Source organism: Artemia sp. Qi Xiang Cuo, chromosome 4 (genome assembly GCF_049724085.1).
Source record: "Artemia sp. Qi Xiang Cuo chromosome 4, ASM4972408v1, whole genome shotgun sequence".
NCBI classification, from domain to species: domain Eukaryota; kingdom Metazoa; phylum Arthropoda; class Branchiopoda; order Anostraca; family Artemiidae; genus Artemia; species Artemia sp. Qi Xiang Cuo.
The window spans coordinates 27114531-27186619 of NC_142797.1; the positions used below are offsets into that span (position 1 = coordinate 27114531).

At 36.6% G+C, this 72089-nt stretch overlaps 2 protein-coding genes across 2 annotated transcripts in view; one reads left to right on the forward strand and one right to left on the reverse strand.

The window, feature by feature from the left end:
- Positions 1-716: 716 nt before the first annotated feature.
- Positions 717-34366, forward strand: LOC148952949 (uncharacterized). Its single transcript, XM_089088203.1, has 4 exons — positions 717-833; positions 16247-16387; positions 22432-22625; positions 33888-34366. The coding sequence occupies exons 1-4, from the start codon at positions 749-751 to the stop codon at positions 34224-34226; spliced, it is 759 nt and encodes a 252-aa protein (XP_088944329.1). The 5' UTR covers positions 717-748; the 3' UTR covers positions 34227-34366.
- Positions 34367-66388: 32022 nt separating this feature from the next.
- Positions 66389-72089, reverse strand: part of LOC148952950 (uncharacterized) — a 25422-nt gene continuing 19721 nt past the window's right edge. The window contains exons 2-3 of the mRNA XM_089087833.1: positions 69482-69579; positions 66389-66464 (exon numbers count right to left, since the gene is read on the reverse strand). Of these exons, the coding sequence (XP_088943959.1) occupies positions 66389-66464; positions 69482-69579 (174 nt within the window). The remainder of the gene's footprint in view (positions 66465-69481; positions 69580-72089) is intronic.

Consider the following 72089-nt stretch of genomic DNA (forward strand, 5'->3'; position numbering starts at 1 on the left):
TTTTGATTGAGATCCAATAGAATGTAACCATATGGTTTATTCGTAGCTTGCTTGTATTCCGAGAATAAACATTTAACAAATACCTCTTTTTTTTATTAAAGTTGCAATAAGACCGATGCTTATTGAAATTTGTGACGGGTGGAACACATTTTTTCCATGAAAATATAAAAACGACATTTTAAAAGTTGTCACTGGTGTCCCAGTAATTATACTAGCTTAATTAGAGTAAAAAAAAATAGCTTATATATTATTTTATGGAAAAATATGGAGTTTTAGAATGACCAAAAAAATTAAAAAGATAAAGCAAATATTTCAATTAGATCACCGATAACCAATTTTCAGTGATCGAAGTATAAGAAAAGGGTACTAATTCAAAAAAATACAGACAGAAAGCAATGATTTTGTTTTATTCTCTGCATAAGGATACAAAGAGGCATTTTTCAAAATTTCAAGAGTAATTTTTGTTTGAAAAAAAAAAAAAACAACATCAATCTAAAGGTATTTTCCCACATCTAGGGGAGTAATCTTATTCCCTTCATGTAGGTGTGCCTGGTAAACAAGCAAGCAATTATTAATTATAATTCTAGTGATTTCTGGTCAATATTCTAGTGATTTATGTTTAGGAAATTTTGTCTAGTGATTTATGTCTAGTGATTATACTTAGGGAATTATTGTAAAAATGTTCGGTTGGCAACCCTGTTTTCAAGATTCTTAACTGCTAGAAGAAGAAATACAAATACAATTCAAAATGGACAGAAAAAAATCAGAAGAAGATAGGCAGCAAACTTTAGACATGATTGAAAAAGACATTTCCACGGCCTTACAGAGTGCAGGTTGGCTTTTTTCTGTTTTACAATAGAAAAGGGACAATAGGCTATGAAGTCCAAGGTAATACACCTCTGCTTTTCTGTGACTTTAGGCTCCTGGGTAGCCTATATTTTAGGCCCTGGATTTATTTCTGAAAGTTTTGTTCACCTAACAACTAATTTCTAAGATGGCAAAAAGCCCATCAATTAGAAGTGTCTCTTGTCTATCCAGATCTGAGAATTCTGGAAATCCTGGGGGTAAATTTTCTTTGGCATTCTGGAAAAGTAGAGATGGGTTTTGTAAATTTCTAGGTGGCCCTATAATTTAGCTGGGATAAAATTAAAACATCATTTAATACCTTTTTGGTAAATTTTTCATTATTCATATTATTGACTTACAAATAAAGTAAACATACCACTCAATGCATTTTTGGTATAAATTTAGAATTGTTCCTCCTGATAAAGAGACATGTTAATAAAACAATTCTTACTTTAAAATATGTATAATGATCCTAATTAACATATTATCCAAGGGAAGAACCTTTATCATCAAGTCCTTCCTTTTTTTCCTTCTTTTTCCAACTTAAAAGAAAAAAATTCAATTTTATCCACCCTAGAAATGTAATGTGTAAATCTTTTGAAATTGCTGCTATAAATTTGTTCTATAATGTGTTTATAGATAGCATTCATCCCAGCCAAGTTCAATGGAAAAGTTCCTGGCCAAGTCTGTTGATTTTGAATTGAAGTTAAGGGCAGGGCACACATAGCTGATTTTGGGAACAGATTTCCAAATCAATACCAATTTTAAAAGAAATCAGCATCAATTTGAGCTTGAAAAAATTTCTAGTTTTCAGCACTGATTTTCATCATGATCATCACCAAAAAATACAGATACAAATAAATGGTCAGCCAGAGGTATTATTATTATTATTATTATTTATTTATAACCCGTCGTTACAAAAACACAAGACAGAGTACAATAAAGATAAAAAAAAGGGACAAATAATACTTCAACGGATACAAACAAGAAAAACACTAAACTGACAAAAAAATACGAAACATTTCTACACTTGACTACTGCTTGAGTAAACTATGCCAGGGGTGGTTACCAATTTTACTGTTAAAACGGGAAATCTGATTTTCAATTATAAGAGTGGGATCTGCCAGTTTATACCTATTAATGAGGTATGTGTTACGTGTCCAGGGGGGGGGGGAGTCTTAAAAGGTACTTAGCATATTTAAAAAATATTGCTTGAAGTTTCTGTTTAGTGGTGCATGGAAATGTTCGCCAAAAAGGGCTCAGGTATAAAAAATGGGGCAATGCTAGTGCAGTATACAGCCGAGCAAGGATAAACCGGTTGAAGCTGAACTTTGTTGCAACCAATCTGCTGTATGCAAAACTGGTACGCTTTTCTAGATGTTGAATTAATAGCTGTTGTGTGTGTCTCAGCGTTTTACCAATCGGTAGTCCAAGATAAATGATGTAATCTGCTGGCTTAATACTTGTCTGTCCAAGGTCTATGGTAGGCGGGACTTGGTTTTTGGGCCAATTAAACAGTAATACCTCTGATTTTGCAGCGTTAAATTCTAGGCCTATTGCAGCATATTGCTTTTGAAAAATAGCAAAATTGCATTCAATGCCACCAATATTCCAGCTCATATTTAAAATATCGTCAGCATAACAAAGAAGAGAAAGGTCAATACCATCCAGAACACACGTTATTTGGTAATTTTCCTGTGCTGGAAGAACACTGTTATTAAAAGCCGGGGCAGAAGTAGGAGCACCTTGCCGGGCGCCTTTTTGTACTGGGACGGTTGGGTAAATTTCACTTATATTCTTCTCGGGCAAAACAACTTTTATTTGTGCCTGGAGGTTTTCATACATGTCCTTTAATGGCATTATGACATCTCGTTGGACGCCTCTCTTTCCCATTTCTAGAATAATTTGGTCGTGGATAAGGGAATCAAATGCACGCTTGACATCATGAATACCAATCACGACTGACTCGCCTGAGCTTTCAGCATCAATAAGGACAGAAGCCACAATGCTTAGCGCATGGCCACAACCAAGACCAGGTTGAAAGCCAAATTGGGAGGGTGGTGCGTAACATTTCTCATTTATTTCTTTAATTATAAGTAGCTCAAAAATTTTGCAAAAAGTTGTTGATATAGTAATGGGTCAAAAAGACGTACATTCTTCCAGGGGTTTCCCCTTTTTTGGCACAGGGGTAAGGGACCCTATGCAAAAATTACTGGGAACCACACCTTGCACAAAAATCATCTGAAAAAGCAGGGCAAGGTGCTGAATGAGCATTGAAGATGGGTTTTTTAAATGAAGAGCAGAAATTCCATCAGCACCACGTGACTTTTTCTTTTTAATGCAACGGAGCACGTTCTGAACCTCGGATACCAACACAGTAATGTCAGAACGGTTGGTGCTTGATAGGAAATTATGCAGCTCTGCCTTGTATTTTGCGCTAAGAGTCGGACAGGGGGATTTAAACTCTTGTTTGTAATAAGTTCTCCAAGATTCAAGGGAAATTGAAGATGCAGCAAAATTCGGCTTTCTTTCAGAAAGAGTCTTCCATATAAGGTCAGGATTTTGTAGAGCATCTTCAGAAGACTTAGCAATTACATTAGACCAGTGGAGAGCCAATTCTTTTCCAAACTTTCTTTTTGTAAGGAGTCTAACGGCATTTACAACCCCAATTCTTGGCCATCCACACTCCTTCCAAACAGAAAGCCAAAATTTTGCCTGGTTGCATGCATTAACTAGGCCAGCATTTTGCAACCAACCTGAAACTTGCGTACCGGTCTTAATTTTCTTTATGGGAACAGCAGCTTCCTCAGCTGAGCAAAGAGCGTGTGTAATTTGGGCGGCATATATATCAAGTTCAAGTCGGGCCTCTTTTGGCTCAATTTGTCGTGACTGGATCAGAAGGTTAAATGGGATTTTAATTTTAGCTAAAATTTCATCCAAAACTTGCGTGTAAACCGACGTATTAACATTATTCCAATCCCGTATTTGTGTCCATTTTTTTGTAGTTTTTGCTGCGTTATTTTGGTGTGGATGCTCAGATTGTGTAGCGGGAGGTGTGATTTGCAGTTCTATTGAAAAATGGTCAGAAGTAAAAGTAGTGCCAGACACCCGTACTGAAGTAGGGAGTAGGTCTTTAGAGCAAATAACATGGTCTAAATTAGAAGTACTTCCTGTGTTGTGTATGTATGTAAAATTTTGTTTTTTTTCTAAAATGGTAAATGTATCATCTAGGAGACCATGTACCATACTTTCACAATCACCAGTAAAAAGCGCGTTAGTTTCAGTAAATTCAGCACTCATAGGACAGTTAAAATCACCTAATATTACACAAGGCAATCTTTCTAATTGGATTTTGCTAAGACATTCAGCTAATTTACGTAAACTTTGCGCAAATTCAGAATGAGATGCGTCATCACAATAGTCGGTTGGCATGTATACGTTCACAACAACAAAATTACACACTTGAACCGCTAGAATGTTTTGCGTTGAAAAAAATAACTTTGATTCAACATCATTCTTAATATACGTCACGAGTCCCCTGGAGGGGCTTCCTTGGTCCTTTTTTCTGACAGCAGGAACAACATACATGTTATTAGCACGGAAAATGTCCAGTTGACCTACAGAAATAGGAAGAGCAAAGTGCTCTTGGATACACACAATTTGATTGCTTTTTAGCATTTCACAAACTATTGGGTGCCTTTCTGCGAAATTCCCATTCATATTCCAAGATAAAATGCTCATTGAGTAGCACGGGCAAGCCTATTAGCTTTTGAGTCTGCGTTTGCAGGTTTATTTGCCGAGCAACGGACGCTGTAGCAAGAATGTCCACTAGTGTTGCAGCTTATGCAAAAAAGTGGTTGATTACAGGGATTGAGACGATCAGATGTATGTTCTACGGATCCACATCTGGAACATTTGGGCTGATTGGTGCACTCGGATGCTAAATGACCAACTGTATGACACGAGTAGCATCATCTTGGAGTGAACACAAATACTTTGGCGGGTAGTTTTTTGTAGTGCACTTTAATGGAGTTGCGGACAAAGATTTTGAGCTCGTGTTGCGACTCAAAATAAACTTTGAATGCACGAGAGGATCCACATTGCATAACTTTTGTAGCATGGGGGATAAGTTTGTGCAATGACTGCTCATTCAGGTCTTCAGGGACGCGCTTGAGTACACCAATATAGCTCGGTGAGCGTACGGACGCAGTAACACCATATTTATCACTTTTCAGTGTTGAGGCAATTGTATCAGCAGTTTTCTTAGATTTCACCACTAGTTTCCATTCACCCTTCAGTTTACGAAGCTCACTTATTTCCTTGCTGTTCGGACAGACCTTGTCAATAAATTCCTTTCGCGCACTAGGTGTATTTAAGCTGTCAGGTAAGTTTTTGAGGACAACAGTGTAACTGGGCCGGAGGGGGGGCTCCTCCGTGGGTTCACTCGGTTTCCAGGTCAGTGGCCGATTTTGTGCCATTTTGTATAGTCCATCGACCTTACCCTTGATTTTGTTGAGCCGACAGATAGCTGTCGCTGAGGTGGATTCCCCGACAGTAGGAACAGAGCATGGCGTTAGGATCACAAAGGTAGGAATCAGCTTTTTATCGCGAGTTGCAGCATGGTTAAACCATCTGCACATATCTATTACGTTCTCATCCTCCTTCTTACTATGCTTAATCAGCCGGGTCTTGATTTTTAGCTCCTTATGCAGTACAGCTTTAGCTTCAATAATTTGCTCAAGAGTAAAAAAACTCAGGCAAGTTGCCGTGATCACCTCTATTTTCAGTCCATCATTCATGACACGTGTTAAAAAGTTCAGTACCGGATTGATAATAAGCTTTTCATCTTTATCGCTTTTCTCCGACATTGCAATTGGATGCCAAAGAATAGTCCAAAAATCAGTCCGTGGGCGTGCCAATAAGCAAAGGAAGCATAGTTTCTTGCTACCTGATCCCCGCAGTTTAAGGGAGTAACACTCCCGGCAGGTACAACGGCCCTTGCGACAAGAAACTCCCCTCTTCTGCTCACTTATTGGAAAAATTTAATTATAGATGATACTATAGATGGCGCGCCAATTTACTCAAGAAAAAGATGGCGCTGGTAAGAAGGCCTAAAGAAAAAGCCCTATTCCAATTGTTCAAGTTTTTACAAACACTACTTAGCAGATAATCTATCATTAGAGGGTAAACAACAATAGGAAGTAAACTTCAAAATAATTTAGATACTTTTTCCAGATAACAACAAGGAAGCAAACTCATCCATAATAGCATTGAAATACTATAGATGGCACTTATCTGTGGTGAAAAACCCCACTACTGAGCTGAGATCAATAAAAGCAACTATTAATAAAATCCAGTTGACTATTTGTGTCCATCATTTTTTGTTTTGAAAATTTTGAGCAATAAACTTTTCTTCCAACAAAATTTTCTTACTGCTATTGCTTGTCCACTGATGCTGAAATTGGTTCCTGAAATCAGCTACATGTGCCTAGCCCTTTAGGTTAGGTTGTATTAATATTTTGTATTTTTGCCTCTGCTCATTAAAAAAAATGGAATTTACAATGACTAGGATGAATGCTATCTATAGAACAACTTATTTGGCAATTTCAAAAGATTTAAGTAATGCATGTCTAGGGTGGATAAAATTGAAATTTTTTTTATTTTAAGTTAGAAAAAGAAGGAAAAAAGAGGAAAGACTTGATGATGGATAATATGTTAACTAGGAGCTAGTGACCACATTGTCATAAGTTGCAGTTTTAGACTGTATCCCCAAAGACTAGAATTTACAAAACACGTGTACACTGATTACAGTCTAATTCATCAGGAGCTGACTCAATGTGATTGGTCTTTCATTGAGAATACAGATGTGGAAGAGTCATGAAAACTATGAAAAGAATATTATTGAAGGCTATTGAAAATCACTCTTCTACAAAATAGAAAAAGAAACCAAAACCCCTCCCGTATATTACAAAAGAAATAAAAATGGCTGGGAACAGAAAAAAGAAATATGGGAAGCTGTACACAAAGAATCAAAACCAGGCTGACTATTACACTAAATAAAAGCAGGTGCGTAACCAGCTGAGAAGTCTCTCCAGAAATACCACCGAGAAGTATGAGGAATCAGTGGGAGCTGCAACAAAAACTAACCCTAAGAAATTTTGGAGGTATGTGTCATCGGGTAAGCCTGGAAGGCATTCTGTCACTCAACTTGTACAAGATGGATCAAAAATCTGCAACCCAAGGGAGATAGCTAATGCATTAAATAAGCAGTTCATTTCAGTATTCACAGTTGCAGATAATGCCCCACTTCCAGACCCCCCACAGTACAAAATTCAAAAAAGTATGCCACCCATCAATATTACTAAAGTAGATGTAGAGACTTGACTAAAGAAGATTAACCCAAATAAATCAACAGTACCTGAGGGAGTGCCCCCTCAGCTTTTAAAGGAGACATATGCAGTACTATCACAGCCTCTCACCCTACTATTCCAAAAGTCCCTAAATACTAAATCTATTCCACAAGATTGGAAGGAAGCTTACATTACACCTGTTCATAAAGGAAGCAGCAGAGATGAAGCCAGCAACTATTGACCAATTAGTCTCACCTTGGGAGTGGGAAAACTTCTTGAAGGCATAGTTAATTCAGCCATTATTGAACACATAAATGCAAACAAGCTACTATCTCCTAGCCAGCATGGCTTCCGCCCCAGTTGATACTAACCTCATTGATGCTTACAAGCATGTCACAGAACTTATGGACACGGGATCCCCAGTTGATATGATATTATTAGACTTAGCAAAAGCGTTTGATAAAGTATGTCATAGGAGACTAAATTCTAAACCTCACGCAATAGGCCTCCACAATGAAGTCATAAATTAGACAATGCAATTTCTTACCAACAGGAAGCAGGTGGTAAGAGTATTTGGGGATGGCAGATCAATTTTCTTCTCAGAATCAGCGGATGTAGAAAGCAGAGCACCCCAAGGCATGGTTTTGGGCCCAACTCTATTCAACATCTATATTAATGATGCATCTTCAATCATAAAGAATAAGATTTGCTTATATGCTGATGATTCCAAAATAATTGGTCCGATTTATGACCCCCAAAGTACCAGAGACATCCAAGCAGATCTTGACACACTCTCAATGTGGGCAAAACCCTGGCGACTAGAAATTAATATCCAGAAATGCAAGGTCATACACTTTGGAGCAAACAACCCTCTCAGCCAGTATTTTATGGAATCCAATGGTGGTTCTAAGCAGCCACTTACAACCAGTCACTGCGAAAAAGATCTGGGAGTCTTGGTTGATAACAAGCTCAAATTCAACTTACACATGCAGTCTGCAGTAGCCAAAGCCAACCAAACTCTTGGTATAATAAAGAGAACGTTCTGCAGTAGATCTCCAGCAGTGATTACTAAGCTCCTAAAAGGCCTGATCTGACCGAAATTAGAATTTGGGATGTCCATTGCCACGCCAGTTAACAAGCTTGACCAATCAATTCTGGAATCAGTGCAGCAGCAAGCAATAAGGGGTTTTCAAAATTTGCCATATTCTACCAGACTCCAGAGGTTCAATATACCATCTCTCACATACCAACGTAAACAAGGGGATATATTCATGACATGCAAATTGATCTGCAACCACAATATCATCCCTGACTTATTCCAGTTAGATAGTTCGTCAAGAACAAGAGGGCACCCCCTGAAGCTCTACCAGAAATGTGCTTATACCAGGCTGCAAAACAAATTTTTCTCCAACCGTGTGGTTGGCCTATGGAATTCCATTAGGCAGAATGCAGTCATTTCCCCTAATACTGAAGCCTTCAAGTCAGCTGTTGACAGAGATTGGTGCAGCAAGCCATGGCGCACAGTTTGGGATGTGCCCAATGAGCTGAGTCACCATCATCATTGACTGGCGTCTACAGGATTCATCCTTATTGCTGGCAAGTGCGATTTAAGGTAATTTAAGGAATTGTACATATTTTAAAGTAAGAATTGTTTTCTTAGCATGTCCCTTTATAAAGAGGACCAATTCTAAATTTATACTGCCTTTTTTTATGCTCTTTCCAAATATAATAATCATTTTTGTCAGAAATGAATTTTACCATGGCCCCTGTACTGGGGTGGATCCAGGATTTTGGGGGGGGGGGTGCAAGATAGGTTTATCCAATAAACTTGCATTAGGAGCAAGTTTAATTAACACAATCTTGGATTAATTAAGTAAATTACAATACTTTAGACTATGTTAAGGGGGTGCACCCCCCTCTAGATCTGCCAGTGCCCCTATATCTACCAATTCAGGGTAGATATTTGCACATTAGGTGGGTGGATGTGAAGATCATTCCTTATGTAAATGAGAGGTAATTTAAAACTTTCCCCCCACCCACCCTCATGTGAGTATATACAAACTGAATTGTCATACATAGGGGTGGGGGGTTAATTTTATTTCCGACAAAAATGATTATTATATTTGGAAAGAGCATATAAAAGGCATTGAGTAGTATGTGTACTTTATTTGTAAGTCAATAATATGAATAATGAAAAATCTACCACCTTTTTCTACATGCCTATGTTTCTGCTAAATAATTTCTGAGACCAAACTGGTCTCATGCCTACATGCCTATCTACATGCCTATGTTTCTGCTAAATAATTTCTGAGACCAAACTGGTTAGACATGACAAAACGAGAAAACGTAGGACAAGGAAATTAATTTACAACCAGCAGTGACGTCGTTTGGGGGTGGTAAGGGGGGCTCTTTCATAATTCAATAGTTGCTTCTTCTGCAAATTGAATCTTGAGCCCTTAAAGGGGTCCCAAAGGTATTTTATTTTCATAACCACACAAAGAAGTTACAACCTAACCTGCAAAATATTTTATTTCCAATTGAAACTGTTTTCCTACCATTTCAAGTTTTTTAAATGCCATTGACAAAAATAGCATTGAGTTTTACAATTTGAAAATTTGCCATCAACAGTTCAGGGTATATTCCAATTCAGAGTATATATTTGCACGTTAGGGGGGGGGGGGGTAAAGTTTATGCTAAATTTGCAGTGGGTCTTATAATGTAGCTAGGATGAAAGTGAAAAATTCATTTGATGCTTTTTTTTATGCTATTTAATAATTCATATAAAATACCTTTGGGGCCCTTTTAAGGGCTCAAGATGCAATTTGCAAAAGAAGCAATTATTGAATTATGAAAGAGTATAAAAAAAGGCATCAAATTATGTTTTTACTTTCATCCTAGCTAATTTATAGGGCCACCTAGAAATTTACCATGGGTTTTACTACAGCATGATGCAATTAGAGGGTAGTGACAAGAGCTCCACCTTCTTGGTGAAATTTTCACCAATGATTTGTCAGCATAAATTAAAAATGTGGTCTTTGTTTTGACAAGGAATTAATAAGAAAAATTGGTAAAATTCTACTTTAGCCACTTATGGCTATCTTGGAAAGGGGTTTTGTTAGGAAAATGAAACTTTCAGGGATGGGTCTGCAGGCTAAAGTGTGTTCTGGGAAGGTATTTTGAAGTAACTACCTTCACACCTTCTCTCTCTAGAGGGTCCTGAAATTTGCCTACATGACAGGTCTATACCTATTAAAATTTTGATAAGGAACATTTTACCCTAATTTTCAGTTATCAGTTTCTTTTTCTCTGGCTTTAGTTCTGAAAATGGTATAAATTTGGGACCAGTACTAGTTATTATTAGACATGTAAAGAAAACAATTCTTACTTTATAATATATATAATGATATTAGTTAACATATTATCCAAGGGGAGAACCTTTATCCTCACTTCTTTCCTCTTTTTTCCTTCTTTTTCCCACTAAAAAAAAAAAAAAAAAAAAAAAAAAAAAAAAAAAAAAAAAAAAAATCCATGCATTTGACAAAATGTTTTCATGTTTTAAAATCTGTGCCTACAAATTTTTTATAGATGGTGTTCTTTCTAGTTGTTCTTAAATAGGTTTAGCCATAATTAGAAATACAATTCTAAGAAATTATGAATATCTTAGAACTTATATATTAACAGAGTTTATAGCCCCACCCCCTGATGTACAAATATATACCCAAAAATGAATTCTGAATCTAAATATAACCAAAATGAATTTTACCCCCATGATGTGCAAATATATACCCTAATTTGGATATATTTAGGGGTTGAGGTAAAGTTCATTTGGTTATATTTAGTTTAAGAGTGCAATTTTAGGTATATATTTACACATTGGGGGGGGGGGGGTATATACTCTGTGAGTATATTGGTTCTAAGGAATTTCTTAAAACCATATTTTTAATTACAGCAAAACCTATTTAAGAACAGCTAGGAAAAACATCATCTATAAAAAAAAAAATTTAGGCGCAAATTTTAAAACATAGAATACATTTTGTTGAATGCATGGCTTTTTAATTTTTTTTTTTTTAAGTTGGAAAAAGAAGGAAAAAAGAGGAAAGAAGTGAGGATAAAGGTTCTCCCCTTGGATAATATGTTGACTAGGATCATTATACATATTATTAAGTAAGAATTTTTTTCTTAGCATGTCTCCTTATGCCCAGCACTGGTCCCAAATTTATACCCTTAAATGCTGTTATTTATACAATTAAATTCCTGTTATTTGAATAGAATTTTAAGCCATATCAATGTTTTTTTTTTTTTTTAATTTAGGAAATGTATTTTCATATCTTTAAAACCTTATAAATTGAGATTGAGCAAAGTTGTGAAGCTGAAAACAATTTTGTTGTACTTCATTTAAGCAGAAGATCTATTTTGCAAGGTTTCTCTTTTATAATGCGTATTTTTAAAGGTCATCAAAGGTCAGGCTCCTTTAGAGGGAGAAGGAGTGGAGGTATTTTCTTCAAAATACCTTCCATGGACATACTTTAACCTGTAGACACATCCCTGAAAGTTTCATTTTCCTAACCTAACCCCTCTCCAAGATAGCCAAAAGTAGCTAAAGTAGAATTTAACCAAAAAATTATATTTAATATTTGTGATTTATAGAATAAATATCAGGGGTAACATTTTGATCTGACATCTGGACTACCTGGACTATTAACCTGGACTAGGTTTCTAGCTACTGCTGTAACCAGGATAATATCCCTCCTTATGTTAAAATTACAAACAGGGAAAAGCCTATGGCTTTTTCTTATTTGGAATAGTAAGAGACAAACTTCAAAGAATCAGCAGCTAACTAAGTCCAATTTGTGCCATGGTTTGTTCTTTACTAGGTTTCAGCCATCTCTAGATCCATGATACCGATGAAAGTTATATAATCCCTATTTATTATTAATAATTACTATGGGCTTGAAATTGTTCTTTACTATAAAAAATTATTGCTCAGACATTATAAATATTTTTGCAGTTTGCAGTTAAAGGAAATTATTTTATTTAAAATTTTTAGGAATTATTCTAGTTTTACTTGAAGAATCAGATTTTTTGTTAAAACTCCTATAAATTTTTGTTAATTACAAAAGCAAGTAGATTAGAACCTGACAAAAAACAAAACTAATTTAAAATTGTCTGGTATTTTTCTAGTTTTAATTAAAAAAAAAATGAAATTATTGCTCAGGTACCATAAATATTTTTTGCAGTTTACATAATAACTTTAGCAATCCTGAACTGTAAACTAAAATAAAAAAAATTGATTTTTTTTATGGAAATACACATTAAATGACATGTTGGGTAGTTAGAACCTAAGTTGTGGAATTAGAGGAAATGCGTTGAAGTTATTTGAAACTTTTTTGAGAGGTAGGACCCAGTGCGTTGAAATTTCTAATGTGAGGTCTGGTGAAAGAATGGTTGATTATGGTGGTCCACAGGGTTCTGTATTAGGTCCGCTTTTATTCTTGTTTTATATCAATGACTTACGATTTTCTGTTTTGGATTTGTTAGATAGTGCACATTCTAATTGTAGGGTGATTATTCCTAATTTTTAAGATGATACCCATTTTATTGCTGCTGCAAAGACTGAATCTGATTTAATAGAGATAATGAGACGAGGTATGTTAAGTATAGATAAGTGGATGAGAGTGAATAAGCTTTTATTAAATCATAGTAAATCAGGTTTTATTATATATGGTAGATCATCAAATTTTTACCCTTGGGTTCTGGATTTGCAAATGGAGAATTATGTAATTAAGCGTACAAATAATATACGATACCTTGGTGTTATTGTGGATGAATGCCTTAGTTTTAAAAATCATGTTTCTTTTATTAGTAGTAAGATTGCAAGAAATGTTGGAATGATGAGAAAGTTAAAAAATATTTTCCATGATTCTGTTTTGAGATTGATATATTTTTCGTTAGTTCACCCGTATTTAGTATATTGCGTGAGTATATGGTCTAGCACATTTTCAGTGCATTTGCAGCAGTTACGTGTGATACAAAATATGGCACTGCGAGTGTTGTCAGGAGATAATCGGAGAACCTCGGTTAGATCCCAATATGTACAGTTAAATATTATCCCTGTGTCAGGTCTTGGAAAATTTTACCATGGGTTATTTATGTTTAAGTATTTTTCTAATTTAGTTCCCAAGTGTTTTTCAAATTTATTTATTTCTGGTGATGATGTACACAATTATTCTACTTGTCATGCTAGAGATATACGGACACCTCAAGTTACTAGTACTAGATTGCTATTTTCAATACGTCATGTGGGGCCAGTTGTCTGGAATAATTTGCCTGTTTCTTTGAAAAGTTCAGCGAATCTATGTGAATTCCGTCGGGACCTTAAAACCCTTTGTCTTCATAGGTATGAATTTGTTTAATGGGTGGTATAGTTGAGTCACTCTCAGGTTTGCCTGGAACCCGTTTTTCCCGTTTTTCCTATATATTTTTATTTTTTTTTGTTTTGTTTATTTATTATTTACGAGATGGCGGCGGGAAGTTTTGGAGTATGTGAAGTATTGATTTTTGATTATTGCAACCAGGAGCCAAGTGAGTGTAGGATTTTCATTTTTTTTCTTCTTTTTTTCTTTCTTTCTTCTTTTTCTCTTTTTTTCTCTTCTTTATCTTTATTATGTTATTATAAGTGTTAATTTTAAGAGGGTAATTACTTCCGAACAAGCGTTAGCTTATGGAAGGTCATTTGTTTTTTTTGCGTTGTGTTGTTTTTGGAATAAACCCTTATCTTATCTTATCTTATCTTAACAAATAATAAAACTAATTGTAAAATTTTCTGGTATTTTTCTAGTTGTAATAAAAAAAATTAAAATTATTGCTGACACCATAAGTATTTTTGCAGTTTACACAATAACTTTAGCAATCCTGAAATGAGAACTGAAATAAAATAAAATTATCTTGTCGAAAGATAAACGTGTATAAATATTGCATTTACTTATTACGTCATATATGGTTACAACCTACGATTATGATCATCATTCATCAAGTTTGAACAAAAAATAAAGTTTTCATAAAAGTTTGATTGTATTAAAAAAACTAAATTAATTACAAAAAGCACTAGATGTGCCAATTTCCTTTAGAATGATCCATTAAACAGCTCTCTATAATTGTCCAATGCCCTGCAATCTGAAGAAAAGAAAAAAGATGCCCTTGATGCAGAATATTGTGGGTGCAGCCACTTTTCTTTATTTTAAAGCAAATATATATTTCTTGTTATTTATTTTCAGGTCTTATATGTAATTTGTTTTTCATAAGTCTCCAACAGTACAACAGTAAGCATACTAGTGGTTATGATAGCTGACATTCATCAAGATTGATCATAAAAATGAAGTTTTTAGTGGAAAAATGGATTCTATTTTAAAAGTTTTTTTTTTAACTACAAACATGCACTAGACCTAGCATTTTTCTTTAAAATGAGACATTGAACAACTCTCTACGATATTCCAGTGCCAAGCTATCTGTGGAAAAGAAAAAAGATGCCCTCAATGCAGAGTATTATGGTTTAAGCCACTTTTCTTGATTTTCAAACCAATATATTTTTCTTGTTATTCCAGCCAAGGGATGGTAAGTTTCCTGTATATGGGTTTTGGGCAAGGTGGTCCTAATAGTGCACTTTTTTTTTTCTGACTCTGCTTTTAGGAGTTATAGGCTATTTGTTGTTTTTTTTTCTATGGGGTGTGATCGTCTCGTAATAAGTTGCAAGCACTGTATATAGATAATATAACAGTAAGATCACGGCTCATGATTTTTGGCACTTCATTCTTGGGGCGTACAAACAGCTCCTCCCATTTACTCTGACATTAGCGGGTCAGTATGTATTTGTCAGTCACTGAAAAATGGTGCGAATTTGTATTATTCGTAATTGCAAAAGCAGAAAGAAAGTTGGCGAGCCGGATTTTTTTTGCGAACACATGCATATTACGAAGTAAAATTTAAGAATCAGGAAATCGAGAGACATACCTATCAAGGAAAATAAACTAGCAAGTAATTATTTTAGTTTTCGTAGTTTAAATATTTGATTATCTCTTTTTTTTTGAACAAAGGGGCGAAATTTTTAAAACTTGTGTTTGGTTATCTGCTTAATGATCTCATCAGTACTACAGACAATAAAAATCAAACCAATATCAATAAACATATGTGAAAAAAAGAAGTGACTATATTTAATTTAGCTGCAAGTCTGCATTCATTCCCACTGCGTAATTTTCCTTTGTGAAAAAATTGATAAAACTTTGGAACTGAAATATTAATGCAAAGCGCCAAATTTCATAGTCAAATGTCATCACATTAAGGCATTGTTCAAATAAAACTTTTTTTTTTTAATTCAATTTAATTTTTTTTTTCTTTAATTCAATTTAACTTGATTATTGTTGCAATTCATTCTTTGTTTTTCTTTCCATTCTTAAACCAACGTTATATTTACCTTTTGCATTATTACAGCCCACTGTATATACATCTATATAAATTTATATGCAGTGTTACAGCCATATCAATTATTCTCCTTTCCTTTTTTATTCTTTAATAATAATCTTAAGTTTAATATCATTTGATCTGCCATGAGCAGTCCAATTACCCTGGAATACGTATTTTGGCAGAAACTTTATCAAAATGCCTTTGAAACCAACTCAAGATTTCGAAACCTACTTGTAAGTCCTAAAAACATCTAATAATAACATTGCACTATTAATTACCGATTTTCATATATGTATTGGAATAATTTAATTTAAAATTAGATTCTTAAAAATTTAGTGTTACAATGTTGAAGCCAAGTTTCTTGTTCAAGAAAAATCTGACTTGTCTACCCATGAAAAAATTGAATGTTGCTTATTTTTATACTTGTTTAAATATTCTCCAGAGCACTTGCATCTCGGTCTGGGTTTTTATAATGGTTGAGGTACGGAAAGATCATACTGTCTATTATTTATATACATTGGTTGCAAGCTACTGCTGCAACCCGGATTAATACCCGTTTTTGTATATTTTATTTTGTTTTAATTTTTCCCCAGGCAATGCGCTAATGGAACTGAGCAAGGACAAATCAAGTATGAAACAAGTGGAAGGTCATTCAAGTCAGTTCATCAAACTATTAAATCACATTGACAGTGAGATGACTAAGCAAATCAATTATTTAACTCAAGTTTCCACAGGTATTATTTATATTTCTGAAAATCTCATACAAATTATTTTGCTGTAAATGAACTGCAGTCAACTGCAATCCATTTTTTTCTTTAGAATGTAGGTTTAAAGCAGTTGATTTGCTATTAGCTATATTCACATATTAACAATGTATTCCTGATTTTTGAACCTATGAAAATGTTAACTTACAGTAAGTGTCAACCCTCTTTAAGACTAAAGCCAACTAGTGAGAGCATTTTGCAAAGCCTTTCCATAGTCAATTTTTTTTTTAAATTTTAAATACAAATTTGTTTGGAAAAGGCATTGACAAGCTCAAAAATAGACAAACCTGTATTTATGTGTTCAAAAGTAAATAAATATCAAACATAGAAAAACATGCTATGCAAAAAGAAATACAAAAAATTAATGAAAAGAATTTCTTCAATCTTTCTCTACATTATTGGTTGCTTTCTACCATTTATTGCAGTCATATGCAAATCATTACTTGTTATTGACAATAGATTTACCAGTTTTGGTAGTATTCGTGCTTAAGAAACTGCTCCGAAATATTCAAATTTTATTATTATTAGTGAAAAAAGACTTCTTTGTTATTTTCACTCTCTTAATTGAAATATTATACCCGTTTTTCTATATTTTTGTGTTGTTTTATTTGTAAAGGGAAAGGTAATGTGGTCTAAGAAATTAATTCATTATGTATAGCCTGTGGATGGAAGACGACCAGTTCTTATCTATATTATTTTTGAATTTAGCAAAAGAACATGTTAATATAATTACTCGAAAAAAAATTAGAATGAATTGTATTTTAGTTTTTTATTTGCAATTTTTTTTAATTTAATTTGTTTGTTTTTTATTCCTGGGGATAAAGACTTTTGGTATTGAAGCTCAAATATTCGGACTTCAATTATTATTAGTGAAAAAAAAACTTTTTTGTTGCGTTCCAGTGTTGTCTTGCTTGAAATAATATACCCATTCTACTGTATTTTTATTTCGTTTTATTAAAAAAAACAAAAAAAACTGCATCCACTTCTATTATTTAAGAAAATATTACAGCTAAAGATTCCTCCCTAAAGTGTAAAAAAAGACTAGAAACTTTTGATTCAAAAAGTCGTGAAAGATATATTTTTGATCTTCTACACCATAATGTAATGTTTCATTGAATATAAATAATTGCTAATAGCATAGGACAGTTAAGGCCCATTCACAATGACATTTTGCTTATTTACAGATTGAGCTAGCGCTAATTTGAGCCAATAAGTACTTTTCATTGAATTTTTCAGCCAATCAAAAAATCTTATGAAAAATCTAATTGGCTCAAACTAGTACTAGTTAAATCTCATTATTTGTATAATATTATTAAGGGATTATTATAAATAGAAATACAGATTCAGATTAAGTTTTGTTTATAATAGTTCAATTAAATCACAAGCCAGAGCCTTGTATGCTTTTGTATTGCTAACTAGCAGCAAAGCTTCTCGGATGACTGTCGGATATTCTTTATTTGAGGATATGAAATCTGCTGACGCTGAATGTATAGTAAAAAAATCATTTCTTAAAATACCCATTGTATAAACATGACATGGTTGCTTTCAGAGGTGGAGATTTGTGATTGGCTGGGAGTTACCAGCATAACCATTTGTGTAGGTAGTTTTAATTTATGGGCAAATCTTCAAGCTCCTATCTGCAAAAATATGGAGTTTTGTATTTTTTGCCAGAAGAAAGATCATGGATGCGTGTTTATTTGTTTTTTTCCCCCAGGGGTTTTTAAATAAGTGTCAACGACTGATCCATCTATTTAAAGTCCCCCCCCCCCACAAATAAGGAAAAAGCCGAAAGGTGACAGAAAGTTGAATTGGAAGAAGTAATGTGTCTCCTTATTTATTCTTTTTCTTGTTTTTTTTTTCTCACTGCTGCTAGTGGGGCGCTGAAAAATCGTAGAAAAATGTCAGTCTCTAGGTTTCATTAAATCGAGAAAAAGAAGTTTTCAACTGAAAATAAGGAGCAACATTAAAATTTAAAACGAAAATAAATTATTACATATATGACGGGGGAATCCCCCTCCTCAACACCTCTTTCTTCACGCTACAGTTTTTCGGCACTTTTAAAAAAAGTTACTTATTGTTCTAACCAAACGACCCTTGGATTTCAGGAGTAGTTTTTTTGAAGAATTGGGACAAAATTTAAACTTTAGCGTAAAGAGCGAGGTGTTGAGGAGGGGAAACCCCCGTCATATGCGTAATAATCACTGTTCGTTTAAAGTTTTAATGTTGCTCCTTACTTTTGGTTGAAAAAACTCGTTTTTGTTTGTTTAATTTCTGATCGTTTTTTTTTTAATAACGCCAGGATACCTGACTCCAATTCTATGGAACTCCCCCCCCCCCTCCCAATAGAAATATCGTCTGGACAATTCAATTCTGGCAAAAATTATACCCCGGACAATTACCCTTAACATCTCCACGCGTAAAATTAAATCGGAAAAGAGAAAACAAGACATATACAGAAATTTCGTGCAGGAATTCTGGCAAATTCAACCAGTGTAAAATTTCCCCCGAAAAGTTCACCCCCTGGAAACTTCTCTCTCCATGGAAAATTCTCCCAGCAGAAAATTTGCCCTCCCCTCCCAACCTAGAAATGTATTCATACATCCCAAAAAAAGCAAAAAAATGGACTAATCTTACAACTTAGAGACCTTTCCACAGGGGCTTTAGGTGGTCATTTGATGTCCAAAGACATAGTTATCGGTCCTTTCAACAATGCTGAACAAAATAGATATCTAAAATTTTGATCGGACGATTTTGGGAAAAGTGGCATGGGAGGGGGCCTAGTTGCCCTCCAATTTTTGGTTACTTGAAAAGGGCACTAGAACTACAATGAACCCTCTGCCGACGTTCTAGGCCCAATGGGTCGATACGATCACCCCTGAAAAAAAAAACAACAACACAAAAAAAAAACAAATAAACACGCATAAGTGATCTTTCTTCTGGCAAAAATTACAAAATTCCACATTTTTGCAGATATGAGCTTGAAACCTCTTCAGTAAGGTTCCTTGATACGCTGAATCTTGATGATGTATTTTTCGTTAAAATTCTATTTATTCTAGGGTGTCTTTCCCTCTTTTTTTCGAAAATCAGACAAATATTCTCAGACTCTCAGACAAATATTCAGTTTCATGAAATGTAATCAAACAAATAGAAAAGGTTTGTCAACTAAAGTAAGGAGCAAGTTTAAAATTTAAAATAAACATAAACATAAACTTCTTTGTATACAAGGAAAACTGCCCCCTTCTCAACACTGTTCATTAAACAAGTTTTTTAGTGGTTTGAAAAATATTTTTTTCCCATAGTATATTTTCTTAAAAATTTGGAAAAAAAGCCAAACTTCACAGTAAAGAGTAAGGAGCTAAGTAGCAGACGGCCCCCTACATACAAAGAATATTCTGTTCAAATAGGTTCCCAATCTGTTCCTTGCTTTCAGTTGAAAAGCTCTTTTTTTATTTAATTTGTGATTATTTTCCAAATCATACCCAGGCCTAACCAAGATATAATTTGAGGTACCGGTCCCTTAAATCCCTGATTAATTGTTTTTAAAATGTGTAAATCAATAATTGTACCTTGATTCGTCTTGCTTTTAAATTTGCAATTTCAATTTTGGATAAAATTTGAATATACTTTAAAAATTGGCGATGAATATTAATTTTGGTGAAAAGTCCTTGTTAATATTAATACTAAAGAATTTTGGTTGGACGGAAAGGAGTATTATTGTTTGTATGGATGAAAATTCTGTAAGACTTTTGATTACATGACATACAATCGTTTAAATACATTGAAGTAATTCATATAAATGGAAGAAGAAAAATATTACCATTTGAAATTTGCTGCAAACTAAGTTCCTAGCAGTATTTGCCACCCCAAAGAAATTCTTTGACGGGGCTGAGGATGGCCTGCCTTGCCTTTTCCATCCCTGTGCTTTTAGATATGGGAATGTGACAATTTAGCTGTATAGAGAAACATTTTAATTAACTCTTACTTCCCTCCTACCTCTTTCAACTGAGTTTGCAAATCTGAAGCCTCAGGAAGAGTTAGCAGTTTGTCAATTAAAATTTACTTTTGTAGGAATCTACCCTAACCCCGCCTAGAAAATGACTCACCCCCCCCCCCTCATTATAGCTGATCTGCAATTACAGATCACTAGACGTAGCCTAAATTCATTACAAGTAAAGCTAATCAACTTGGTTGAATCCGGTACTGCCACCGTTTGGCATTACTTCTTTTGCAACTGGGAAGCCTAAAATATAGTTATTGATACTTTTGAATCAATTAGCTTCTCAGAATTTTCAATTGACTGCAAATTCGTCCTCTTCGGGGTAAAGTCATAGTTTGGGGCCCTAAACCATCTAAACTGTCACCCAACCACCACTGCTATTTTGTTGTCTGCCCCCTCGGAAAATTTTCTGCAGGCGCCCTTGACCCCCCCCCCTCCCGAAATGTTTGTCTGACTCGTAAAAGCGTAACAAAAATGGATATAAAATTTTTTTTATCCGTTTTTTAATTTTTTATGTAACCCCCCCCCCCAAAAAAAAAAATCCTTGTGTAAAACACCCCCTGAAAAAAAATCTTGGATACGGCCTTGCTTGTGATAGTAATTTTTTGAAATAAGTATCTGATCTTGTCTTCAAAAGTAAACATTTTACTTGAGGAAGCAAAAATTGAAAAATGAGTTTCGGGTATTTTTTGGGTAATGCTTTTTAAAAATCTAAAATACGGCAGCAAAAAAACGGCGGGACTTTCTGCTGAATATGAAAATGGAGAGTTGACAATGTAGAATTGGTTGAAGTTTGTCAATATAGGGTTATCTTGAAGAAACGCGGGTCCGTGTTGTCTGTGCGTACCAAACACTCACTATCTTCATAAAGTGCCATTATCATTTTAACTAGCCTATAAGGTACTCCTTAATAATTCAAAACCTTCCAGGATTATATCGATCAATATAATAAAACGCCAATTCAAAATCGATGAAGAAGAGGTATAACTTTTTGCTCCTTCTTTAGGCTTTCTTTGTCATAATAAGGTAAATAATCGCTTTCTCGACAAGCTTTTTAAGATATTTAAAGACAAGTAATGGAGCCAGTTGAGTGAAGCTTTCAGGAATCAGCTCAAATATCGAAATCTGAAAATCCCTAAAACTCATTTTAGAGAACTACTTTCTTAATAATATTTAAGAAAGTTTGTCCCGAAAGCGATTGTTTATCTTACCCACATCTTAATTCGGAACGTAATAGGGAAAGTTTTCTGCGGAAAAAAATAATTTCGAATTTTATTTCTATTATCTTGCTTATTAAGATTTATTATTGGAAGATAAAAAAAAGTTATAGCATATAGTAAAAATGGGGAAGACCTTAAAAACTCACATCATTTGAATAGTAAAGGAAGAATCGAGGAAGGACACAAAACTGTTTTCTTTATTGACACTGCAGCAAACATGATTGCGAACGTTGGTGTTTTCTCATAGCCCTATGATTGTCTAGCATCAAGAAAAAATCCCAAAGTCATATCAGGCATCCATAGAATAGCTAATTACAGGTCAGATTGAGATCTTTAAGTCCATATTTTAGATATAATAATACAAAGCTCAATACAAGAAGATTTTTTGTTGAAATACATAATGATATCTACCTATATAATTGCCTAATGACTTTAACTCTCAGCTAATCATTAATGTTCAGCTCTGAAAATTATTGTTTGACGGTATTCAACGGGTACATAAAGCCTGGAACCAAGCGAGTCTTCTTCATTCTATTGTGACTAACTACAGGCTTCATTAAATTTGTGACTAATTTTGTACGTAGTTTCGGTAAGTCTACCCCGTTTTGTTTCGCACAAAGAAGTTCGAGTTGAAACTTTCAGGGAAAGTTTTTTTTGGAAAAAGGAAGTAGGGGAATATTGAATCTAGTGGTGGGGGAAGGGGGTTAAATATATTTTTTCAGTCCTCACAAAAGATTACACACTACTTTATTTTTCCTTATTTTATGCTTGTAGCACTAAAATAATTTTTTTTAAAGGACACCCGCATGAAGGTTCATCATATGCATCACAGAAAGGATTTGAACTTGTTAGATTTCGTCTAGATTGTCTACGCCATCATGTAAATGAGCTGGACAACTTAAAGCATAGCAGAGCCGGCCGTGTAGCTACTGCCTCGCTTATCCAGCCACAGCAAACACCGCAAGAACTCATAACCCCTCAACAAGCACAGGTTATCCGTTTCTTTTAGTTTTTTCTCCTATTTCTAAATGAGAATAATAATTTCTATATAATTTCTAGAATAATATTTCTAATTAGTGGCTTATGAGAGACAGGGCCTGATTTGCCTGCTTATAGGCTCTATGCTAAAAGTTGTGAGTGAGCCCAGAATTCTGTTGAAATATTGACGTACCTCTAGTTCTGGACGTAAGCTGGACGCAAAATTTGGATGAAAGGATTTCTTCTGGGTGTGGTTGGTTGAAAATTTGAAAGAACTACATTTTGAAGGCTCAATTTTTCTAAGAGGCTTTATATTCTAAATAAACTGACCAGAAAGAAGTATATAACAAGTAAAACTCTTAATTAAGGCAGTAAAATAAAATAATTACTATACCTCGAATATTTAGTTTATTGTCTTAATTAAAAGTTTTACCCATTGTTATGTATTTCTGTATTTTCGTCTTATTTGTTAATGGAGAAGCTGTATGGTTCAAGAAATGATGTAAATATTTTTATTAATATGTATACCTGGTATACAGGTTTCTATCAAAAGGCTAGCCTCCTGTGGAAACCGGTTACCCTACTGCCTAATCCAAAAAATTTGTATATCACTTTGGTTACTCTCCTTTTACACGAATCAACAACTAAAATTAACCAACTTGACAAAATTTATTCTCATATAATGTTGCAGTGATTGCTTATTCCAAGACTAAGAGTCGTGTCATCTCGTCAAAAAGTTGGCAGAAGCAGTTGACGGAATTTAACTAAAAAATTAAAATTTAACTTTAATTAGTAAATTAATACAATCGTATGTTGAAGTTCTGCTGAAGAAAAAAGTCACCAACTAGTTTGAAAATGACACGAGACGCTTACCATAGGCAAAGCCATATCGTTGCCTATGGACATAAGGCTTCAATATTTTATTATTATTTTTTCCAGAGGTTCTTCATATGGAAGGAGTGGTCGTATAATCTCCGGAGGGGGCTCATTCAATATGAAATTGGAAGTTCTAGTGTCCATGATCAGAGGGCAACTAGCCCCCTCCACGCGCTCCTTTCCCCAAATGCATCTGATCAAAATTTTGAGAGGGCCATTTTGTTCAAAGTAGGTCAAAGATCAGATAACAGAAATTCCGAAGTCGACACGACCCACCAAAGCCCGGGGACACGTATTAAAAGTCATGAACCGGTGTCATATAACGTTCTTATTGAAGGGGTGGTCATATAAACCTCAGTGGGGTCTCATTTTATTGGAAATTGAAAGTCATAGGGACCTTTTTTAAGAGTGAAGATTGATTGGAGTGCAGCTAGCCCCCCCCCCCCCCCGCTCTCTATTCCCCAAATGTATCCTAGCTAAATTTTGAGATGGCCATTTTGTTCAAAATAGTCCAAAGATCACATAACAATGCCTTCGGGGTTGACCCCCAGCCTCCGGGGTAAGGACTGCGATTTATGAAAGTTGCCTATTGTTACTTCGATACTATGGGGGGCGGGAATCCCCCATAGCTCTCGGGGCGACGTTTGTAACTTATGCAAATTACCTATTGTTAACATATAACATTTTCTGGAAGGGGTGGTCGTATTAGCTTTGCAGGGGGCTTATTCGATTGGAAATTGAAACTTCTAGTTATTTTTTTAGAGTCAAAAGTGATCAAAGGGCAACCAGTCCCCCTCCTCTCCCACTCCCTTTTCCCCAAAGGCATCCAGTCAAAATTGTGAGATAGCCATTTTGTTCAAAATAGTCCAAAGGCCAAATAACTATGCCTCCGAGGTTCAACCACCCTAACCCCCGGGGCAATGGCTCTGAGTTATGCAAGTTGCTTATTGTTTCTTTGTTTACTTACTTTACTTTGATGAAACTTTGATGTTGAAAACACATTGATTTTGAAATAGGGAATTTTTTAAAACTTAAAAGTCTGGCAATCAAAACGAACAAAAATTAATTAAAAACTCCGAAAAAGAAGTTTCTGAAAAAAAATAAAGGCCATACTAACTTAAGAACAGCAGAAATTAAAATCAATAATAATTAAAACTCAAAACGACCAGAAATTAAATAAACAGGCATAGCAAACAAACCTGCAACAGATACCATATAAATAATAAATAAATCTTAAAACGAGTGAAACTTAAATTGAATGTGCAAATCAAACTCAAAACGAAAAAAAAATATTTTACTATTAAAGAATAAATAAAAACCCAATACGGACAGAAATTTAATAAACAATCATCGTAAACAAACATACAACAGGCAGTAATATAAATGAATAAATTAATCTTAAAAGCGACTAAAACTTGAATTGAATATGTAAATCAAGCTTAAAACGAACATAAGTCACTACAAACAAGAGTTTGACTACTGCCCCCTTCTCTAACTAAAAATATAGTCTTCTGTCTCATTGGCGCTTTACTGAAAACGAATGATATTACAAATGTTTTCTTTTGTACTTACAACATTCAAAATAAACTGAAAATTACAATGAAATAAAATCTTGAACTGGTGAGATTTCAACAATTTATATCATTATGTATCAAATATTCAGTTTAAGTTTATTCGTTTTTTTTGCAATACTGTACAAGACACATATAGTTTTCAGTAAAGAGTGACACAGAATATAGTTCAGCAAAGAGTAGTGACGCAGAAGGTTTTTATACTTTTACAGTTAGGGAAGGGGGCAGTAGCCGAAGTCTTGTTTGAAGTGATTTCTGTTTGTTCTAAGCTTAATTTGCATATTCAATTTAAGTTCTACTTGTTTAAGATTTGTGTGTTCATTTATATGGTAGGCTACCTGTTGTAGGTTTGTTTGCTATGCCTATTTATTTGATTTCTGTTCGATTTGGGTTTCATTTATTCTTTAATAATAATTTCTGGTCGTTTTGAGTTTGAATTATTATAGGTTTTTATTTCTGCTGATGTTAAGTTTAATATGGTCTTTACTTTTCTTTGAAAAACTTCTTTTTCGGATTTTTTTTTAGTTAATCATATTAAGAGACCACGTTTTTTGGCTAATACAAAAATATGAAGACCCGGTGCACACTTTACATATTATATCCTACTCCCTCCCCCCCCCCCACACACACATTTTTACAACATATTTTAGTATTTTGATTGAAGTACACCTTATTTTTGTACTGAAAAAAAAAATCGAAAACAGTAAAATTATCTGTTTCTTCATATAATATTTCCTTTATATATAATACGATTATCACGTTAGGTTAATATAAAAAAAAGAGAGATCCAGCGCACAATTTTGACATGTCACTGGTCCTTATCTGACCTGTGACTGACCTTATCTAGTCACTGGTCATCGTTATCAGACATTAAATGGAAGAAGTAGTGACTATAACGAAAACTAGACCTCAGTTAAAGTCTGACTAAAACATCTAAGGTATCAAGCTACTAAAGTGGGTACCTGGAGAAATATTGGAAAGGTAAACGGGAAGGGTGTGTGAAAGCACAGGAGGGCTCCATTGCATCTTCCATTGCATTTCCTGGCCGAATGGCCATAAAATGGAGATCAGCACTGCCGGTGCGGACGTCGTGATTACTTTACTTTTTTTATACCATCCGATTACTTTTTTTATTCAACTTTTACACTGCCTTATTTTATTTTTTATTTATTTTATTTATTCTTATACCACCGGATTGCTTGATTTTTAATTTCCAGTGTCGTATTCTTTGAGTTTTTAAAGCTACTAAAACGAACTCTCTAAAAGAAACAAGTCTTATGTTTTTTCACGGATTAGTTTCAATGTCAAATATCCCCTCCAAGAACAAAATGCAGAGGTAAACAGGACAATTTGATGAATGGAATAATGGCGAATTTCAATGAAGGCAGTGAAAATTGTCTTAGCTAAATATGAAGCCCTAGGAAGCGTCCAGCAGGGCTGGTCAAGAGGGTGAAAGATTCAACCCTAATTTACTTTGCGCAATCAATCCCCCGGTATACCCTCTGAGACCAGCAAGAGAGAGGTAGTGATCTCGGTTCTAGTGAATTTCTGATCCCAGAATGACAGAGCAAGTTCTTTTGCGGCCAAGGGCGTATCCAGGATTTTTTTTGGGATGGGAAGGGGATTACAAAAAAAAAAACGCATCAAAAAGTTGTTTGTGTGAATTTATATACCGAAACCTGAGTTGCGCGTTTGTAAATAGACTTTTAAAGAAAGCTATTGACCAAGCCCACAGAATGAGGTTCTACCTCTTTATGTACAGCGTTGATATCTCAGCTGCATTCGATTCAGTTTTGCAGTCTAGGGTGTTCCTGAAATTACTCGAGTATAATGTGAGTTCTCACGTCCTGGCACTTTTGTTTTTCTGATACTCCGCCAGTTTTGTGAAAGTTAGACTGACAGGAGATCACCTGAGCAGACCCATTAGATTCGTTCGAGGCCTTCGGCAAGGATCTGTATTAAGCCCTATCCTGTTTAATACCCTAAAATCCGGAATAACAAAAAATATTGCTGGAGGCTTCAGTATCAATCCAGTTCCAGTTCCAAAAATTTTGTAGCATGGTATATGAACTACCAATAAGTCTTTTCACCCCTTTGATACTCCAAAAAAATGTCATCAGATTTTTATAAATCCATTGTCCTCAACTATAATCCAGTCTTCTTATAGGTTAAAACAAACCAATCATCCCAATTAAACTTCTAAATTCTACTAATGGGTTGGGGTAAGTGCGGGTACTTGAGTCACCTTTCCCCAGCAATTTAAGACTTATAGGCCGGCCGGTACCAATACGACTCTTCATGATCACTCCCGCTCTCCTCTTCACTCTCCAGAACAAATGATGAATAGCCTTCTTCATTTTAATGACATCATTATCCACTAATAAACACTAATCAATTAGACACTTTTTTGAAATGTCAACTTACTGTGATTAACATTAGATCTTTGCCTAATAATATCACGCGAGTTGAGGTCAGAGAGAGGACCTGGCTTTAACAAAGAAGCCTTCGCTGCCAGTAAATCCACAGTGTCATTATATTTTATACCTTTATGGCTTGGAACATGTTGGAAATAAATCTGGTTGCCTTTAGCCTGGAGGTTCAGAAGCTGTCTTCTAATGTTGAATAGGTCCTTATCATTGGCAATTCTATTAATTTTTTTGAGCAAAAGTATTGCCGAATAGGAGTCAGAGAGGCAAAGAATATTCTCCTCCACAATGCTATAATTTAAGAGAACGTCTAGAGCCAAGCGAATAGCACATAATTCAGCTGACAAAATGGAAGATCCCAAAGGAAGGGGTGAAAAAAGGTTAAGGTTCAGTGATAGAATACATACTCCTGCTCCAGCTCTCTCACCCTGGACAGATCCATCAGAATAGATTTTCCTGTGATTAAGGTACAATTTCGACATCTCTCAGCCAAAATAGTCTGAATCTCATGACTGGGAATTTGGTTTTTATTTGACAAATAGGTGAACTCATTTCCCACGGCGGATTGTCAGTAAAGGGGTATGCACAGGGGGAATACTGACTGCAATTTGGGGCCTCCAATTGAAACTGATTCCAATCTAAATGATCTCAGTCTGCTTTCGTATGCTGACGACCTGTTGATGTCAAGCTGTAACTTTGTATCTCTACAAGAGGATATTGACAGCCTTATAACTGGATGAGAATGTATCGGTCTGAGAGTTAATACACTAAATACGGAGTTCTTGAAATTTTGTCTCTCGTTAAGGAAGTAGCAAAACAGTGATCTTACATGTGTTACGGTTGAACGAACCAAAATGTTCCCTGGAAAATTCTTGAAGTCCCTGGGAATAATGCATGGTTATGGCATCAGAAGTTCTCGTTTACTAATAATTGAGAAAATTACCAACAGTATTTGCTCAAGTTACGACAAGCTTGTCTCTCTGAAAATTAGTTTGAACAGGAAGGTTCTTGCAAAGCTTCATGCAGCGATTGTTCTCCCTTACCTGCTTTATGTGTCGCCGCTATTAAACTGGTTCACACAAACTGATAAGACTAAAACTCCAATATGTAAACTGCAAAAACCTATGAGAGACACCCATTCGTTTAAGATCTGAAAATATGGTAGACCCAATTGTCATTGTATCATCTACTGAACAAAATTTACAAAAAAGGGGTTCTAAACATTGTTCGAGTTTTTGCCTCTACATGTCGTCTACGTGTGCGAATGAAGAAACTATTGTTTAATTTTATTATCTGGTATTGAAGTGCTGGAACGTCTATTAACTCAACCATGTAAGGAACCTTGCCTCACAGAGGTTGGGGGAACATGACGGTCTCAAGTCCGTTAAATAAGAAGGGTTGGGCTGTGGGTTTGCAACCCACACCCAGGACCCTGAGGGGCAACCCTCAGGGGAAAAACACCTGCAACTGAAACGCCTACAACAGCCTAGAATGCATCGCCTCCCCCCCCCAGATATCGACCCCCGCATGCCCCCGGAACCGATTTTGACTGCGAAACAACACCTAAAGATGGGTTTTTGGAATATGAGAACGATGAACTAGATATCCAAGACAGAACAAGTTATTAAAGAGATGAGACAATACCTCATCGATATACTCGTTCTCACTGAAATGAGGTGGACTGGAAATGGATTAGAGAAGTTTGATGATGGGTATGCTATGGCATTTAGCGGTCACCCTTCCGTCCACCGCGCTGGTTCAGGAATTATGATGTCGCCACTTGCACTCAAAGCAATGGCGAACTGGACACCAGTTAGCGAACGCATATTGACAGCGCGTTTCGTATCTAATCATACAAAAATGACCAGCATCGCCTGCTATGCTCTGACCAACGAAGCTGATGATGAGGAAAAAGATGCTTTCTACAACATGCTACAATCGGTCACCAAAGACGTTCCCAGGCACGATATAATCTGTGTTGCTAGTGATCTAAATACTAAAGTCGATGCAGATTATCAGTACTGCCGTGAAGTTCTGAGCCCAAATGGCATTGGAGAAATGAATGGAAACGGTTCACTCCTAATTGACTATGCCCTAAGCAACGACTTGGTCATAGGCGGCAGTATGTTCGAACATAAAACGATTCACAAGTAGTCGTGGGTGTCCCCCGACGGCCGGACAAAAAACCAAATCGATCATTTCCTCATATCAAGACGCTGGAGAAGTAGTCTGCTCGACGTGAGGGGCTTCCGAGGAGCGGGCGTGAATTTAACTCACATCTTGATGATAGCCGAAGTAAGAATTAAACTGAAAGCTCAGAAACCGAAAACCAACGCCACAACACATAAATAGTTTGACACTGATAAGCTGAAAGGTCGTGATATCTGCAGAAGCTTCTGCATATCACTACATAACAAATTTGAAGCGTTAAACCCGCTTGATGAAGCTGAAGTTGAAAACATATGGACCTCAGTGAAAAGTGCATACCATGACGTCGTGAAGGCCAGCCTTGGCTTCAAGAAAAGAAAGAAAGAAAAATGGATATCGGACGACACCTGGAAATGTATCAGTAAACACAAGGAGACACGGACGCTTATCCTAATCACTTTGAGCCCTGAACAAAAAGCCCAGTTACAGCTCCGTTACAAAGAAGGCGGTTAAAAGAAGTGCAAGGAAAGACAAAAGAAACGTTATCGAGGAAAAAGCAGCACTTGCAGAAGAAGCTGCTAAGAAAGGAGACTCGAAAATGGTGTATCGACTAACGAATGAGATAGTCGGAAAGAAAACAAACCGAACATCCCTTGTAAAAGATGAAAATGAGAACGTAATCTCGGATCCACAGAAAGCTGACGAGAGGTGGGCCTCGCATTTCGAGAAAGTCTTAAATAGACCCAGACCTGACGATCCAGAAGTAGTACCTGACAAACCGTTTTTACAAATTGACGTAAGTGCTGACCCCCCAAGCACTGAAGAAGTAACGACAGCTGTGAAAAAGCTGAAAAATGGACGGGCACCTGGAGTAGATGGGATTACGGCAGAGATGCTGAAGGCGTCTTTTCGAGCCTGCATAACCGTTTGGACTGCTCTCCTAGTGGCCATCTGGAATAGCGAAAAAGTTCCAAAAGACTGGACCAAAGGTATATTAGTAAAACTCTTCAAGAAAGGTAATGCGCTAGTCTGTGACAACTGGAGGGCCGTCAACCTAATGTCTGTGCCTAGCAAACCACTTGCCACATTCATACTAGAACACCAAAGAACAGCCCTATAATCACACCTCAGAGAAGAGTAGCAGGAGTTCCGACCTGGTAGGTCTTGTTCTGACCTTATATTCTTTCTAGAACTAATGATAAAAGGGTCAAGAGAATGGAAAAAGAAGATGTCCCTGCTCTTCATTGATTTGGAAAAGGCGTTCGATTCTATCGACCGAGATGCTTTATGGAAGATTCTAAATTATTACGGAATACCTGATAAAATACTCGAACTGATAATGGCACTTTATGAAGAAAGTGAATGCTGTGTTCGCACAGAAAATGGGGACACGCGTTTCTTCAAGATAATGTCTGGAGTCAAACAAGGTTCTGTACTATCCCCGTTCCTGTTTGTCATTGTAATGGACTATATTCTACGGCAGTCTTCAGGCTGTGGAGTGATAATTAGCAGCCGGCAGATCTCGGATCTGGACTTAGCAGATGACGTTGTTCTTCTCGAAGAAGCGAAACAGCGACTGCAGCTGCTCCTCGACGCCATAGATGAAAAGGCCAAGAAAGTGGGACTTGCGGTGAATGTCAGTAAGACAAAGAGCATGGTCACATCTGACTTCCCGCTGATACTAACATGCAAAGGTAAAGCAATTGACCAGGTCAAAGAATTTGAGTATCTTGGGAGCTGGATTGAATATGATGGTGAAATAGCTAATGAAATTAAGAATTGGACAGGTGACATCGGCGGCTTTTAATAAATTGAAACCAGTTTGGCGCAGTAGTAAATACTCTCTGCGCTTAAAGCTCAGACTCCTAAATAGCAATGTGATGTCCATCCTCCTCTATGCTAGCGAATGCTGGAAATTAAACGTCCAATAGAGAAACGTGTCCTAGCTTTTGAGAACATGTGCCTTAAAGGGATCCTGAACATATCGTGGCAGGAAAAGGTCACCAACATAGAAGTCCGTCGGCGAACCGGTCAGCCATTAGTTACTGACCTGTTGATGCGTAGGAGATGAATGTATCTTGGTCACTTCCTTCGTATGCCAGAGGATCGACTCCCAAAAATAATATATGACTGGCACCCCGAGGGGAGGCGGAAAAGAGGTCAACAAATACACGCCCTACGACGGCAGTACGACCGGGACCTGAGAAGTGCGGAGCTGTCCTTCAACCATAGTGGGAGGATGTCACGGCTGCAGCTCAGTTCCGAGATATCTGGCAAGGCTTCGTAGACGCCCTTTGAGCCATTCCTGGCTCTGGAGGATCTAAGGTCTAAGGTAAAGATAAACATTGTTCGAGTTTTTGCCTCTACATCTAATCTACGAGTGCGAATGAAGAGATTATTGTTTAATATTATTCTCTGGTGTTGAAGTGTTTATTTTTCCTTTTTCGAGTTTTTATTACTCCGCTCTTTTTTTTCTTTAATGAGCGGGCAAAAATAAAATTATTATTATTTCTGTTAAGGTTTTAAGAGCCGGGCAAAATTTCGTGGGGCTTGGGTACAAAATGTAGCTCTTTAGGCTAGCCTCGAGAATAATTTTTCATGGGTGTTAATTATCTTGACCTTAGCCTCCCAGATCTATTTTCTTTGATAATAGCTCACCATGTTCGTTTGAAGACTAGATACCAATGTTGAAACTAAATAAAGCCGTCATGGAGGAAAACAGAGCTTGTTCTCAGTCGTTCTGTGGGAAAGATATGGACAAGTTTGTGCCATGACTAATGAAATACAAAGTTAGGTTGGGACAGCAAATGTCATCTTTATCTTTCTTAGCATAGACATTATTTACGGACCGTTCCTATAACTGAAAGATTAAAGAGTTTATAAAGTATAGAGTCCCATACCCCAACCATCTCCCCTTATAGAAATTTTTTTTTCGCTCACCATATTTCGATTTGCTATTACCCATATATTCGATTAGGTATATTTACAGACAACTTTTGTAAGAAATTTCTTGCTAGTTTGGAAAAAGAAAACCTTCAGTAAGTTTATTCTTAAAATGTTGTGATGTCTACGGTATGTAAGCCCTTACTTAAAAGACTTGAGTTTTAAGCTTATTGGAAATAAATATTTGCGATTGCAACCAACTGGTTACGCAATGATTTTTAATCCCCAAGCGTTTTGTCTGGTACCACTGTGTACCAACCTAGACTTTGAAGTTATAATAACTAGAAATTATTTTTATTTTTGTGAACAACAGCTTAGTTTTTAATTGGCACAAACCCAGTTATGCGCCCTCTCCAAGTCCAGTATCCTGTCTGGATCGGGTTGCCTCACTTTACTCGGATGGCAGCTCGGTCTTTCGTCCCTCACACATAAGGCTCTTGCTTTGCTCTTCCTCTCATTATCATCGTCCAACGAGGAGATATTGAGTCCTCTAAAATCAAGCTCTAGCTGCGAAAGAGATTTAGTGTCATTAAAACACACAAATTATAGCTGAAATTGTCAATGAATACACGACTTAACTCGGAATTATAAACATTAGGATTCAATGCGGAATCCCAAAATTTGACTCATGGAAAGTATCCAGGGACTGGTTTGGCTATCGTGTACATTTTATATTTGCTCCTACCCCCCTCCTTCACCCATTAGTTAATGGATATGCACATCAATAACCAGTTACATCATATGAAGCGTGACTTATAGCTAGTGATGAAACAGCCAAAATTTTTCCCGATTCGATTTAAATTCAGGTTTCACCGATTCCAGGAATATTTTTATTTTTGGCTTGTTATTGCTGGTGACAGGCCGGTCAACTATGATATTAATGCCTGATCATTTTGTTGTGTGATATAGTTCTCATTTGTTCTATATCAGTAACATGTCATTGAGGCTGTGATTTTTCCTTTTTGTTTTTCCGAAAAACAAGAGAAAACTTGTTATGAAACTGGTAATCCATTCCAGCTCTTCGCAAAAACAGCCATTTTCCTATTAGCTTTGGAGATATGAAAAACAGAAAAACCAGGTCAGCCCTAGTCCAGGCTCCTTTAATCTTTTTCCGTTCTTCCGAAAGAATTGGCACACTGAAATCTAAGAATTTTTCCTTAACTGTTTGTTTCATGGGCTTGATTCACAGAACGGTTCAATTGCAAAGTCTGAACATGTCAACGTTATTTCTGGCTTTGAAAACCTGGCTTTAGAGTTTAAAAAGATATGTGGCTATAAAAGTGGTAGAAAATGATAGTTCCCTTTTTTCAGGCTGGTCAGCAAACCCAAAGTCCTTTGCCACAGCAACAGCTTAACTATCAGTCGCAGCAGCAGCTACCAACAATGGGACAAGCTCCACCAATTGTAAATCCAAATCCGGGAATACTCACTCGCAGTCCTGGACAAGTCCCGAGTGGTCCAATAAGCGGTGGCCAGTTAAGCTCTGTGTCGATGAACCCTGGTCAACTAAGTGGACCAGGTCATATGCAAGGGACTCCAGTACCTATCCAGCAGCAACAGCAGATATATTCACAGCAACAAATGAATCAACAAGTTCCACCTCAGTATATGAGCCCTCATGGTCAGGGCCAATATTTTGGCTCCTCCTAGTAGTTCAATTTTCTTTTTCATTCCTTGTTTCAATTTTTTTCTTAGTTTTTATGTTCTTTCGATATGTGCAAATATGTGGGCATAAATTCTATGAGTCTAAATAAATGTCGGACAGTTTTTATTCCAAAAGTGTTGAATTTTGTTGCAAAATTTGGAAGGGATTTTGGCATCGTAGACTGTTACATATACGTTTAGGTGAAATCAAGGGTATAATCTAGAATTCAGATTATTTTAGTATTATACTAACATATGATTAGAATGAGGTGTGAGGATGCAAGGAAAGATTTAAGGGAAATGGGAACTTCTTGGGAGGGTTTGAAGAGGGAGGCTTTGAATGGATTGGGATGGAGGAGGAGCGCGCGTTGCTGTGTACGAAAATACCACCGCCGTGTTTGCGAAATTTTATAACACATACTGCAAGTTTCTGAATTGCATGAAAACTTATATTTTGCAACTTCCCAGGCAGTCGATTTTGTATTTATGGTTTTTAAAAGCGTGCCAAGTTTAAACCAAAAATTTTTGAAACTACAGGTTTACCATGGTTCCCATCAAAATTTGCTTTTCAATATGCTACCATAGGAAGTAAAAGTCTGGCATTTATTGTTTACAACAAAACGACAACAAAATTGTTTTACATTTCCAACGGTTCCCATTAAAAATTTGCATTCACAATGCAAAATTTGCAATTGGAGTGCAATTTTCCCATATTGCTGGGACAATACCGCCATCTTCGCATAATTATATCGAAAATATTCATCAAATTCAAGCTCAGTCAACTTAGGCTATGTTTGACATCTAAAACCATGTCCGACTTAAACCAAAAATTAGAATCAGAAATTTTCCATTGTTCCCATGAAAATGTATAATCGCAATGCAGAATTTGCAGTCGAAACTCAATTCCTGCATTATACTGAATCAATGCGGCCATTTTTGGGTAATTTTATCGAGCATATCTTTCAACGCTAAGTCTGGTCAACCTGAAAAATGTGTGGCCTTTACAAGCATGCCAAACCTAAACCAAAAGTCTAAAATTAGATTTTACATGTTCCCCATGAAAATTTGCAATCGCAAAATAAAATTTGCATTGGAAATTGAATTTTCCTACTATGCTCTGAAAATGCCACCATTCTTGTGAAATTTCATCGCTCACCGAAAATTTTCCCTGCGAAAAAAAAAACTCATCAGTGTTGGTTTTCAAAATAAGGAATTCTTATTTCTCCGAAAACCGTAAAACAGTAACCCTTAGTTCCGACATACCTCAGAAATTGTTGAGATTACGGACGGTTTTTTACGAGCTGTTTTGTGGGAAAATAAACATTTACATGCGTTGCAACTTTCCAATGCACAGCGAGAAAACGTGTTCAGGAATCACATGAATAGCAAATTGTTAAAAAAGGACTACATTGAAAAACTGATCATTTCTTTAAAAATTTCGTAGTAATTTGTTAGATTTCGCTGATTATTTTGTAGCAATAATAGTGGTTTAACAGCAGCAAATGAACTGAAAAATCTTCTATAAGATAAGTCAAGGGTAGTTGTGATTTCTCTACATCATGCCAGCGATTTTCGAAGTATTTGCGCGTTTTATTCCTATGCAAATTAAATGCGTAGTTCGAATTGTGTTTTTTCGCAAATAGTGCCATGTAGGAATTAAAGGCAATATTGAGAATTCCAAGCAAGTAATTTTTTTTTATAGTTTGTATAAGATTTGACCTCAGATATGGTGAGGTCTAAATTTGAAATTTGAAGTCACACTAAGGTGCAAAAACACTACCATCTTTATAAAATTTTAATGCGGAAACTGCAATGGCACCAATTGGAGGGGGAGGTATCCCTCTAGGTTTTTATAAATACCCTTGTTGGGTATTTTCATTTAAAAATTAGGAAAAAACAAAATAGCCCTCCCTTCCGGATTTGAAGAATGATTTTGAAATCATGTTGAATTCCAGATTTGAAATCATGTCAGAACTCAGAAGTAAAATATTAAAAACCAAAAATGAGAGGTAAAAATATTGCATAGTTTGCATTCTAATTTTTGCTAGTTTCGGCGAGTCGATGGGAGACTAACCAGGACTTCCACTTCCAGGGAGATTACACTATTTTAGGGAGAAACCACTTCTTTTAGGGATACCTATTTTGAATCTAGGGATAAAGAGAAATCTAGGGTAAAGTAAGGATTTTCTGGGAAATCTGGTGTAGAGTAAGGATTTTATGACTTCCTAAAAGAAAAATCTGACCAAAAGTTTGTTGACAAGTGGCTTCAGTTACCAATGTGTAAAGATTGGATAGAGAAAAGAGTTTCAAACAAGTCAAAGATAAATGCCTATGTACCGCAGTGTAGGTTCTGTTTGAAATATGAATATTGTGGTAAATTAGAGTTGACCAGGTATGCTCTGACCAAGCAGCATATAAAAGTAAGCAATGGAATTGAGACAAAGGTTAACAGTGACAGCATTGAAAAACTTCTGACTGTGGGCAGTAATTTCAAAGAAATTGAACAGCGCATCTGCATATTTTTAGAAAAACATAGTTTGCTATTAATTCTTGCAGGCACCTTGGTCCCTCTTCTAAGAAAATTATTTCCAAAAGACCGGGCCGTAGCAGGGGTCCCTCTGGGTACACAGAAAGCTATAAACATTTTGCAACAGAATTTCTCTTTGGTACTGCATAACCAGTTAGTTGAATTCCTCAAAACTACTTTTTTTCTGTGTGGTAATTGTTGATACCATTTATTGTACTATTGATACGCAACTAGCTATTATTGTAGTTTTTTAGTCAGAAAGATCTAAGACCATGTCGAAGTATTGGACATGGTTAAGTGTAGTGATGGTTTGGCTAAGGGTCTGACTAACTGCATCAAACAAGTCATAGAAAAAAACTCGATTCCTTGGCAAAATATTGTTGGTTTTCATGCAGATACTGCTACCGCCATGTTTAGCGCCAATAGATCTGCTCCAATACTAGTGAAAGCCATAGTGTCCTGTATCTTGAATGTTAAATGCTCATACCATCTTATTCACTTATGTTCATCCTATGCATGCTTGTCATTTCCCAAGACACTTGAAATCATGGCGCGAAATATCTATGCCCACTTTTCCACAACCGCTTCCAGAGATAAATATGCTGAATTTCAGGATTTCTTTCAATGCAAAGCACTCTCAATTCTTTGGTTGTCCCTTCAGGCCTTCATAAAGAAGCTTATTGAGCATCGGGTTGATCTTACTCATTATTTCATAGAAACCACGTTTGACAACCCAAGTGCAACTAATGACCTTATCTGGTCAACATTACAAAGCAAGTTGACAAAGCCATACCTTCAATTCATGGACTAGTCTCTCGGCCTCTCCAACAAATTCAACATAGTTTTTCAATCTGAGCTTCCACTTCTTCACTCCCTAAAGGCAAGTATCAGCAAACTTGTAAATGATGTTGTGTCTAACTTCATGAATCTGGACTATATTCGCAGTGTTGGTTTGTTTGCCGAACTGGATCCTTACCTTTCCAGTGAGTACCTGCCTTTAGACCAAACATATGTGGGAATAGCTGCAACTGATTCAATGCAAGAACTCGTAGATGCTTAAGAGCCAAGTGATAATATTGATCTCCTTTACCAGTCTTGTTGAAAATACTATATAGTACTAATCAAGCAGATTCAAGACTGTTTCAAGTTTGAAGACAAGAATTTTGAACAAAGAAATTTCTTGCATTTCTTGGTTGAACCAAGAAATGCAAGAAATTTGAAACCAAAATCTCTAAGGCCACTACTTGCGAGATATCCTGTTCTAAGAGAAAAGTGTAGCCTCCAGAAAACGGACGTAGAAAGGAGGTCACAGGCAATGACTGATGTCGCTGAGCTTCATTTGGGAGATGCCCAAGTTGAAGACCTGTCAGTTGAGTAGTACTGGATGAAGACGTTTAGACTGAAGACTCGCAGTGGTGAAATCAAGTAGGCTACCCGTAATTGCGGAAGTCCATATCACTGATCTTCTCTTTACCTTTTAGCCATGTACCAGCTGAGCGTTTAATTAACCTCCTGAAATTAATCAAACAGACATCCGAGATAGTGTCAAGAATGTCACACTAGTCTCACTTATTCGAGTCAATTACTGGTTGAAAAACAAAGATAAAACTTCATCAACTGTCTGCATACCGAAATATGTTGTTGGCTTCAAGACGAAGGCAAACGCTACGTGCGATGAAGTGCTGGAGATGACACTTAATTAATCTTTTTTGTGTGTTCTTGGTAGTGTAAAAGATGTTATATATGTCATTATCTGAAGTAAAAAAATAGCAATTTGATGGTGCGCTATGTTTTTCTCGTATAGATTGTATGGAAATGTTAGGCAAAATATCCCTTTTTTCTAGGGAGAAATCAGACATAGAGACCGGGAATTTTAGGGAAAACTGATATAAAAATAGGGAATATTGAAATCCAAAATTGAAATCCAAACATTTTATGTTTCGCTTCCGCTGTGTTAACATCTAATTGGTGTTTTTACTCTTGGTATTAACTAGTCGAAATTCCCCTTGTGTAATTTAAACATTCTTACAGACCGTGCATGTCCCTGGACTTTCCTAAGTGAGATTAGTGACCTTGATTCTTGTTAATTGGATTATAGGATTTACATTATAGTCCTGAACAGTGAAAAAATTCAGAGATGAGATTTTTAGTTGTCTGACACAAAGGAACCTCCTGGAAAAGACATAGATGTCTCACCTTTCCTGCCCTCAAAAAGAAACTTAACTAGAACCCCCCCCCCCCCCCCCTCCGACTCCTATATCTAAATCAACCACACATCTTAAGGAGATACAAGATGGGAGACAAATACAAATTTATATGAACATTTTATGTTTATATAAAAATTTTCATATACCCGAATTACTTTTTTGCAAAAGAAGTTTCTGAAAAAGGATTTTTTCGACCAACATTGTATAAAATTCCACAATCTAAAAGAAAAAAAAAACTATAGAACGTGGTAAACTTGGAAACTTCCTTACGACATATTCGTCCGATGGAAAAAAAAACTGTCGTATTTTCCCGTTGGTATCAAAAAAGGAACTCGTAAAACAACTATCTATTGACAATTCCACCAGATAAAATTAGCGACAATTTTGACCAGCTTGACACTCAGTATATGGCAATTTAGTTGTAACACCTACACCACGAAACTATTAAAAAAAACTTCGATTTTTTCCAATTATAACTGAGTGTTCAATGAAGACATATTTTCTGAAGTGACCCTTGATAGCAACATAAGTTCTGTCACACAGAAAAAAAAAACACAATTTAGTCAAAATGCTAGGATCTAGGAATTATAATAATCAACCTCAAATACACTTATAATGCGTTCGAGCACCCCTTATCCGACTAACCACAACATCCCCCGATGTAATTTGTAAGAGATAACTACTAATTTTTATCTCGCCACGTGCTAGCTGATACGATTAAGGACAACTAGGCGAATAACACCCATAATCACGTGTACTCTAATGTAAACACAGCTTATTTATGAATCCCTCATGTTGTGCCCCTTTTTGCTATTGCTCTCCCTCTTTGTTGTCCGTATATACTGATACTGATTAAACTATTCATTACTTGCGTTAATATCTGGCTATTCTGAACGTAGAATAAATTGATATTTTCAAGACATTTTCAAGAACAAATTAAATATATAAAAAATTACTAGTTTAAAGTTGGACATTATCTCTCTGAATTATCTCAGGAATACGTGTATTTTGGGTCTCGGATTTTTTTTCTTTCTCGGAGGGAGTAAGATTCGAAAAGAAAGTAATTGAATTACAGAATTTTAAGCGATCAATCAATATATTTAACTTTATATTTAAATGTATTATATTTAAATATTTATATTTAAAATATATTTAAATACAATCAATATATATTTAACTTTAAGAGCAACCACTTTTATTTTCAAGTCACTTTTCACCTTCATTTCTTTTTATGTTTTTGTCTTCATTAATGTTTCCTTGTGTCTTTTCACATGACACGTAAGATATTTGTCCGACTCGTATACACAACGGTATACACAAGGGGTGTGGGGACCTGCACGTCTCCAAGAGGGGTTTTAGTCCACTTAGGTTTTATCTCGCAAAAAGCATAAACATCTGCTTTTTCTATCGAGAGTGCATATTTTATTTCATGGAAATTCTTTTTTTTTCTATAAGGAAATTAAAGACTCTTTGATTCCATAAATTTCCTATGACATTCTAGTTCTTTTGTAGTTTTGAGAAAGGGCTTGAGCACTGCTTTTATGTGTGGTCATTTCTTTTTGTTTAATTAACTTTAAAAGAAGTTATTTCAACTGAAAATAAGGAGCAACATTAAAACTTAAAACGAAAAGAAATTATGATCGATATGAGAGTAGAGGGTGTCGTTTAACTAAACGCCACTTGTATTTCAGGAGTAGTTCTTAAAGAATTTGGGACTAGAAGTTAAGCTTTAGCGTAAAGATTGAGGTATTGAAGAGAGGGCAACCCCCCTCATAGACTTATGTAAAATAATGATAAAGTTAAATGAGATAATAAGAAGTCTTGCAGAATCTTGTAATTTAACATAAAAAGAAAACAAAAAATGAGCAGTATTTCGAGTAAGATTACAAGGTAATGAAAGAAAAGGTGAGATATTTACTGATTTGTTTGAAAGAATATGATAGTGCGGAAGATCGAGGTTTGGGGTGTGTTGAACATAAAGATAGATTAAGAAACTTTAAAAACTAATAAAATCGTCGCTCACATTTCTTTAAGAATTAACTTGGCACTTATATCTTAGTCCTTGGGGCCTAATATTAGTATTGGGGCTTAAAGATTAGTTCATCTAAAACCGAGGCCCCATAAAGGGTCAATAAACTTTTTTTTTCTAAACGGCTTGAAACTTCAGCATGAACACGATGAAACATGATTGAAACACGATGAACACTTTGAAAACACGTTATCTCTTAAAGGAATGATTTGAAAGTTTGATCTGATTTCTTCAATTTTTTGTTTTTTATTTTGTGCTCCGAATCTATCAAAAGTTCTCTTCAACACTGTTCGAATCATTAGCTATATTTACAAACAATTTTTGTCAGAAATTTCTTGCCAGTTTGGGAAAAGAAAACCTTTCAGTAAATTTATTCCTAAAATGTTGGTTGTTACCTACAGCATTTAAGCATAGATGTACGGAATGGGGGGCAGCGGCCCCCCCCCAAGAACTTCAAATTTACACTAGATATGGTTGAAAAAGCAGTTGAAAAACGTTGATGGTTAAAAATGCAGTTGATAAAAGGCAGATGGTTGAAAAAGCGGGAAATAAACTGCTGGAATGACAGAATAAAATTCAAATAAGAAGCAATTATCCATAATGTCTTGGAAAGATTTAGCTCTAATCCAAGAAGATTGATTAAGACTGAAGCTTTTTATGTGATTTAGGATTTTTGGTGATTACTTATTAATAAATATTTCATAGGTATGATAGAACTTGCTGGCAATGTAAGGTTTTGTTAACTGCCAATATATCTTCAGCCCCCCTCTCTTCATCACAGAATCGGCTGCCCCCCCCCCTCCAGAGAAGAGGCTACGTACGCCCAAGAATGTAAGCCCTTACTTAAATGACTTTAAGGTTTGAGTTTTAAGCCTATTGGAAAAAAAATCTTTGTGATTGCATCCAACTTGTTACGCAATGATTGTTAATCCCCGAGCGTTTTATCTGGTACCCCTTTGTACCAACCTAGACTTTGAACTTATAAAACTAGAAATTTTTTTTTTTTTAACCATGGCTCATTTTTTAACTAGCACAAACCCAGTTATGCGCCCTCCCCAAGTCCAGTACTCTTTGTGGGTTGGGTTGCCTCACTTTACTCGGATGGCAGCTCGGTCCTTCGTCCCTCACACATAAGGCTCTTGCTTTGCCCCTCCTCTCATTATTATCGTCCAACGAGGAGATATTGGGTACCCTAAAATCGAGCTCTAGCTGCGAAAGATTATTTAGTGTCATTAAAACACACAAATTCTAGCTGAAATTGTTAATGAGTACGCGACATATCTCGGAATTATAAACATAAGGATTCAATGCGGAATCCCAAAATTTGTCTCATCGAAAGTATCCAGGGACTGGTTTGGCTATTATGTACATTTTATATTTGCTCCTACCCCCACCTCTTCACCCATTGATTAATGGATGTACATATCAATAACCAGTTACATCATATGAAGCGTGACTTATAGCTAGTGATGAAAATATTAGCTAGTTATAGCTAGTGATGAAACGATGCCAAAATTTTCCCCGATTTGATTAAAATTCAGGTTTCACCGATCCCAGGAATTTTTTTTTTTGAGTTGTTATTGCTGTCGACAGGCCGGTCAACAATTGTCTTAGATTTGGAGGTATGAAAAACAGAAAAACCAGGTCAGCCTTAGTCCAGGCTCTTTTAATCTGTTTCTGTTCTTCCGAAAGAATTGGCACACTGAAATCTAGGAATTTTTCCTTAACTGTTTGTTTCATGGGCATGATACACCGAACGATTCAATTGCTAAGTCTGGGCATGTCGACATTATTTCTAGCTTTGCAAACCTGACTGTATAATTTAAAAAGATATCTGGCTATAAAAGTGGTAGAAAATAATACTTACCTTTTTTCAGGCTGGTCAGCAAGCTCCACCAACCATGAACCCAAATCCGGGAAAACTCACTCGCAGTCCTGGACAAGTCCCGAGTGGTCCAATAAGGGGTGGCCAGTTAAGCTCTGTGTCGATGAACCCTTGGTCAACTAAGTGGACAAGGTCATATGCAAAGGACTCCAGCAGCAATAGTAGATGAATTCACAGCAAAAAAATAATCAACAAGTCTCACCTCAGTATATGAGCCCTCATGGCCTGGGCCAATATTTTGGCTCCTCTTAGTAGTTCAATTTTCTTTTTCATACTTTCTTTCGATTTTTCCCTTCGTTTTTATGTTCTTTTCCCATGTGCGTATACATTCTATATGAGTAAATGAATGTCGGGTTTTTTTTTCCCAAAGCGAATTTTGTTGCAAAGTTTGGAAGGGATTTCTGCATCGTAGACTGTTACATACACGTTTAGGTAAAATCAAGGGTATAATCTAGAATTCAGATTATATTTGAATTGTACTAAGATATGAATTGAATGGAGGGGGCGTAAGTAAGCAAAGATTTAAGGGAAGTGGGAGCTTTTTTGGGAGGGTGTAAAGAGGGAGGTTTTGAATGAATTGGGATGGAGGAGGAGCACGCGTAGCTGTGTGTGAAAATATCAGATCCGTATTTGCGAAATTTTATCACACATACTGCAAGTTTCTGTATGGAATGAAAGCTTATATTTTCCAACTTCCAGGGCAGTCCATTTTGTATGTGTGGCCTTTAAAAGCGTGCCAAGTTTAAACCACAAATTTTGAAACTACAGATTTTCCATGGTTGCCATCAAAATTTGCTTTTCTATATGCTATCATAGGAAGTAAAAGTCTGATATTTATTGTTTACAACAAATTGACAACATAATTGTTTTACATTTCCAACAGTTCCGATTAAAATTTTGCATTCACAATGCAAAATTTGCAATTGGAGTGCAATTTTCGCTTATTGCTGGGATGATGCTGCCATCTTTGCCTAGTTATATCCAAAATATTTATCAAATTCAAGCTCAGTCAACTTGTGCTATGTGTGATATCTCAAACCCTGTCGAATTTTTTAAAATTGGAAAAACCATGTAATTTTATCGAGCATATTTTTCAACGTTAAGCGCTGTCAACTTAAAAAAATTTTGGCCTTTACAAGCATGCCAAACTTAAACCAAAAATCTAAAATTAGATTTTACATGTTCCCCATGAAAATTTGCAATCCCAATGCAAAATTTCCAATTAAAATTGAATTTTCCTACTATGCTCTGAAAATCCCACCACTTTTGTGATGTTTCATTGCTCACCGAGAATTTTCACCTGAGAAAAAAAAAGCTTCTATCTCTGTTGGTTTTCAAAATAAGGAATTCTTATTGCTCCGAAAACCGTAAAAGAGTAACCGTTAGTTCCGACATATCTCAGAAATTGTTCAGGTTACGGACGATTATTTACGAGCTCTTTTGTGGGAAAATAAACATTTACATACGTTGAAATTTTCCAGTGCACGCGAGAAAATGTGTTCAGGAATCACGTGAATAGTAAATTGTTAAAAGAGGACTACATTGAAAAACTATTTATTTCTGTAAAAATTTTGTTGTAATTTGTGAGACGTCGCTGATTATTTTGTAGATAACAGAAGTTTAACAGCAGCAAATGAACTGAAAAATCTTCTATAAGATAAGTCAAGGGTAGCTGTGATTTCTACACATCATGCCAGCGATTTTCAAAGTATTTTTTTGCGCGTTTTATTCCTATGCGAATTAAGTGTTCGAATTGCGTTTTTTCGCCAATAGTGCCATCTAGGAATTAAAGGCAATATCGAGAAATTCAAGCAAATAAGTTTTTATGGTTTGTATATGATTTGACGTCAGATATGTTGAGGTCTAAATATGAAATTTGAAGTCACAATGAGAATTTCGCACTAAGGTGCAAAAACACCACTATCTTTGTAAAATTTTAAAGCGGAAACTGCAATGGCATCAATTGGAGGGGGAGGTTTCCCTCTAGATTTTTATAAATACCCTTGCTGGGTATTTTCTTTTGAAAATTCGAAAAGAAAATCAAATTAGCCCTCCCTTCTGGATTTGGAAAATAATTTGCCCTCCTCCCTCCCTACCCCTATATTTTTTAGAGTTTGTGCCACTGAGATACTGCAAATTTTTGCTTGAAATTTAAGTGAATTTTTTAAATTCATCGTACTTGAATTGCGGAATGCAAAATTCTTGTCTCTTTTAAGATCATGTTAGACCTCAGAAGTAAAAACTGAGGAACCGAAAATGAGATGTAAAAATATTGCATGATTTGCATTCTAGTTTTTTCTAATTCTGATTTTCACTAGTTTTGGCGAGTCGATGAGAGACTAACAGAAATATTAGTACATAGAAATTAGAGATTTTCAAAATTTTTAGTGACTGCATTTAAACCTTCTGGAATTTTAGTAAACTTTCAGTCAAACTATCTTTATCTCAAGTCAAAATCAGGCTATGAACTGACAGTAACTGATACACTACCTCGTACAGTCTATTAGAAAAGATGGTCTGTATAAAATGAAAACAGTAAACTGCAAATTTCAGGACATGCGGCCTGCCTAAGCAACTGAAATCTTCAACAGATGTTGTGTTTCAGGAATCGTTCTTAAGGAATTGGAACAAAAAGTCTGACTTTAGAGCAAATGATAAGGAAGGGGCATCCCCCCTTGAAAACAATTGTTATCCGGCAGCTGAATAATTTTTCTATAGAATAGCAACAGCCGTGAAGAATTAGAATGATTACTTAATTCAATAGGTTATATCATGGCTTCAATAATTCTTTTACACAAAAATCCTGTTCTGAATAAAACCAGCGCCGTAAATTCACATTTTCTTTGGGGGGGGGGGGGGGACAAAATGTATTTTTTAAATCTGTCAGGGGTGGAGTGGGGTACAAATTTGTCATTTTTTCCATTCTTTCAGCGAAAATACCAAAAAAAAGTATTTTCCTAGGAAAATTCTCCAAGAAAGAACCCCCCCCCCCAATTGACGGCACTATATAAAACAGCAACTAAAATTCAGCATCGATAAATAAATGAAACCCAAAACGAACAGAAATCCAGTGCACAATTTTGACATAAAATATCTGCCTTATCTAGTAACTGGTCATCGTTATTAGACATTAAATGGAAGAAATAGTGACTATAACGAAAACTAGACCTCAGTTGAAGTCTGACCAAAAAATCTAAGGTATCAAGCTACTAGAATGGGTACCTGGAGAAATATTGGAAAGGTAAACAGGAAGGGTCTGTGAAAGCACAGGATGGGTAGCCCCCGATCCTCCATTGCATTTCCTGGCCAAAAGGCCATAAAATGGAGATCAGCACTGCCGGTGGGGACGTCCCTGATTACTTTTTTTTATACCATCCGAATACTCTTTTTTATTCAACTTTTATACTGCCTAATTTTATTTTTTATTTATTTTATTTATACCACCGGATTACTTTATTTTTAATTTCATGTGTCGTTTTCTTTAAGTTTTTAAAGCTACTGAAACGAAGTCTCTTAAAAAAAAAAAAATCCTTTGTTTTTCCTCGGATTAGTTTCAATGTGAAACATCCCCTCCAAGAACAAAATTCAGAGGTAAACAGGACAATTTGATGTATTGAATAATGACGAATTTCAATGGAGGCAGTGAAAATGCTAAAATAGCGGTGAAAATAGCTAAATATGAAGCCATAGTAAGCGTCCAGCAGAGCTGGTCAAGAGGGTGAAAGATTCAACCCTAATTTACTTTGCGCAATCAATCCCCAAGATTGCCATATACAATCACTCAATCTCCCGGTAATACCCCATGAGACTTGCAAGAGAGAGGCTATATACCAAAACCTGAGTTGTGCGTTTGTAAATAGACTTTTAAAGAAAGCTATTGACCAAGCCCACAGAATGAGGTCCTCGCTCTTTTTGTGCAGCGTGGATATCTCAGCTGCATTCGGTTCAATTATGCAGTCTCAGGTGTTCCTGAAATTATTCGAGTATAGTGTGAATGCTCATGTCGTAGCACTTTTGTTTTTCTGATACTCCGCCAGTTTTGTGAAAGTTAGACTGACAGGAGATCACCTGAGCAGACCCATTAGATTCGTCCTAGGCCTTCAGTAAGGATCTGTATTAAGCCCTATCCTGTTTAATACCCTAAAATCCGGAATAACAAAAAATATTGCTGGAGGCTTCAGTATCGACCTATATGATCTCAGTCTGCTTTCGTATGCTGACAACCTACTGATATCAAGCTGTAACCTTGTATCTCTACAAGAGGATATTGACCGCCTAAGAACTGGATAAGACTGAATCGGTCTGAGAGTTAATGCACTAAACACGTAGTTCTTGGAATTTTGTCCCTCGGCAAGGAAGTAGCAAAACAGTGATCTTACATTTGTGACGATTGAACGAGCCAAAATGTTCCCTGAAAAATCCATGAAGTCCCTGGAAATAATGTATGGTTGTGACACCAGAAATTCTCGTTTACTGATAATTGAGAAAATTCCCAACAGTATTCGCTCAAGTTACGACAAGCTTGCCTCTCTGAAAATTAGTTTGAACAGGAAGGTTCTTGCGAAGCTTTATGCAGTGATTGTTCTCCCTTATCTGCTTTATGTGTCGCCGCTTTGGGACTGGTTCACACAAACTGATAAGACTAATACTCCAATCTGTAAACTTGCAAATACCTATGAGAGACACCCATTCGTTTAAGATCTCAAAGTATGGTAGACCGAATTGTCATTGTATCATCTACTGAACAAATTTACAAAAAAAAGGGGTTCTAAACATTGTTCGATTTTTTTGCCTCTACATCTCATCTACGAGTGCGAATGAAGAAATTATTGTTTAATTTTCTTCTCGTGTGTTGAAGCGTTTGTTTTTCCTTTTTTCGGGTTTGTATTACTCCGCTCTTTTTTTCTTTAATGAGCGGGCAGAAATAAAATTATTATTATTTCTGTTAAGTTTTTAAGAGCCGGGCAAAATTTCGTGGCTTGACTTACTTGACTTAAGGCTCCTGCCGAGGGTTCGGCGTAGAGAACGATGAGAATAGGTGCCTCCAGGTTGACCTATCGCTTTCTAGGATCGCAGCTTCTTCCACCGGGATGTGGGCTTGGTTGAGGAATTCATCGGCTTTGTCTTTCCACCTAGTGGGTGGGCGTCCTCTGGATCGCTTCCATCCGTGTAGGGTGGGGTCGAAGTCGAATGCGACATGTGCTGGGGCGTCGCATGGCATGCGAAGGAGGTGGCCGTACCACCAAACAGTACGCTGGGCGAGCTGCGTCGAGAAAGAAGTTTGAGCCGTACGTGACAGGAGAGTCTGACTGCTAACGAAGTTATTCCTATGAAGTCCTTCAATTCTTCGGAGTTGTTTCGTCTGTACGACTTTGATGGTGCTGAGGATAGATTTTGCAGCTGGCCACGTCTCCGCTCCTTACAGAAGTACGGTGCTGACTGACACATTGTAAATGCGCATTTTGGTAAACCGGCTTATGTTTGGCTTTCGCCAGATGCTGCTAAGCCTCCCAACAAGTGCTGAAGCTTTGGCAATTTGAGATGTAAACTCTTTTGTGATCAAGCCATCATTTGACAGAATAGATCCCAGGTAAGTGAAGTCTTCAAGCACATCTACTCGGTTGCTTCCGATGTTGACTTCCTTAACAGTAAAACGGGATGTGGGGGGTTCAAGGAGCATAACTTTGGTTTTCTGCCAGTTGATCTTCAGTCCAACTTTCAAGGCTTCTTCTGAGAGGACCTGGAGAGCTTTGGTGATCTTTTCGACGGTGCTCGCAACTAGCGCTATGTCGTCGGCGAAGTCAGCATCAGAGAGTAGCCGGTCTCCGAACTGAAGACCGAACTGAGGGCGGTTCGTCGTGCTGGTCATAACGTGGTCTATGACGCAGTTGAAAAGCTCGGGAGTGGCGGCGCAACCTTGCCGGACGCCAATCTTCACCGAGAATGTGGGACTGCGTCTTCCATTGACTTGCACGCAGCTTTCCGTATCCTCACACAGCTTTTCAAAGAGTGAGCAATATTTCTGGGGTAGACCCGTAGTTCTTAGTATCAGCCAAAGTGACTGGCGATCAACAGAATCGAAGGCAGTCTTAAAGTCCACGAATGCGATATACGCTTTTTGGTGGAACTCTCGCGTCTTCTCGATCAACTGGCGCATAGTAAACATTTGCTCCGTCGTCGACCTGCAGGGTATGAATCCGGCTTGCTGGACTCTTCTCTTTCGCAAAAAGGTGGAACACCTGTCCAGGAGTGACATGGCGAAGATTTTTCCAGGAACGGAGAGAAGCGTGATCCCACGATAGTTGGAGCAGATTTGACGGCTGCCCTTATGGTTTCCAGAGCGGCAATATGATGCCACCACGCCAGTCATTAGGTATGCTTTCTGTAGTCCATACAGCTGAGAAGATTAGCTGGAGCCACAGAATCATCGCTGCACCCCCGTACTTGAGGAGTTCTGCAGAAATACCACAGACGGCGAGGGCTCGATTATTATTTAACCGTTTTACAGCATTTTGGATCTCAAAGGTTGTAAACGGTTGCGATACGAGGTCGGAAATAGCTTCGGGTGTGGTAATTGCTGCTTGAATCAGATCAGGGTCGGGATGAGCAACTGCCTTGGCATTCAGAAGCGTTGAGAAGTGACTGCTCCAGGCAGAGAGTTGGCCTGCATTGTCATCCGGCATGCTTCCGTCAGAAGACAAAACACAGCTCATGGTGGAAGTCTTCACTTCTGTCAGCTCACAGAGGTGTTTGTACAAGGAGCAGGTGTCTCCTTTTCTTGAAGCATCTTCAAGATCGCTGGCTTTCTTGTCGACAAAAGTCTTCCTATCACTGTGCAGTAGGCTATTGCGCAGGCCATTGAGTCGTTTGTACTCTGGCATATTCTTTGCTAAGCGGGCCTTCCGGCGCAGCTCGATTACAGACAGAGTCTCCTCGGATATCCAGGGTTTATTCTTGTGTCTGCTATGGCCAATGGTACTGCCAGCAGAATCGATTACATTATCTTTGAATGACTTCCAGGCTACTTCAGGGTCGTCCAGAACTTGGAGGCAGCTAAACCGGTTAGAGATATCGAGAGTATACTTCTGTTGCATCTCAGATGTAGCCAGACTACTCAGATCGAGCTTGGAAGGCCGTCTTTCTTGTCCTTTTGCTCTCAGACGTAGCTTGAGTGTGGTGACTACCATCCTATGGTCTGTGTTTCCAAGCTCAGCCGACCTATAAGTCTGGCAATTTGTTATTGACGAGCGCCAGTGACCCGAGATCATAACATAATCGATCATCTTCTTTGTCTGGCCGTCGTTACTATACCAAGTGTATTTGTGTATATCTCGTCTCTGAAAGAGCGTGTTTGAAATAACCAGATTATGCATATTGCAGAGCTGGAGGAGTCTTTGTCCGTTGTCATTCAGTGAATCTGGAGTCACAGGGCCGAGAACACTTCTCCACACGCCCTCTCCGTCATTTACCGTCGTGTTAAGGTCTCCCAGAAGAGTGACGATGTCGTGGGGTGGGACTCTAGACAGGGTCGCTGAGAGCTCCGCATAGAACTGACCCTTCACTTCCGCAAGACTCGGATTGGTGGGAGCATAGCATACAATAATTGTCCACTTTCCATGCTTGTGCTGGAGCTGAGCCATCAGTGTTTTATCTGAAATTTGTTTATAGGAGAGACGGCATCTCTTGGCTCTGGCGTTCAGCGCGAGGCCTACACCATTTGCCTTGCTTTTTGGGTCACCAGACCAGATCAGGTGATACCCTTCACCAATATTCACCAATATCCTTCACCAAATTTCATTCGATGGTCTGAAATCGGTCCAGGGACATGCTGGGGTTGTGGAAGGTAAAGGGGGGGGGGGTATATTTTTCATGGGGGTTAATTATCTTGACCTTAGCCTCCCAGATTTATTTTCTTTGATGATACCTCAAAGACCATGTTTGTTTGAAGACTAGATACAAGTGTTGAGACTATATAAAGCCGTCATGGAGGAAAACAGAGCTATTTCTCAGTCGTTTTGTGGGAAAGTTATGGACAAGTTTGTGCCATGACTGATGAAATACAAAGTTAGGTTGGGACAGCAAATGTCATCTTTATCTTTCTTAGTATAGACATTATTTACGGACTGTTAATATAACTGAAAGATTAAAGAGTTTATAAAGTATAAAGAGTCCCATACTCCAGCCATCTCCCCTTATAGAAATCTATTTTCCGCTCACCATATTTTGATTTGCCGAATTCCTTCGGAGCAGACCAGCTTGTTAAAATAAAACATAAAAAAAAATTGGCGTTAAGTCTATCAATGAAAAAAAGAGCTATTACTTGTGCAACTTGCAAAATATATACAAAATAACGCAAAACACAACAGACAATCCATAGTTTCACAATTAACAAAAATCTAAAAATCGACAAAAAATACATGACGAGAAAATAAAATATTTTTTTATATATCTGGATATTATTTTGTGATCATCTATTTGGGAATGTCATAACCTTTACTAAGGTTATGTATAACCTTTACTAAGGTTATGTATAACCTTAGTTATATCTTATACCTTAATCATTATTTCCTTTACTAAGTCCTTATTTTACTTAGTCTTTATTACCTTTACTTAATTTTTATAAAGGTTTACTTAATCCTTATTACCTTACTAAGGTTAAGTATATGTCTAAGAGCTGTCCTGACATAAAATTTTTTATTATTATTAAACATTTTCAATCAAATAAACGAGGATATTCAAAGAAAAAGAAGAATAACTGAAATCTACTGAAAACTAGATTTCGGAAGGTCATCTTGTTAAAGGACAAAGATGACAATGCTGCTCAAGAAAGGAGAAGAAATGCTCTAATATTTGAAATTTTAGCATGATAACTTAAAGACGACGAATGAACTACTTAAATCTCATTCCTTTCTGGTTCAGAACTAAGACCGAGGCAGATGAAATGTTGAAATCCGTATTTTTGGTCCATCTTGAAGTACTAAGTACAAAGAAGAACGAAAGAAAAACAGTTTTAGCAATCTAAATACGTTTTCAACCATAGTTACATTGAGTCATTACATAGTGATTATTCCCTTAGTTTATATGATTCCACGAGTCCTGGGATAATAGCCAAATGGTAAATTTAGCCCTAATAGGAGGTAAGGCAAAATAAGTACTTTTTGGAGAAGAATTGTTTCTGCCCATTAATTCACGAAAAGTGTTTCAGTAATCAAACTCAAGGATTGCTTAATTACTTAAGAGTTATCAAGAATAAAGATAAAGTTAAATGAGATAATAAAGTAGTGCAGAATCTTGTAGTTTAACATAAAAAGAAAGGAAAAAACGAGCAGTATCTAGAGTAAGTATTTCGAGTATCTCTCGAGCAGTATTTCGAGTAAGATTACAAGGTAACGGAAGCAAAGGTGAGATATTTGCAGAGTTGTTTAAAAGAATATGATAATGCGGAAGATCGAGGTTTGAGGTGTGTTGAATATAAAGATAAAAAAAGAGATTTTAAAAACTTATGAAAAGGCCGCTCACAGTCATTTCTTAAAGAAATGATTTGAAAGTTTCATCTAATTTCTTCAGTTTTTTTTATTTTGTGCTCAAAATCCATCAAACGTTCTCTTTAAAACTGTTCGAATCATTAGGTATATTTAGAGAAAATTTTTGTCAGAAATTTCTTGCTAGTTTGGGAAAAGAAAACCTTCAGTAAATGTATTCCTAAAATGTTTGTTGATCCCTACGGCATGTAAGTAAGCCCTTACTTAAAAGACTTTAAGGTACGAGTTTTAAGCCTATTGGAAAAAGTGTTTGTGATTGCAGCGAACTTGTTACGCAATGATTTTTAATCCCCAAGCGTTTTGTCTGGTACCACTGTGTACCAGAACAACAGCTTATTTTTTAATTAGCACAAACTCAGTTATGCGCCCACTCCAAGTCCAGTATCCTGTCTGGATTGGGTTGCCTCACTTTACTTGGATGGCAGCTCGGTCCTTCGTCCCTCACACATAAGGCTCTTGCTTTGCTCTTCCTCTCATTATTATCGTCCAACGAGGAGATATTGAGTCCCCTAAAATCAAGCTCTAGCTGCGAAAGAGATTTAGTGTCATTAAAACACACAAATTCTAGCTGAAATTGTCAATGAATAAACGACATAACTTGGAATTATAAACATAAGGATTCAATGCGGAATCCCAAAATTTGACTCATGGAAAGTATCCAGGGACTGGTTTGGCTATCGTGTACATTTTATATTTGCTCCTACCCCCCTCCTTCACCCATTAGTTAATGGATATGCACATCAGTAACCAGTTACATCATATGAAGCGTGACTTATAGCTAGTGATGAAACAGCCAAAATTTTTCCCGATTCGACTAAAATTCAGGTTTCACCTATTTCAGAAATATTTTTATTTTTGGCTTGTTATTGCTGGCGACAGACCGGTCAACTATGATATTAAGGCCTGATCATTTTGTTGTGCAATATAGTTATCATTTTTTCTATAACAGTAACATGTCATTTATGCTGTGATTTTTTCTTTTTGTTTTTCCAAAAAACAACAGAAAACACCTGGTATGAAACTGGTAATCCGTTCCAGCTTTTCGAAAAAACAAATGTTTTCTTCTTAGCTTTCAAGGTATGAAAAACAGAAAAAGTATGGTATGAAACAAGGTATGAAAAACCAGGTCAGCCATAACCCATGCTCCTTTAATCTTTTTCTGTTCCCGAAAGAACTGACACACTGAAATCTAAGAATTTTTCCTTAACTATTTATTTTATGGGCTTGATTCATAGAACGATTCAATTGCTAAATCTGAACATGTCAACGTTATTTCTGGCTTTGCAAATCTGGCTTTAGAATTTAAAAAGATATGTGGCAATAAATGTGGTAGAAAATAATACTTACGTTTTTTCAGTCTGGTCAGCAATATCTAGGATTTAAAGGCAATATCGAGAAATTCAAGCAAACAAGTTTTATATGGTTTGTATATGATTTGACGTCAGATATGGTGAAGCCACATTGTGAAATCTGAAGTCACAAGGAGAATTTCGCAATGAGATGCTAAAACACTACAATCTTTGTAAAATTTTAATACGAAAACTGCAATAGTGTCAATTGGAGGGGGAGGTTTAGAATTTTATAAATACCTTTGTTGGGTATTTTCATTTAAAAATTTGGAAAAAATAGCCCCTCCCCCTTCTGGATTTTAAAAATAATGTGCCCTTCTCCCTCCCTACCCCTACGTATTTTTGAGTTGGCGCCACTGAGAAACTGCAAATTTTTGCTTGTAATTTACGTGAATTTTTTTTATTTCATCTTACTTGGATTGCGGAATGCAAAATTCTCGTCCTTTTAAAATCATGTCAGAACTCGGAAGTAAAAAATCAGAAGCCAAAACTGAGGTACAAATGTTGCACGGTTTGCATTCTAATTTTCGCTAGTTTTTGTGATTCAATGGGAGACTAAAACAAATGTTTGTATATAGACATTTTGTGTTTATATACAAATTTTGACATACCCGAATAACTTTTTTGCAAAATAAATTTCTTAAAAAGGAATTGTTCAACCAACATTCTATAAAATTCCACAAACTAAAAATAAAAAAATTATAGACGAAGTTTATATCATTGAAGTTCCTTACGACACACGGGATCGAACTTATGCATGACCAATTATCACGCGCAGCTCTTTCCTCAGCGCTATCGTAAGGTGACCGAAATCGTGATTCTTCTAAAATATAGTTGTTTTTATATTTTTGACAAAAGAATTTTAGTTGACGTAGTCACTTTTTAGCATATTCTAAAGCAGTTTTGAGGATTTGTTTACATCAATGGAAATTCGAAATCCATGGAGTATATTCCAGCATACGTTGAATTGCTAAAATTGGCAACACGAAATGCAGCGCTAATACAAATATAATCCTGTACCCATTTTGATAATACCGGGCACTGTAGAGAGATATAAAGATCATTTTCCATCTCAACCATTAGACAAAGCCGGATCTTTTGCCGAAAATACTAGATTTTGCTTAAATATTCGTTCGAAGGGAAAAAAAACTGTTGTTTTTACCCGTTGGTATCAAAAAAGGAACTCGTAAAACAACCATCTATTGACAATTCTACGAGGCAAAATTAGTGACAATTTTGACCAGCTTGACAGTTGACACTCAGTATAGGGGAGACTGGGGTACCTCCGCACACGGGGCACCTCCAGACATCGAACCTGTTGGCTTTGCTATCTAGCGGAAAAATTGGAAAAAAATCACAAAGATGTGCCATTTTACTGTTCATCTTGGAGGCAAGATGGCACTTCCATCAAATAGCATAGCAGTGAGTCAGTCGGTAATAAGACTTTAAAGATACAGCTGCCAATTGTTTCGCGTGATGATAAAAGTGAAATAGAGAGGTAAGTTTTATAGATACATTTAATGTAATGTTCTAGGAACAAGCAAAACGAACCCAAATATGCTTCCTCTACATAAGATTGACGTAACTCTAGGTGTTCTTTGGTTATGACTCTTTTCTTCTGAAAGGCTCCTTAGGGGCACCTCCGGACAATTTTTTTGGGGCAGGTTTGGACACTGTCCGGAGGTGCCCCGATGATTTGAGCAGCCATTGGTGTTTTTTTCTTTCATTTTTAAAAGGAAAGGAAGGATTGATGATATAATTAGATGTATGAAAGAAGCTGAAAAAATTGCGGTTCTCGAAGAGCGTATTCGTATTAAAACGCGAAAATCTATATGGGCTGCCGATCCTGAATTAAAGAATTATAAAAATAAGGCAAAACTTTGGTTGCGAATTTGGGTTGATTGTGGTAGACCTGCTTCGGGGTCTGTTGCGGATATAAAGCAGAAAACAAAGAATGAATATAAAAAGTACCTTAAATCCATTCGTTATAAGGGTATGGAATTTCCAACATCTAAGAATGATTGGTCTAAATTGATTAATTCTGAGAAGCTGGATAAAAGTGATCTTCATAAAAGTGATTCGATTTCTAGTTCAGCTTGGTATGATTATTATTCGTCAATTTTTTCCAAAATTAACTTTTTCGTGCAGTCACATTATTCTCGGTTACTTTCTAAAATTCTTCCGCCTTCGCTTCATCAGGGCCATATTATTCCAGTATCAGTAGCTGCTGTTGAAAGTGCAATTAAGCAACTGAAATCTTCATCCGTTGATATTGATGGTATTAGTGCAAATAATATAAATCCAAAGTGTGTTGTTCTTTTATTTCATTTGCAGTTGTTGTTCCAAATGTGTTTAACATCTTCGCTGGTTCCGGATAGCTTTCTTTGTGGAACTGTCACCTCAATATTAAAACGAGGAAAACTCCCTTCTCATTGTTCATCTTATCGCCCTATAACCACTGAGTGTAACTTGAGTAAAATCCTCGAATATATTTTATTTCATCATTTAAATGAAAATATAAATTTCGGATCGAATCAATTTGGGTTTCAATCTGGTATTGGTTGTCAACATGCACACCGTGTTCTTTCTTCCGCCCTTAAGAATAGCCTGGCTGAGGGGTCGCCACTTTATATATGCACTTTGGACCTTTCTAAAGCTTTTGACCGTGTAGTCCAATGTCATGCTTTTTCTCCTTTTTTAATAACGGTGTAAATCTTCCAGTTATTTTTCTTCTTCGTTTTTGGTATGAAAATTTTTTTTTCCGAATTAATAAATCTGGATCTCCGTTTGTCCGTGTACGTCAGGGTGTCAAACAGGGAGGGGTTTTATCACCTAGTATATTCAAAATGTGTATTTCTGGTATATTAGATGAAATTAGATCAAAATATTTCATTGGACTTTCAGATGTTTCTTATCTTGCTTATGCGGATGATCTTCTACTTTTATGTAAAACTAAGCAAGGTCTCTCTTTTATGGTCTCAAAAGTTTCACGTTTATTTTCTAAAATTGGTCTTTCTCTTAATGTTGAGAAATGCGAGTTTCTAGTTTTTAATGGTCCGACTTCCTCTAATGTTCCCTTAGTTTGTCGCGGTTTTTCTATACCCTCTGTTTCCGCCTTTCGGTGGTTGGGTATTACTGTTACTAATTCAATTTCTAGCTTACGGCAGTGCACTGTTCGTGATGTTCAAAAGAAAATTCAAATGGGATATTCTAAGATTGTTGCCAATCGAGGGAAGTATAATAGACGTGCATTGGGTAGGCTATATTCTACATTCTGTGATCATTCTGTCCTTTATCTTTCTGGTCTTTATCCCCTTCTTAAGAAAAAAGATGTTAAGCAGATCCGGTCTTTTTACTTCAGATATTGTAAATTTTTACTTTATCTCCCCCTGGCATAGTAATGGTAAGATAACTCGTAAGTTTGAAGTCCCTGATATAACAGCAAAGTTGGCCGTGCTGCATGGAAGGCTGTCGGATTCAGCTTTTTGTCGTTTTTCGCCTCATCATCCTTTGGTCCGTCTGTTCGGTTAATTTCATTGTAGTGTACTTTATTTCATTTTCTCTTTTGTCTTTTTTTTTTTTTAATTGTGTTACTCCACAAGTGTCATAACTTGTTATTACGCGGGTTAAAAATAAATTATTATTATTATAGCACCTAGTAAGTGCTTAATAACTGAGTTTTACTGAAGGCAGCATTTTTCTTTCCAGAAATGGTGCGAAATTATATCCCTACTAAGTCTGAGCCAAACGAAGAAGCTATCAAACAAGGGCTAAAAGCCATACAAGATGGAGATTCGGTCAGAAAAGCGGCCAAGACCCATGGAATAGCTGCTTCAACATTATTTGATCGCTTGAAGAAGTCAAAATCAGCCAACGAGACTAGTGTGGATGAAGGAATAGCCAGATCAGCCAATTTGAAACGAGGAAAGTATTCCACCCGTCAGGTTTTCACTGACGATCAAGAGGAAAAACTTAAGACTTACCTTCTTCGTTCCTGCGAACTTCACTATGGTTTGACTTTAGCACAAACTCAGAAGCTGGCATATCAATATGCAGTGAAGATGAGGGTCTCTTATCCCAAGAACTGGGATGAAAAGTGTGCCGCCACATATGACTGGTCATATGGATTTATGAAGCGTCATCCAGAGCTGAGTCTTCGGAAACCTGAGAACACCAGCCTGGCCAGGGCTTCAGGATTCAATCCCTTCAATGTAAACTCGTTCATGAATAATCTTGAAGCTTTATACAATCGGCACCGCTTCACACCTGAACGAGTGTACAACCTAGACGAAACCGGAGTAACAACTGTCATGGATAGCCCTAAAGTCATAGCGAAATCTGGTATAAAGCAAGTGGGCAAGGCCGTTGCTGCTGAGCGGGGGGAGTTAGTTACAGTGTGTTGCATCGTTAATGCCATCGGGAACACCGTCCCCCCAGCGTTTGTGTTCCCACGCGTGCACTTCAGAGAACACATGCTCCATGGAGCACCACCTGGTAGCCTTGGGTTAGCTTTCCAGTCTGGTTGGATGACTGGACCGAACTTCTTAGAAGTTATGAAGCACTTCGTCAAGCACACTCGATGCGACAAGGAGAATCCGGTGTTGCTCATCCTCGATAACCATGAAAGCCATATTTATTTGGAGGCAGTTCTATATGCAAAAGAGAATGGAGTAGTGCTTCTCACATTTCCGCCACACTGCAGCCACAAAATGCAGCCCTTAGATATATCTGTCTATGGCCCGTTCAAGGCGTATCTGAGGGCTAAGTTCGGCGAGTGGCAAACAAACCATCCACACGAAAGATTTCAAATAACTCACACCGCAAACCTAGTTGGTCAAGCTTATCCCCTAGCGTTTACTCCGAACAACATCACATCGGGCTTTTCAAAACCAGGAATATGGCCATTCTCAAGATCAGCGTTCACTGATGCAGACTTCATCGCCACTAAGGTCTCAGACAGACCAAACACCGCTGGAGAAGTAACTGATAGGGTAGAGTCTAGGAATACTTTGGAAGCAGTTGCTGACCCTGTCCTGAATTCCTCGGCCTTAGAGCAACCACCAGGGCCCAAACATGATGTCAATCCAGAAGACATTTTTCCATTCCCGAAGGCTAAACCAAGAAAGCTAACTGTGAATAGGGCTCGAGTTGGCAAAACGAGAATTTTAACGGATACGCCAGAGAAAGAAGATCTGGAGAAAAGAGCACAAGCAAAGTCAGCAAAGAAGACTGGTAGGAAAAGAGTAAAACTGGCAAAGAGCAAGGAGCAAGAGTTGTCAATGATAAGAGAACCTTCCTCCCCTTCGGAAATCTCTTTCCATGACTCTTCAGATGAAAGCCTCCATGCAGGGTCAGACTGTGAAATACCTGAAACTGAAAGTGAAGTTTCATTCATTCCAGAAGAGATCAAGGTTGACGAATTTGTGCTAGTGAGGTTTCAGCTTAAGAAAGATTTTGTTCTTTATGCAGCAAAGATCTTGGAGACTGATATTATGAACAGGGAGTTTCAGGTTTCTTTTCTACGGAGAAAGAAAGACTCTGATCGATTTCACTTTCCTGATATTGAAGACAAGGCATCGGTGTCGTTTGAAGATGTCGTGAAGAAGCTGGAGGTGACTCGACACGGTGGAACTGCTCGGGTCCAAGCTACTTATGTTTTTGCAGGTCTTTGGTTGGATCATATCCGCTGAGTGATTTAAGTTTGATAACTATGAACCTTTTTTCTTTTCTATTTACTTGTGTATCCTATATCTGACGAATACAGTATCTGAAAGCATGTCCGGAGCTACCCCCACACCTGTGCAAAGCTGCCCCTATATAGGGGCAGTTTCGGACATTTTGTGGACCCAGGGAAAACGTCAACTACTTAGCAGCGCTTGCATATTTTCGCTTTAACTCTGTCCAGGCTCTGTCCAAGTGGCTAAGCTATGCTGGTGCCAAATAAGAAGTCCCGATAGCGCGCACAAGCCGAAGCAGGTAACTTTGATTAAAAAGTGCACGGAGGTGCCCCAGTCTCCCCTATGACAATTTAGTTGTAACACTTACATAGTGTAGGTACGTATATTTTTATACTTTCGTAGTGGAAGTACAAAAAAAAAATTGCTTTTTTTCAATTATAACTGAGTGTTCAATGAAGACAAATTTTCGTACGTGACTCTTGATAGCAATATAGGTTCTGTCACACGGAAAAAAAAAGAAAAAATACAACTTAGTCAGAATGCTATTGCTAAATGCTATTGCAAGGGACTCCAGAACTTATCCAGCAGCAACAGCAGATAAATTCACAGCAACAATTTTTTACGATCTGTTTTGTGGGAAAATAAACATTCACATGCGTTGTAATTTTCCAATGCACGCGAGAAAACGTGTTCAGGAATCAGGTGAGTAGCAAATTGTTAAAAAAGGACTACATTGAAAAAAATTATTTCTGTAAAAATTTTATAGTAATTTGTGAGATTTCGCTGATTATTTTGCAGCAATAATAGTGGCTTAACAGCAGCAAATGAACTTCTATAAGATAAGTCAAGAGTAGTTGTGATTTCTGCACATCATGCCAGCGATTTTCAAAGTGTTTTTGCGCGTTTTATTCCTATGCAAATTAAATGTTCGAATTGCGTTTTTCGCCAATAGCGCCATCTAGGATTTAAAGGCAATATCGAGAAATTCAAGCAAACAAGTTTTTTATAGTTTGTATATGATTTGACGTCAGAAATGGTGAAGCCACATTGTGAAATCTGAAGTCACAAGGAGAATTTCGCACTGAGATGCTAAAACACTACCATCTTTGTAAAGTTTTAACACGAAAACTGCAATAGCGAAATGGAGGGGTAGGTTTCCTTCTAGATTTTTATAAATACCCTTGTTGGGTATTTTCATTTAAAAATTTGGAAAAAAAACAAAATAACCCCTCGCCCTTCTGGATTTGAAAAATAATGTACCCTCCTCCCTCCCTACCCCTACGTTTTTGTCAGTTGGTACCACTGAGAAACTGCAAATTTTTGCTTGTAATTTACGTGATTTTTTTTTATTTCATCGTACTTGGATTGTGGAATGTAAATTCTCATCTCTTTTAAAATCATGTCAGAACTCAGAAGTAAAAAATCAGAAGCCAAAACCGAGGTAAAAATGTTGCACGGTTTGTATTCTAATTTTCGCTAGTTTTTGCGATTCAATGGGAGACTAACACAAATGTTTGTATACAAACATTTTGTGTTTATATAAAAATTTTGACATACCCGAATAACTTTTTTTGCAAAATAAATTTCTTAAAAAGGAATTGTTCAACCAACATTCTATAAAATTCCACAAACTAAAAAGAAAAAAAATTATAGAAAAATCAAGATTATTAGTGAATTTCCTTACGACACGCGGGATTGAACCTATGCATGACCAATTAGCACGTGCAGCTCTTTCCTCAGCGCTATCGTAAGGTGACTGAATTCATGATTCTTCTAAAACGTTCTTGTTTTTATATTTTCGACAAAAGAATTTTAGTTGACTTAGTCACTTTTTAGCATATTCTAAAGCAGTTTTGAGGATTTGTTTACATCAATGGAAATTCGAAATCCATGGAGTATATTCCAGCATACGTTGAATTGCTAAAATTGGCAACACGAAATGCAGCGCTAATACAAATATAATCCTGTACCCATTTTGATAATACCGGGCACTGTGGAGAGATATAAACAGTACGTTCATTTTCTGTCTCAACCATTAGACAAAGCCGGACCTTTTTCCGAAAATACTAGATTTTGCTTAAATATTCGTCCGAAGGGGGAAAAAAAAAACTGGCATATGAGCCTTCATGGTCAGGGCCCATATTTTGGCTCCTCGTGGCAGTTCAATTTACTTTTTCATTCCTTGTTTCGATATTTTCCTTCGTTTTTATGTTCTTTCGACATGTGCGCATAAGTGCGCATAAATTCTATATGAGTCTAAATAAATAACGGACAGTTTTTTTCCATAAGCGTTGAATTTTGTTGCAAAATTTGGAAGGGATTTCTAAATTGTAGACTGCTACATACACGTTTTGATACGATCAAGGGTACAATCTAAAATCCGGATTATGTTAGTATTATACTAAGATGTGAATGGGAACTTCTTGGGAGGGTGTTAAGAGGGTGCTCTGAAAACCGTAAAGCAGTAAACTTTAGTTCCGACATGCCTCAGAAATTGTTCAGATTACGGACGATTTCTTACGAGATCTTTTGTGGGAAAATAAACAGCTACATGCGTTGTAATGTTACAGTGCACGCAAGAAAACGTGTTCAGGAATCACGTGAATAGCCAATTGTTAAAAAAGGACTACATTGAAAAACTAATTATTTCTGTAAATATTTAATAGTAATTTGTGAGATTTCGCAGATTATTTTGTAGCAATAATAGTGGTTTAACAGCAGCAAATGAACTGAAAAATCTTTTATAAGATAAGTCAAGGGTAGTTGTGATTTTTCATCACATCATGCCAGCGATTTTCAAAGTATTTTTGCGCGTTTTATTCCTATGCAAATTAAATGCGTAGTTCGAATTGCGTTTTTTCACCAATAGCGCCATCTAGGAATTAAAGGCAATATCGAGAATTTCAAGCGAACAAGTTTTATATAGTTTGTATATGATTTGACGTCAGATATGGGGAAGTCCAATTGTGAAATTTGAAGTCACAATGAAGATATCGCACTAAGATGCAAAAACACTGCCATCTTTATAAAATTTTAATGCAGATTTATGACTGCAATGGCATCAATTGATTTATGACTGCAATGGCATCAATTGGAACGGGGAGGTTTCCCTCTAGATTTGCTTTGTTGGGTATTTCATTAAAAAATCCGGAAAAAAAAAATAGCTTTCCCTTCTGGATTTGAAAAATCATTTTTAAATCATGCTGAATTCCAGATTTGAAATCATGTCAGAACTCATAAGTAAAAACTCAAAAACCAAAACTGAGAGGTAAAAATATTTCATAGTTTGCATTCTAATTTTCTCTAGTTTCGGCGAGTCGATGGGAGACTAACCAGGACTTCCACTTCCAGGGAGATTACCCTATTTTAGGGAGAAACCACTTCTTTTAGGGACACCTATCTTGAATCTAGGGATAAAGAGAAATCTAGGGTAAAGTAAGGATTTTCTGGGATATATGGTGTAGAGTAAGGATTTTATGACTTCCTAAAAGAAAAATCTGACCAAAAGTTTGTTGACAAGTGGCTTCAGTTACCAATGTGTAAAGATTGGATAGAGAAAAGAGTTTCAAACAAGTCAAAGATAAATGCCTATGTACCGCAGTGTTTGTTCTGTTTGAAGTATGAATATTGTGGTAAATTAGAGTTGACCAGGTATGCTCTGACCAAGCAGCATATAAAAGTAAGCAATGGAATTGAGACAAAGGTTAACAGTGGCAGCATTGAAAAACTTCTGACTGTGGACAGTAATTTCAGAGAAATTGAACAGCGCATCTGCATATTTTTAGCAAAACATAATTTGCTATTAATTCTTGCAGGCACCTTGGTCCCTCTTCTAAGAAAATTATTTTCAAAAGACCAGGCCGTAGCAGGGGTTACTCTGGGTACACAGAAAGCTATAAAAATTTTGCGACAAAATTTTTCTTTGATACTACATAACCAGTTAGTTGAATTCCTCAAAACTACTTTTCTTCTCTTTGGTAATTGTTGAGACCACTGATTGTACTATTGATAAGCACCTAGCTATCATTGTAGTTTTTTTTAGTCAGAAAGATCTAAGACTTCATGTAGAAGTACTGGACATGGTTAAGTGTAGTGATGGATTGGCGCCAATAGATCTGCTTCAATGCTAGTGAAAGCCATTGTCTTCTGTATCTTGAATGTTAAATGCTCATGCCATCTTATTCACTTATGTTCATCCTATGCATGCTTGTCTCTTCCCAGGACACTTGAAAACATGGCACGAAATATCTATGTTCACTTTTCCAGAAGTTCTTCCAGCGATAAATATGCTGAATTTCAGGAATTCTTTCAATGTAAAGCACTTTCAATTCTTTGGTTGTCCCTTCAGGCCTTCATAAAGAAGCTTATTGAGCATCGGGTTGCTCTTACTCAGTATTTCATAGAAACCACGTTTGACAACCCAAATGCAACTAATGACCTTATCTGGACAACATTACAAAGCAAGTTGACAAAGCCATACTTTCAATTCATAGACTAGTCTCTCGGCCTCTCCAATAAACTCAACATAGTATTTCAATCTGAGCTTCCACTTCTTCACTCCCTAAAGGCAAGTATCAGCAAACTTGTAAATGATGTTGTGTCTAACTTCATGAATCTGGACTATATTCGCAGTGTTGGTTTGTTTGCCGAACTGGATCCTTACCTTTCCAGTGAGTACCTGCCTTTAGACCAAACATATGTGGGAATAGCTGCAACTGATTCAATGCAAGAACTCGTAGATGCTCAAGAGCCAAGTGATAATATTGATCTCCTTTACCAGTCTTGTTGAAAATACTATATAGTACTAATTAAGCAGATTCAAGACTGTTTCAAGTTTGAAAACGAAATTCATGAAATTTTGGCTTTGGTTGAACCAAGAAATGCAAGAAATTTGAAGCCAAAATCTCTAAGGCCACTATTTGCAAGATATCCTGTTCTAAGAGAAAAGTGTAGCCTCCAGAAAATGGACGTAGAAAGGAGGTCACAGGCAATGACTGATGTCGCTGAGCTTCATTTGGGAGATGCCCAAGTTGAAGACCTGTCAGTTGAAAAGTACTGGATGAAGATGTTTAGACTGAAAACTCGCAGTGATGAAATCAAGTACCCGTAATTGTGGAAGTCCATATCACTGATCTTCTCTTTACTAATTAGCCATGTACCAGCTGAGCATTTAATTAACCTCCTGAAATTAATCAAACAGACATCCGAGATAGTGTCGAGAATGTCACACTAGTCTCACTTAATCGAGTCAATTACTGGTTAAAAACAAAGATAAAACTTCATCAAATGTCTGCATACCGAAAGATGTTGTTGGCTTCAAGAAGAAGGCAAACACTACGTGCGATGAAGTGCTGGAGATGACACTTAATTAATCTTTTTTGTGTGTTCTTGGTAGTGTAAAAGATGTTATATATGTCATTATCTAAAGTAAAAAATAGCAATTTGATGGTGCACTATGTTTTTCTCGTATAGATTGTATGGAAATGTAAGGCAAAATATCCCTTTTTTCTAGGGAGAAATCAGACACAGAGACCGGGAATTTTAGGGAAAACTGATATAAAAATAGAGAATATTGAAATCCAAAAGTGGAAGCACTGAGACTCAACACAAATTTAAATAAACATTTTATGTTTATAGAAGCGAGTTCAGTTATGAACTCGCTTCCGCTGTGTTAACGTCTAATTGGTGTTTTCACTCTTGGTATTAGCTAATCGAAATTCTTCCTGTGTAACTTAAACATTCTTACAGACCGTGCATGTCCCTGGAGTTTCCTAAGTTATATTAGTGACCTTGATTCTTGTTAATTGGATTAAAGGATTTGCATTATAGTCCTGAACAGTGAAAAAAATCAGAGATGAGATATTTAGTTCCAAATAGCTCATGTTTGACACAAAAGGAACCTCCTGGAAAAGACATAGATGTCTCACCTTTCCTGCCCTCAAAAAGAAACTTAACTAGACTCCCCCCCCCGACTCCTCTATCTAAATCAACCACACATCTTAAGGGGATAAAAGATGGGAGACAAACACAGTAGGGTTCTCTGATACGCTGAATATGATAGTGTGATTTTCATTAAGGTTTTATAACTTTTAGGGGGTCTTTTCCCCTTTTTTCGAAAATAAGCCAAATTTTCTCAGGCGCGTAACTTTTGATGGGTAAGATTAAACTTGACGAAACTTATATATTTGAAATCACAATTAAAATCTGATTCTTTTGATGTATCTATTGATATCAAAATTCCGTTTTTTAGACTTGCGATTACCATTTAGGTGGGTCGCTCCTTACTTACAGTTCGTTACCACGAACTGTTTGAAAAAAATCCTATTTTTTTTCACAGATTAGTTTCAATGTGAAATATCCCCTCCAGGAACAAAATGCAGAGGTAAACAGGACAATTTGATGAATGGAATAATGGCGAATTTCTATGGAGGCAGTGAAAATTGTCTTAGCTAAATATGAAGCCCTAGGAAGCATCCAGCAGGTCTGGTCAAGAGGGTGAAAGATTCAACCCTAATTTACTTTGCGCAATCACTCCCCCGGTATACCCTCTGAGACCAGCAAGAGAGAGGTAGTGATATCACTTCTAGTGAATTTCTCATCCCAGAATGACAGAGCAAGTTCTTGCAGCCTAAGGTGTATCCAGGATTTTTTTGGGGGGTGGGAAGAGAATTAAAAAAAAAAAAACGCATCAAAAAGTTGTTTATGTGAATTTATATACCGAAACCTGAGTTGCGCGTTTGTAAATAGACTTTTAAAGAAAGCTATTGACCAAGCCCACAGAATGAGGTTCTACCTCTTTATGTACAGCGTGGATATCTCAGCAACATTCGATTCAGTTTTGCAGTCTCAGGTGTTCCTGAAATTACTCGAGTATAGTGTGAATTCTCACGTCCTGGCACTTTGGTTTTTCTGATACTCTGCCAGTTTTGTGAAAGTTAAACTGACAGGAGATCACCTGAGCAGACCCATTAGATTCGTTCGAGGCCTTCGGCAAGGATCTGTATTAAGCCCTATCCTGTTTAATACCCTAAAATCCGGAATAACAAAAAATATTGCTGGAGGCTTCAGTATCGACCTATATGATCTCAGTCTGCTTTCGTATGCTGACGACCAGCTGATGTCAAGCTGTAACCTTGTATTTCTACAAGAGGATATTGACCGCCTCACAACTGGATAAGAATGTATCGGTCTGAGAGTTAATGCACTAAACACGGAGTTCTTGGAATTTTGTCCCTCGGCAAGGAAGTAGCAAAACAGTGATCTTACATTTGTGACGGTTGAACAAACCAAAATGTTCCCTGGAAAATACCTGACGTCCCTGGAAATAATGTATGGTTGTGACACCAGAAATTCTCGTTTACTAATAATTGAGAAAATTACCAACAGTATTCGCTCAAGTTACGACAAGCTAGCCTCTCTGAAAATTAGTTTGAACAGGAAGGTTCTTGCAAAGCTTTATGCAGTGAATGTTCTCCCTTATCTGCTTTATGTGCAGGGTTGCCACCAGACTAAAAAATTTCGTAATGTCTAACTCTTAAAAACGTAACTTTTTCGTAACTTTTGATAGGAAAGTCTCTTTTCAAGGCAGGGTGCCTTAATTTCGTTACCAAGAGCGGTACTTAAAGGAGGGAGAGGACATTTGTTGCCTGTATAATTTGAAAAATATATTTTCACGTAATCTCATTAAAAATCTTCCCTGCAACTTTTAAAAGGTGCCTAAAAAGTATACAATAATAACAATTCATGCTTCTTTACCTTCAGGAAATTATTATTTATTGATCTGTAAGTGCTGCTCCCAGTTTACCTTCACAACATAAAGACGCCCCCCCCCCCCGATGCGTGTATAAAACCCCAGGATACTATTTTGCTTATCTTGTTGTTGTTGTTTTTAATTGCCATTTTTGGTGTTTTAAACCAAAATTTGATGAGTAATACGTACAAAATAAGAGACAACTCAATAAACACAGGACACTTTAAAGTTTCGTAGAAAAGAAAAAAACCAACTATGTTTTTTTATTTTATTTATTGTTAAATTTCATTAAAACGATCTTAATAAATCCAGCTTCTTAAAAAGACCCAAAAAATCATTTTAATCGCTACCTTCCCGTCTAATATTTTAGATTGGCTCAGTCTCAGTCTCACCTCCTCTTGCTTCAAATTTGCATCGCTCCAACATGAAGGTTTAAGCAATTCCGAGTGACAGAGTTTTTGTTTTGTTTTTATTTTATCGAACAAAAAATAGTTCAATCGTTGTCTTCAGTTCCTATACGAAACAAAATTTATTTTGCATATTATGCATTTTTCTGTTTGTAATTTGAATCGTAACTCCCAACCAAAAGTAAGTAATCAATAAAAGAAGAGTTCACACAATTCAGCCCCAAGAATGTTACCCTAAAGCTGTTTTAATGGGTCTCACAAGTTCAGGCACGTACAAAGAATTCTTAGGGGAGGAGGTCAAACAATAGGAAAAAAAATTCATTTTCAAAATGAACCAAAGAGTAGAGAGTTATTTTTTTTTCTCAAGAATATATGAATATAAGCGAAAATGAGAGGCACAAAAAGCATATGGTTTTTACATAACATAAACACCAAATTTATCTAGGTTTTAAATGCATAAATGAAAAATAGTTGATGAGTTGAGGAAAACAAATTAAAAAGATCGAATTATGCAAAAATGAATCGATTTTTTGACCCGAATTTTCACTTATATTTAATATTTTCAAATTTTTAATTTTCAAATTAAAAAAAAAATATATATAATGTCTCATCAAAGATTACAACCTAAGTTAACACAGCCTTGGGAAGTGCTCTTACCGTTGTGCTATACTGAAAAAAGTGGGAAGTAACTGAACATTCGGAAGTGGTTGAAAAACAGTTCACAAATTAAAAAATAATTGTGTAACAAAGAAATAAAAGGAAGTTGGAACAAAAAGATCAGTGAGTTAATAAAAATTAACTGGAAATGATTTAATTAAAAAAATCAAGGGGGATAATAAAAAACCTATAATTTAATAAAGAAATGCCGAGAAATTTACATTTTCAGGGGGTTGGGGCCCCAGTCCAGCCTGCATGGTCCCTATAAATCAGGTTTTAAGTAAACTGTAAGTCTACCCTATACAGATACAAGACTGTTTATCTTCTTCATAAAAATAGACATTAGTCTAGTTGTCGTTTTCTAAAGCCAAATATTTAGTGATTATCCTTTTCTGAAGAAAACATATTAAACACACAAGCAATGCCATTAAATTATTTATTTTGTACTATTTCCGAATATCATGGCCTCTTTTCTTAAAATACACCCACCCCGCTGGTGGTCCGGGATATAGCCCTAGGAATATATGAAAAAAAAATCAACCAATGAAATTGTTACTTTACAATATGAAAGAACACGGAAGAATATAACACGAAAGAATGTCATCACAAGATTCGACACAACGATGAAATGTATTTATACAGTTATATATGGGACCGCAGATGGGGAGGGGGGTATAATTTCAAAAAAGTAACCATGATATTTGGAAAAGCTTTAGCATAAAATCGAAAATTCCGGTTCAACTAACCCCTCCCCTCCCCTCAATGCTTAGATATAACCAAAAAATGGCTCATTTTTACAGTTTTATATATTTTGTCAACACCAGCTGTTCATAATCCCATATAAAAAGAGCAATTTTTATATATAACCTGATATTATGTCAAACCTATCAGAAGGGGGGGGGGAGGTTGTTACGGAAAGAATAATACATATATGCACTATACAACAACAGTATTATCGTCCCTCAAGAATCTGCCAAAACGTGCTGCATATATCTAGGTATAGACGTGTCGCTCATCAATTACGCTGATGATATACTTAACGCAAGTAGGTCTGTTTCAAGGGTTGAGGATAATTACAATATACTGAGTGATGAATATGCTAAGATTGGGCTAGCTTTTAACGCTGCCAAAAGTGAAGTAGTTGTTTTTCGTCGCAACGCGAAAGATTCGACCCCGATTAGCGTGCTCCTAGGTGATACTGCGGTCAGCTCAAAGCCATCTCTCACTTACCTTGGACTGCCGACAGCTTCAGATCTGCGGTCTACTCGTGAAGCACTGGTTGAGCATTTTTCAGAAAAGGCACGCAAAGCATACGGACTACTCCTACCCTGCAAACGTATGTATAACCGCCATATACTCGGAAGGCTTTATTCCGTGTTCGTTATCCCGTATGTTCTGTCACTCTCGCCGTGTTGGTCTCTTTTCACCGAATAAGATAAGCACTCAGTCCGTCGGGTTTACTATAAATATGCAAAATATCTGTTAAGTGTTACGCCAGGGAAGAGAAATTCAAGAGTTTTGAAAAATTACAGCGTTGCGGACCCGACTACTGTAGCTACTGAGCGAATCGTCCGATTTCGGCGTTCGCTCAATCCTGATCATGATATGTACCGAGCTATCGTAGGCTAGTTTGATTACAAGTTTAGTATGCTGTATATAGATTGTTATTGAAGTCTTGTTGTTTCTCTTATTGCGTTTTCTTTTTCTCTTTTTTTTTCTTTTTTTTCATTAATACGTTGTGTAAACTTGTGTTATTTATGATGGGAAATAAAAACCATTCATTCATTAATATATTCTGTACTTGTCAATTAGCTGATACACACGCAAGATAGATGCTAAAGGAAGCTAGTCAAACGGGTATCAGTCAGTAGAGAATTGGATCGCAAAGTCTGGTTTGTCATTGCATTTACAATATTTAAACTATTGTTTTTTGGGGTTTAGGGGGAAAAATGTACCTAGATTAGGTTATGTATTTAATATATACTATGCTTTACCCCCCCACCCTAATGTGCAAATATATAACCCAAATTTGGTGGTGAAATTTTTATATTTTCATCATATTTTGTACTATTTCATTAGCATTAAATAATGAAGCTAGCTCCTTCTTCATATAATTTTAGTATGACTGTTGACGGAACAAGATTCAAAGTCAACTGATGAAGTTGAAAGTTGGTGAGGTGATAAACTGACTATGGTCACTTGTCACTAAACAAATTATAATCGTATGCTCATGAGAGAGAATGTTATCTTAACTTACTAAGCGAGTAAGCGAAGTGGGTATTTTCTCATCCTAATAACTGAGATTATTGTTTGATAAGATTAAATGACCGCGATGTGAAAAATGTCGATACTCATGTCAGTATAATTAAAATAGAAACAGCGGATTTTTTCACGGGGAACAAATATATTACTCTGAAAATGTGAAACTTCCTCATTATTCAAAAGCGTAACACAATTGCAACGTAAATTCAAAAACGTAACAAAAATGTAACGTTTTTAGGACCATAACGTAAAACGTACCGTTTTATTTCAGTATTACCATACACCTATTAGCCCAGAAACCTTTCTGGTTGGCCCAGAAACCTGTCTGGTTGGCCAAGAAAGGTGTCTGGTAGGTTTTGTATAGTTGAAATCAGCACTATCCAGTCTAATTCTCTTATACAACCTTGACCATAGACACATGCTCTGGAAAGGTGCCATGGAACGTAATCTCCCCAAGTAACACAGGAAGGAACATAATCGGCTCAAAGTATAAGCTACTACTCTACTGGCGGTGCTATTTTCGTACACAGCTACAATCGCTCCTCCTCCATCCCAATCCATTCAAAGCCTCCCTCTTCAAACCCTCCCAAGAAGCACCCATTTCCCTTAAATCTTTCCTTGCATCCTCACACTCCATTCTAATCATATGTTAGTATAATACTAAAATAATCTGAATTCTAGATTATACCCTCGATTTTACCTAAACTTATATGTGACAGTCTACGATGCCTAAATCCCATCCAAACTTTGCAATAAAATTCAACGCTTTTAGAAAAAAAAACTGTTCTACATTTATTTAGACTCATATAGAATTTATGCGCACATATGCCAGGGCTTCCACAAAGTCCCTAAAATCCCTTAAATCGAATGAAGGTCCTTATAGGTCCCTTAAATTGATAAAGGTCCCTAAAGCCCCTTTTCTAAGCTTTGGTTTATCAATCATTTTATTAATACTAAAACACTATTACAAACGTAAAGAATAGTTATTTGGCCCAAGAAGTTTGGCTTGTTGTTGGGTTTTGCTGCATGGTCAAAGCAGTAACTTTCAAGTGTATATTTATTGCTATCCAGCCTCCATCCGCTAAGGTACTGGCCCACTCGCTGCCCACCTCCGAGGGACTGTCCAGTCCCCGAACGGTTTGTCTTAGCCCTGACGCAACCACAGGGCAATTTTTTTTTCAGCAAAAATATCAAAATACGCAAAGGTGGGAAAATTCTATTTCGAGAAATTCATGTTCCCACCCATTCAGCGCACTGCAGGAGAGTTTGGTCAGTGCCTACTCATTTTGGAGGCAGAATCCAGACTTCAGCTAGGCGATAAAGGAGGTTAAAAAACGAGATTGCTCGAGATACCTTAAAATGTAGTAATAACAGGGAAATTATCACTGAGTTTCTTCGACAGCCCTTTAAAATCACATCATCCTTGTTTCTAGCGCTCAGCTAGCAAGATTCACACCCCTGGAAAGCCACCCAAGATTCCAGGCGTTCTAATATTTCTTCTTTATTGGCATGATTCCTAGCGATTTTGGTGCATTTTTTTTCTTGAGGATTCCCAGGATTCCCGTGACCATGTCTA

Bases quoted from the DNA above. Each gene is read 5' to 3' on its own strand.
- LOC148952949 (XM_089088203.1), top strand. From the start codon at position 749: ATGGACAGAAAAAAATCAGAAGAAGATAGGCAGCAAACTTTAGACATG. The intron at 834-16,246 runs GTTGGCTTTTTT...ATTTTTCCCCAG, and splicing joins CACGGCCTTACAGAGTGCAG to GCAATGCGCTAATGGAACTG. The intron at 16,388-22,431 runs GTATTATTTATA...TTTTTTTTAAAG, and splicing joins TTTAACTCAAGTTTCCACAG to GACACCCGCATGAAGGTTCA.